We start from the raw sequence: 72089 nt of genomic DNA on the forward strand, positions 1-72089 counted from the left end.
TTGCATCTTCCGCATCCCAATGGCTTGCTCAATGACCAGTTTTGTGCTCATGTGACTTCAATTATACCTTTTTCTGAGGATAAGTGGTAGGACACCTCACAGGTGTCATCAGCCATGTCCTTAAAGGGTGGCTCTTGTTTCCAAGGATACATCCACTGACTCTGCTTTGAGGTGTGAATACCTGTGGGAGTCTTGACTGGTGCAGAATGAAGGCATCATGGCAGCTTCCTGGGTATCTTGCACAGACATGCATGATAATCTTTTGGTGGTTGCTTATTAACTGAACATTAATAGAATGGAGTCCCTTTTGATTGATGAATGCTGCTGGTTGATCTAACAATGGCTTGATTGCCAGATGTGTGTAGTTCTTGACTGCCTGCACCTGTGGGAATCCAGGCAGAGTAGCAAATCCCAGGGCCCTCTTATTTTGACTGGATTTATTAGTAGTGAAGTGGACTTCAGTGGCGACACTGGCAAACATGGCATCCGTCACCTGGGAGATGCACTTGTGTGTAGCAGTTTGTGATATTCTTCAGATGTCACCAGCAGATCCCTGGAAGGAGCTGGAGGTGAAAAAATTCAGGGATGTGGTGACCTTAACTGCCACTGTTACTGCATGTCCACTTGGCAGGAGGTCTTCTTCCAGGAGGCTGCTGATGTATGTAACAATATGGCATGAGAGACTGAGCGTCCTGAGGCACTGGTGCTCAGTCATGTTCAAAAAGCTAATCCTCTGCCTACATACCCTGTGTTGGGGGTATCGCCTCGTGTGAGCTGGAGTTCTCTGTTCATCTGCTCTGTCCTGTGGAGTGACAGGTGGTTGTGAAGAAGGCAGCTGCTGCTCCTGCTGGTGTTGCTCCTGCTGATCCTGGTGTTCCTGGTGCTATTCCTCTTGTTCCTCATCAGAGGTCCAAGGTGGAGCCGCACAAGTAAAATAATAAAAAGTCCAACGCAGCAGAAATGGGTTTTGGAAATCACCTCCAAAGCAGTGGAATCATACATTCAGAACAAGTCCAGTGAGCAAAAACCTTGCACCTAGGCAAATAAGCAGTTGACATATCTCACTATTTAAAGCCTTTCCAGCCTGTCAATTGCTGAGCCCTGTCAATCCCCTCTGTCCTCTCGCCTTGCTGAATCTGAAGAGCTCTAGGAAGCCTGAGAAAACCATGCAGTGACAGTTAAAGACAGAATCCAGGGTTATCCTGCCTGTCTCACAGAAGTGACGTGCACATTACCAAATGCACACAAATTAAGTGCGGAAGTTGGTAGGTTCCTGCAGTCTTCACGACATGCTGACAAAATTTGCTGTTTTAACCTGCCACCTGCACCAATACCTGCCCACCCTGCCAGGTTAAAATTCCCCCATTATTATCATGGATATCGGAAAAATACAAAGAGGCGAATGTCCTTGGGAGCTCTCCTGCTCCACTGCCGTACATTCGCCAGTGGAATGAGAACAGGTTACTTGGAGGTAACAAAATCATTCAAGCAGAAACTTGAAAATTTCCTACATCAGACCTCATTAGTCTTTGTAGGCTTAGAGCTTCTGCTTGAACTGCCAGTCAAGCTCTGAACCACCAGTCCATTATCATGATTCATGAATGCAATTTCAGTTTAATCTGAATATGGTGGTTCACCACCTTTTTTTCTTACTCTGGATGTCGTTGTGCAATTTATCTGTAAATGGACTGTGAGATAATTGCTCTTCTAGTGATGGACTGAAACTTTGGCAACAATACAGAACTGCGCTGAGAAGAAAAAAGAGCAAAAAATCTGCATTTGTGTTGCATTTTATTATGTTGCACAGAAACATCTCAGAGACCGTTATGCAGGTAATATGGCAGCCATTTTGTGTACAGAAAGAAGAGACATGGATGTCCAGTTAATCTGCATTAGTAGTACTGATTAAAATTTGGATGTTAACCCAGACACTGGGACACATTTTTGCTTTTTAACCAATAGTGCCATGTGATCTTTAATGTCAACCTGAACACAAAGAGACTTCAGTTTTGTTACGACCGAGGTGGGAGAAGTGCAGTGTTAATTCAGTCCCACTTTTCCACGGGTCACAACATATACTTAAATTTTCCCACTTACCGAAGCAATCAATTAGATATTCTATTTATCCCCAGAATAAAGAGCACCAACCAGTTTTCTTTAATAAACAACTAAATTATCAATTTATTATAAACCAAGTCTTAACCAGTAATGAAGTAAAACATACGCACAAATGGAAATATTAAAGCCCCTTATTTTATCCTAGCTCTCTGCTTAACCAGGAACAAAAATAGGATTTTTGTTTACTTATGCACTTATTAAACACTTATGCTTAAAAGCAGGCATGGAAGTCCATTGTTTGGTGAGGTGTCCCAAAGGTGAATAGGTGGCTGCCACTAGGAAAATTTTCAGGCAAAGTTGATAAACAGTCTAGGTAGACTTTTAAGAAATGCAGCTACACAAGGCTTCACATCAAATGTGCAGCAACAAAGGTTTCAATTCTCACACATTCGATGCAAAATTCTTTCAAAGATGCAAGGTTTCTGCAAACATTCAGAATATCTTCAAATACAGGAAGCAACAGTACAACTTGATGCAGGATTTGCTTTTCAGGATAAAAAGATGAGCTGGATCTTCTGTTCTCTTGGCAGATCAATAATCAAACTCCAAATGCCTATATTTAGCCAAATCAACTGGCTTTTTAAACAGTTCAAAATGAAACCAACATTTTCCAGAGTCAATTCCTATGACAGCCATAAATTCTGACTTGTCAATAAGCAAATAGCTCTTCAGGTCAAACCCTCTGCTGGATTCTTTACAAATATGTGCCTTCCAGTAAAAACTTGTCTACTGGTCAACCTCCTGTTGACCTTCCTTTTAAGAAAAACACCCACAAAGTTCAGCAATCTCCAGATGATTCAATGTCCAAAATTTAACTATAATTTCTTAAAACATATTTTACAAAGAAAAATAGAAACACTCACGTAACAATTTAAAGTCTCTTTGGAAAGATAACACCACTAACAATGCAACACTTCCTTAGTATTGCATTGGAGAATTGCCCTAGACTATGTATTCAAGACTTGGAGTGAGGACTATTCATACATGTTATGTCTCAACAACAAGAGTGCTGACAAATGAGACACGCATACCTTTGCAAATCTCATAAGCAGTGGCACGATTCAGCCTCGAATTGTCACTTCATTTGGAGCTACCATATATTTTATAGATAGGGTGATTCACAGATAGGCTTCTAAACTATGAGGAAATGAAAAATCTTATTCAAACTCCTGATTGTCTGGAGTTGGAACTTTCCCTATAGCTTTTCTCCTTCACTGCAAATAAGCATAATATCTTGTAAGTTAGGAAAGAGAGGGTCAGGGTCATTCTGCTAGTATCTTTATGATCACACACACACTTTGAAACTGTGGTCTATTAATCTTACTAACTTACAAACTGGTTATTAATTAGAAAAGACCAACTAAGCAGACTTTGCTAAAGGAGATAATTGAGAACATTATGGGATCCAGAGAACCTACCACACAGATGGTGTACAATAGGCAAATTTTAAATGGTTTGCCAAAATGAAGAGGAAGCCCCACTGTTTATGGTATCCCATGGGTTTTTCATACTCACAGAAATTGATGGATGATAGCTTAAAGCTTTGTTCAACTGGTATTCATGCAGGAAATATATATGCTTTCCACTCCAGCAGAAAGTAGCTCAGTGGGGGAGCACCCTCTGGTGTCAAGACAAACCCATATCTGAAAACCATAACTCCAGTTTGGAGTTGAACATTGTTCTGTATAAGCTCATATATTCAACTTTTCTTTTCAAAACACCCCTGGTCTCCAATGATTCAGACAAAAATAACATGTTTCCCAGGAGAAATAATAAATAAATAGGAGTGGAGACCAGTCACCATATCAAGGATCTTTGTTGCCTTGGGTGCTCAGCTGTTGAGATGTATTTCACAAAGTTACAGGGCTACCAGAATAGGAGACTTTGAGCAAATAAATTTACATAATCTTTAAGGAAAGACAAATTCAGTTAATACTGTTGTCTAAGTTCTAAACTATTGTGCATCAACTTGATAGCTTATAAGTATATTGTAATCGTTTAATAATATGATAAGCCTAATCATTTTACATTTTTATTTTAGATTGTTCACTTTTGGATAGGAATCAATATGAAGTGAACATTAAAAAGTTGTTGGGTTAATATTAAATTAAAATATGTTTTATAAAATAAAAATCTTCTTTCAATCTAATTGTTTGCTTTGTTGATTACCACATCCTCTAGGTTTAAGTCATAATGTATATTTTGTGCTTCTCAGCTTTGCTCTATTTATTGATCATAGAATCATAGAAACATACAGCACAGAAGGAGGCCATTTCACCCATCATGCCTCTGCTGACTCTTTGAAAGAACAGTCATGTTTAGTCCCATTTTCTCACTTTTTGTCCGTTACCCTGTAAGCACCTGGCCAACTCCCTTTTAAAATTAGTTATAGAATCAGCTTCCACTACCTTTTAAGGCAGAGTGTTCCAGAAAAAATTCTCCTCATCTCACCTCTAGATCTTTTGCCAACATTTTTAAATATACGATCTCTGTTTATTGACTAAATCGCCAGAGGGAACAGTTTTTCCCTATTTACTCCATGAGAACCTTGCATTATCATGAAAACCTCTATTAGGTCACCTCTTAACCTTCTCTGTTCCAAGAAGAAAAGTCCTAACTTTTTCAACCTCTCCTCATAACTAAATCCTGGTAAACCTCCTCTGTACCCTCTCTAAGGTCTTTAGTGAAGTGTGTGTTGTGTTCATGCTGGGTTTAATTTCGATATCCAATTTAACTCTGAGCAATGCAGATAGCACACTGTGTTAAATAACCAACTGGTTTATTTACAACAGATTAACATTAAAGAGTCTTACAGGGAATGGACTGTCGCACATCAATCAGCATTTGAAATGTTAAAGGCGGGAATAGCATCTCACGCATTTCAGCCCTCAGGCGGAAATGTATGTCATGATAAATTCGTCGGGAACTGCAATTGGCGCTGTACTCTCACAGTCCATAGATGGATGTGAACAACCAATAGCTTAACAGTGCCTGTTGTCAGACACTGAACATAAATATTCTACTGGAGAGCGGGAAACACTAGCCTGTATCTATGTATGTGGCCCAATACAAATGAGGATTTCCTGGCATCAGAAGGAAAGCTTCTGGAACTGGTAACATTAGATTCTGTTCACTTATCTTCATTGCCAAGTTTTTGTTGTGTTTACGCTGGGTTTAATTTCGATATCCAATTTAACTCTGAGCAAATAAAAACAAGAATTGCTAGAAATACTCAGCAGGTCTGGCAGCATCTGTGGAGAGAGAAGCAGAGTTAATGTTTCAGGTCAGTGACCCTTCAGAACTGGCAAATATTAGAAATGTAAAAGGTTATAAGCAAGTAAAGCGGGGGTGGGGCAAGAGATAACAAAGAAGAAGGTGTAGATAGGACAAGGTCACAGAATAGCTGACCAGAAGGTCGTGGAGCAAAGGCAAACAATATGTTAATGGTGAGTTGAAAGACAAAGCATTAGTACAGATAGGGTATTAATGGACTGAAAAATGAACAGCCGCAAGTACAAACATGAAAAAAAAAAGTGGGTAAGCAAACTGAACAAACTAAGATGAAATAAAATAAGCACAAAAAAATATATAAAAAGTAAAATGGGGGGCCCGTCATGCACTGAAATTATTGAACTCAATGTTCAGTCCGGCAGGCTGTAGTGTGCCTAATCGGTAAATGAGATGCTGTTCCTCAAGCTTGCGTTGATGTTCACTGGAACACTGCAGCAATCCCAGATCAGAGATGTGAGCATGAGAGCAGAGGGGAGTGTTGAAATGGCAAGCAACCAGAAGCTCGGGGTCCTGCTTGCAGACTGAGTGGAGGTCTTCCGCAAAGCGGTCACCCAGTCTGCGTTTGGTCTCCCCAATGTACAGGAGACCACATTGTGAGCAGCGAATACAGTATACTACATTGAAAGAAGTATAGGTAAATCACTGCTTTACCTGAAAGGAGTGTTTGGGGCATGGGATAGTGAGGAGAGATGCAGCAATGCAGATATCACACTGTTAAATAACCAACTGGTTTATTTATAACACATTAACAGTAAAGGGTCTTACAGGATTCTGGTACATATCTCACATAACAGGCAGTGTGTAGCAGCAGCCTGTGTCTGTGAAATGGAGTGAAAATGTCTCCCAGAAGCTTCTAGAAATCTCCTACAGTTCCACCTCTGCTCTCTAACTCCACCCAGAGGTTTAAGCAATCAAACTGATCAGTCAAACACTACAGTGTGGTGCCCAGAAATGTCTACAGTATTCCAGCTGAGGCCTAACCTGTGATTTATAAAGTTCTAACATGATTTCTTTTCTTTTATATTCTATTCCTCTATTTATAAACCCAAGTAATCCCTATTCTTTTCTTACCACCTAATCAACTTGCCTTGCCACCTTTAAGGATTTGTGTTTATGGACACCAAGGCCTTTCTGCTCATCTGCCTCTGGTCTTGTACCATTATACTGCCAAATTTATTTACAATGTTTCGACGTTCTTTGACTTCAGGTGTTACCATTGTTCATGTTTCCTAATGTTGATACCTTGATACATGATCTACATAGTTTACTTCACGGTTGGCATATAAGGGTAACTTCATTCATCTCACTCTCAGCAAGGCACAAAGTTTAAAGGGAACGTGTGTTGGAAAATCAGTAAAACAGTGCTGTCATCCTATCTCTAACCGGGAAACCCTACAAGTTGTGGCTCACCTTGGACAGCATGGAGCCAGTGTATTTGCTTTTCTTGCCTTTTGGTTTTGCAACTTTGAGTTGCATGTATTTTTCCAATGAACTTTTACACTTCAAAGTACCTTTGTGGAAATGTCAATAGGAATGTACATCTCTATATTGACAGTTGCAGTACAACATAACATGACATCAAAATTGATATCATTGTTCTGTTCTATTAATAGATTTCAACACTGTTTGTAATATATTTTTGAAGGCATGGAAAGAATGCAAGGATCTTTATCAGAAATGGTATTAAGGTCTTTCACAATAGATCATGTCACTCCATACACATTCAAAGCTAAGCAGCAGAACAATCTTTTCCAGAAGCTGCTATCAATCTACTCTGGTTACTTTCCTAGCCTGATAGTTAAATAGAATCATCTTCTTGGTGACTTTCTGGACACTATTGAACCATTACTGAACATCCTGTCAAGTTTTTCTGTCCATGAAGATTACTTATACCATTCTGCAATCTTTTCCCAGATTTTTCATCCTAGTATGTGAGTCAAGGAAAGTTCTAACTCATGCTAATCTGGTAGCCTCAGCCTCATCAGGACGAGGATCAATCAGAATCAGGACTAAGAATGGGCTTCCTGTTTCTTTTTTCCAATTAGCCCTGCTGGTGAGGATCCAGTTCAAATGACATTATTGTCAAGTGCCTAATTTTCTGTTCTTTTTTGAGCTAACCCTTGATTGTAGTTATAAAGTGATTGTATATCTTAACTTGCCATTTTCCATGTGGCTCACATGGCCAAGCCATCTCAAGCGCCGTTGGCTCAGTAGGGTGTATATGCTGGGGATGTTGGCTGCCTCAAAGACTTCTGCATTGGAGATATGGTCCTGCCACCTGATGCCAAGGATTCTCCGGAGGCAGTGAAGATGGAATGAGTTGAGACGTTGCTCTTGGCTGACATACGTTGTCCACGCCTCACTACCATAGAGCAAGGTACTGAGGACACAAGCTTGAAACACTCGGACTTTTGTGTTCCGTGTCAGTGCGCCATTTTCACACAATCTCTTGGCAAGTCTGGACAAAGGAGTGGACGCCTTTCCCATGCGCTTGTTGATTTCTGCATCGAGAGACAGGTTACTGGTGATAGTTGAGCCTAGGTAGGTGAACTGTTGAACCACTTCCAGAGCGTGGTTGCCGATATTGATGGATGGAGCATTTCTGACATCCTGTCCCATGATCTTCATTTTCTTGAGGCTGATGGTTAGGCTAAATTCATTGCAGGCAGCAGCAATCCTATCGATGAGTCTCTGCAGACACTCTTCTGTGTGGGATGTTAATGCAGCATCCTCAGCAAAGAGGAGTTCCCTGATGAGACTTTCCGTACTTTGGTCTTCACTCTAAGACGGGCAAGGTTGAACAACCTGCCATCTGATCTTGTGTGGAGGAAAATTCCTTCTTCTGAAGGCTTGAATGCATGTGAGAGCAGCAGGGAGAAGAAGATTCCAAACAGTGTCGGTGCGAGAACACAGCCCTGTTTCATGCCACTCAGGATAGGAAAGGGGTCTGATGAGGCACCGCTGTGCTGAATTGTGCCTTTCATATTGTCATGAAATGAGGTGATGATACTTAGTAGCTTTGGTGGACATCCAATCTTTGCTAGTAGGCTGAAGAGACCACGTCTGCTGACGAGGTCAAAGGCTTTGGTGAGATCTATGAAAGCAACGTAGAGGGGCATCTGTTGTTCGTGGCATTTCTCCTGTAGCTGGCGAAGGGAGAACAGCATGTTAATGGTGGATCTCTCTGCTCAAAAGCCGCACTGTGCCTCAGGGTAGACACGCTCAGCCAACTTCATCAAGAACGCATTGTACAGTGAGCTCATCACTGGTATCAGACCCACCGGCCTTCCATGAAGTCCTGTGACATTGACCACAAGTCATGGGAGTCAGTTGCCAGTGATCGCCAGAGCTGGCGGACAGCCATAAAGGTGGGCCTAAAGAGTGGCGAGTCGAAGAGACTTAGCAGTTGGCAGGAAAAAAGACAAGTGCAAGGAGAGAGCCAACTGTGTAACAGCCCTGGCAACCAATTTTATCTGCAGCGCCTGTGGAAGAGTCTGTCACTCTAGAATTGGCCTTTATAGCCACTCCAGGTGCTGCTCCACAAACCACTGACCATCTCTAGGCGCTTACCCATTGTCTCTCGAGACAAGGAGGCCAAAGAAGAAGAATACCTTAACTTATTAACAGCATTAACTTAAGATATGTGTGATATTTTCCAGTGTTCTCACTAGGTAGTTAGCTCCTTCATTTATCCCTGCCCTGCTCGGTACCTAAATTTCTCAAATAAAGCCTCCCATGTCCCCCTTCAGAATATGACCTGTTTGGAAATTTTCCATCAAGGTGTGAGTCAGATAATAGGATTTGTTTTATGTTTTATTATTTAAAAAAAAATTGTGAGAAAAATAGTTTTGGATGAAAAACTGCAAAGGACCAATTTAAAGGATTTTCCAGAGCATAAATGCAATGTCTGGATTAAATTAATAATTAATATAATCATGGTTCACTGACCAGTATATTGCACTTTGTATATGCAGTTATAACTAATCCAGAGAAGTCTTCCTTTGATTAAAAGCTGTTACACATTTACTGATAGCATCTCGATAAATGGCTCGATCTTTGGGGTTGCTTTTCCCAGTTAAGTCAGATCATTAATCTTGTCCTATGACAGCAGTAGTAAAAAGACACAGGAGAGAGTATTTCCTTCATAAAATGACAAAAGAACTCATTCAGAAACACCTGTGAAAGGAGGACAATTGCTGGCATTAGCAACAGAACCAAACAATTGAGGTCAATTGATCAAAAGATCAGCTAATACACTCTTAATCTGAGAGTGCTTATTAAAGATTTGGAAGATTCCAGTGAATCTAAATGAAAGTGGTAGTCAAAGTAATCGAAAGTCTTGCATAATTCACAGAGCACAGTTAGTATCCTTGCTGAAAGTGAAATGTGAAAACCATGAACAATATTGCTCACTGAGTACTTACATCACCCTCACTATGGTGTTTAAGATTCTTTAAATTTCTGATTTAAATAAGATCTTGAAATAAGATTTTGCTTTTGTTTTGTAATGTTCATATAATTGACAATCACCTTTTCCCTGTTTTAGGTAGTTCCAGATAGGGTTGAATAGAATGTTCTTTACTTTTAATGGCTCCAGGGTGGATATAAAAATCATTTTCTTTGAACCGTTATTAAGCAATAAGGTTTTTCAGAGACTGGCAGAGTACCTGCAAAATCCTTATCACAATAAATCCAAAATAAAAAAATGTACCAGCTTTACTCTATAAGCTTTAACTAGACCAAACACACTCATAATTCTCTTGGCTTCATTCACTGCTAAAGCATTATCATTGATATAATAAATAAACCATAAATCACCCCAGTAAAATAAACCCACTGCAACTGTTAAAGTTCACATGGTTAGTGAAGAAGATAACAATGGTTATCCAAGGGAAAACAAAGCTATTCAAATCTATATAACCCCCCCCAGCTCAGACATATATTATACATTCTTTTACAAAACAAAATTTCAGGAGAAAACCCATAAATAATAGGTTGATTATAACCCAGAGTAGATTTTGACCAGGTGGGCATTCATGGCAAGTGCAGAATGCACTCGCTGGCCTAAGTTTCAGACCAGGGATACTCCAACATCCCAGCCACATCTAAATGTTGCCAGTTCACTTCCTACTTGAGTGGGTGGGAACAGAGTGCAAAATGGCTGCCGCTAAGTGGAGATTGGGCATCTTCCAGGGCGGGGGTGGTGGGTGTTGTGGATGGCGTTGGTCAGGGGTTTTGATTTCATTAGGGTTTAGCATGAGGGAAGGAGCTGGAATCCAATGGAGGGATGGTTGCGATTTTACAAGTGAGGCCCAGAGGAGTACGCCTGCTCCACTTGGCCACACAAAGAAATATTTTTTCACTTATCTGGAAAACAGCTTCATTTTCCCCACTGACTGCTGACTGAGATTGTGAAGGTGCTCCAAGTCTTTCTTTCTTGCACCTGGTAGAAAGGTTGGCACCTCCCCTGCTAAGGCTCCAGTTAAAATGCCTGCGAGCCCTTTTTTTATTCATTCATGGGATGTGTGCATTGCTGGCAAGGCCAGAATTTATTGCCCATTGTTGATTACCCTTGAGAAGTTGGTGGTGAGCCGCCTTCTTGAACTGCAGCAGTTCATGTGGGTACACTGTCAGTGCTGTTAGGGAGAGAGTTCCAGGATTTTGACCCAGCGACAGTGAAGGAATGATGATATATTTCCAAGTCAGGATCATGTGTGACTTGGAGGGGAACTTCCAGATGATGGTGTTCCCATGCATCTGCTGCCCTTGGTCTTCTAGGTGATAGAGGTCTTGGGTTTTGAAGACGCTGTTGAAGGCGCCTTGGTGAGTTGCTGCAGTGCATCATGCAAATGGCACACACAGCTGCCACTTTGCGTCAGTGATGGAGGGAAAGACTGTATAAGGTGGTAGATAGAGTGCTAATCAAGCAAACAGTTTTGTCCTGGATGGTGTCGAGCTTCTTGAGTGTTGTTGGAGCTGCATTCATCCAGGCAAGTAGGCAGCATTCCATCACACTGCTGACTTGCATCTTACAAATGATGGATAGGCTTTGAGGAGTCAGGAGGTGAGTTACTCGCTGCAGAATTCCCAGCCTCTGACCTGCTCTTGTAGTTACAGTATTTATGTGGCTGGTCTAATTGAGTTTTTGGTCAATGGTGACCCCTGGATGTTGATGTGGGGGAATTCAGTGGTGGTAATGACGTTCAATCTCAAGAGGAGTTGGTTAGATACTCTCTCTTTGGAGATGGTCATTTCCTGGCAGTTGTGTGGTGCGATTGTTAGTTGCCTGTTATCAGCCCAAGCCTGAATTTTGCCCAGATCTTGCTATCATAGGACCACAATTAGCATTTATGCGTGATGCTACTGCCTGACTGTCATCTGCTCCCAAAACTGGTAGAACTGAAATTGAAAATCACTGAAAACAAAGCGAGAAAACCGCTCATGTGCTTCATTCCTGCCTAGCAGAGCAAGTTAAAATTTACCCCATCTCCCCAGTCTTTCTTTCATTGCACTGAACCAATCTGAAAATCTTATAGCATCCTCACCTATTGTTAGTTAGAAGTTCATAATCAAAAATTACAATGATCATTGAGAGAATTGTTACAACATTAATTTTGCTTATTTAAATCTTTTTACACAATGTAAGTATGTGTACATCTTTGTATATACATTTACAATTAACCCTTTCAATAGCAAGATCATGTTTACATGAATCATAAATACATGGAGTTTTATGAGTTGGTGGAAGTTCAGCATTGAAAATAAAGGCTCAATAGCTGACTGAGTTAATGCACTTCCCAGTGTGGTACTGGGAGAGTCTTAGGTTCAATCGCTGTTCTGTGCCGAGTTACCTGATCATAGCCGAATAGCATCAAAGATTCTACAATTGGCCTCAGCACCTCTGGGAAAGAAAGGAAAAAAATATTAGCTTGTCTTCCTTTTCCTGATTACTATCCAGTGATCGATGCATGTGCAATTTTGCCAGAATCAGTGGACATAAAAATTGGGCAGGTTCTATAGCAGGTGCTTGATCTGCTCTACCAGTTAACTGCCCATGTGGTGAAAGTAAAAATTACCTCCTCATTATCTAGGTTCACACAGAAAGAATGTCAAGTTGGAAAATATATCTGAGGTTGACCAGCACATGTGAAGCTGCACCTCAGAAAGGTCAGTACAAGGAGAAAAGAGAAGGGAAGAAATTGAAAAGAAATATTACAAAAATAAAAAATTATACCAATAAAATTAAAAAATACTTTTTGCGGGCATCGCAACCTTAGTTTGAAGCCACGGGAATAGTTATGCCAGTAGGAGTATGGTGTTTGACAGCCCACTTTTTCTTGTTTAATCATTTCATACCTAAGTATGAGATGGTTAAAATATTAGAAAAGGGGCATTTATACATTTCTCAGTGTTTTGATAGTTTAAATTACTGACAGTGAAATTAATAAAGGATGTCGGGTAAAAACAGAGATAATAAATGTTGTAATTTGATTAGACTCGTAAAGCATTTCTTCTGTTTCATATGCAATTTACATGAAACTAACAAGATTACACAATATAAAAATTTTAGGCTAATTACAGGAAATTCTCAGCCTTGATTCAGCCCAGTCTTCCCACAGCCACAATATCTCGGACATAAGAGAAAAAGGTAAATATTAGGTAAGTAGACTTTCCACTAATACTACGATAAGAATTTTCAATTTTATCTCATGCATTTGGACATTGTGTAAAAGTAGCCTGTTCATTTTCTATCAGCTGGTTTAATATTTACTTAGTGTTTTATCTACAAGCTTTGTCAAAGCTCAATTTGTCAATACATGGGAGGGATAGTCAGAAACAAAGACAGTCATTTACTTAAGGAAGCAGAAGTTTTTGATTGGCAAGGACTGTGCTCTACATAAATTATTCCAATGTTGCAGGTAGCAGTTTGCTTCTTCATTAATTGAGAGTGGCTGTACCTGTTCCAGATAAGTGAACCCTGGAAGCCAGATTGTATTGAATCTGCTAATGATAGAACACATGGATGAAAGCTTCTGTGATGACCAATTCACACGGTAGTGAAAGAAAGGATACTGAATAAACAAATCAGAGCAACTGAAAATATGTCATAAAGAACCATAAAGAAGAAATGCTGGTTTGAAAACTCAAGAGAATCAATTTTATACATAATCGAAAATAACAGAGCTGTTGGCCTAATACTATTTTCATTTTTTTTTTTTGGGATGTGAGTGTCCCTGGCAAGCCCAGCATTTGTTGCATGTTTCATGAAGCTAAATTGCATTAGAGCTCGTTCAACCTTCCGTTGCATTTGAGTATATATCAAAAATAAAAATTGTGTTAATTTAAATTTGATTTTTTTAGCTACATTCACCCAGGAGTTTGTTTGTAGAAGCTACTTGCTGGTATTAAATGGTCAGCAAAGTTCACTACACCAAAGCATCAGTTGTGGTGGAGGGGTGGGGCAGGGAGGTGGGGTGGAGGTGGTGGTGGAGAATGAACATAACAGAGTTTGAATCATGACCAGTGACACTTCAAAGGCTGAAAATTCCATCCTATGTCATCCAACTGCCAAACTTTTCCAAATATTGCATGCAGTAATATATTTCATATCACGCTAGATGGCTTAGATCCTAAAATGGATCTATTGTTACAAAATTGTGAATTATATTGAAAACTAATCAATGAAAATTATCAAAATTGATTGCATAACCAAGAATTTGCTACTATGTGAAATCATTCCACAACAAAAATTGCACATTGGCGTACTCGTGAATTTTTGGGAATTTCTATTTAGCAGATAAATTATATATAAAATGTGTAAGTGATTTTGTTTCTGTGATTGTTAAAATAGTTTATTATGTTTAATTCTGTAGATGGTAAACCTATTTCCTTTTTAAAAAAATTCCCTAACAAAAAGAACATTATTCCAGATTCTAACATATCTGCTTGCCTATTATCATTAGTCATAAGCTAAGCCCTGCACTAAATGTCTAGCTAGCACAGATAATGTTCATTTTGTCTGGAAGACAGGTTGCCGCCTGTCAAGAAGAGATGGAATAAATGACAGGTTTGGACTTTGTGCCTTGCAGGCATATTAAGCTAAGAAATCGGCAACATGATGAAAAATTATTTTGTCAAAAATTTGTAGGTCACCCATCACTGTCTAATGTATTCTGTGATTAATTGCTAGCATAGATCAGCATTATGTCTTTCCACTGAATCGCTTAATTGTTGCCTGCTCAATGCTCTTAACGTAATGACAGGGCATCTGGTCCTTTCAAATATGCATTTAAATGGTGAATTCTCTGCATCCAGGTTACGAGAACTCTAACATTAACAAATAGTCCTTGTGAAAAATGAAAATTTACAGAACGTACTCTCTTTATGTTTTTTAACCATTATGCACATGGAAGGCTGAGTGTTAGTGTTAATATATGTAGATTTCATTTCTGATGAGTGATTATTTGACTGCTCATTTTACGAAGATTTATGGTGTGCTTTCTATCTCCTGACTGCAGTGCTACTCTTATCTTTAATAAAAGAGATGAGGACATTAATCAGCTGTTGTCAGGAGACCTGACTAAGACATTAAATGTACTGTATGGGATAGGTAAACACGCTCCAGATCTCTCTCTACTTCACTAGATCAGGCAAAAACCTTCATTATATTTATCATAATTTCACATCTGCTGTTTTTGAAGCAATGTACCATGAGGCCATAAACTGTGTTACAACCGTGCATAAATTCAACTGATTTGTGGTTGGAGTAACTAATTCCTAAAGTACATTTTAGAAAAACAAGCAGTGAGCCCTGAAATTGCGATTGCGTATAGGTACTAAATTACTCACTGCAGATTCAGGAATTTGCTTGATGTAGTTTTGTAGTGGCCATATTACAAAAAGAGGCAGCAAATGTGTGATGAAGTCACTGAAACACGAATGAAAGAATAAGAGACAGCCATGGACAAAGAAAATATGACAGAGTGAAAAGGGGACAGGAATAAGTATTTCCTTAAGAAGTAATGGATACAATAATTAATTGGTTCCTTAATATTAAAAGATCATCCTTGTATGCTAAATTCTCATAACCTTTTATGCTTTATAGAGCCTTATAACTACTGTTCTTTGTACCTCTGCTCAACACATAGGACTTAATTGCTATGTTAAATTCTGAGCACAAAGCAAAGATTAGCATTTACTCCTAATAGCAACTGAATGTCTACTAATCTATTTCATTAATAATCATTGGAAAATGTAAAACAAAATGTCTTTAATGTACTTTGATAAAGTTTCATTAATAGAAAAAAAGTTACATTGGAAATGCAAATCCTTTTATTTTGCCCACTAATTACATTTTGAAAATTACTTTAAGGCATTGCAAAATCTACTCAATGTGTCGCCATTACTGTCCAGTACATAGCAGACAGTGTAATATTATAATAACTTCTCTGCAGTGTATAAAACAAAGTGCTCAATTCTCTTTATTAAAATATCTAATAATAATTGATTTAAAGACTGTAAAATGTGTTCATTAGAGGGTTTATACTCAAGAAATATTGAAAGTATACCTAAAACTGTCATTTTTATTGTGAATGAACAGGATAATATAATTTGAAAAGTGTGTGATCATACTGAAGATTTGTCCTGCAGCATTATCTGATAGCTCGTAAAGCGCTGAAATTTAATATGATGCATTCAGTCAGTTTAATTGAAATTTAATTGCCACTTTGGGCAGAAGGTTTAGATCTGATCAATAAAATATTAAAGAATCTGTGCTTTCGGTTGGAACAGCTTCAGACCGAATGCAGCAAGGGAGGTCTACATCTGAAAATTATCTGTTTATTATGCATCAGACAAGCTCTTGAACTGACTTCCTTATCTTAATGTAGGCAGAGAATTGGCTCTTTTAATATGCAGCATGGATAAATAATAAAAATGAATGATTGCAGATTTTATTAATTGCAGTATGGTTAAAAACCACCAATCACCTTAAGATCTATAAGGAATGCAGTAATGCAGAAGAGCAATAAATATTTTAAAATGTCAGACCTCAGAAAGACAGAGTCCAGCATTATGAACCTCATGATTTTGTGCTGTCTGGCCTTAAATCAAATGCTTAGAAGAACTCTGGAAAAAGGTGGCTCTCTAGTATTTTAGAAATAATTACTAATATAAAAAGGATAATGAACTAAACTATAAATCAAATTAAACAAGGGATTAATAGAAGTTGTGTTTGTGGGGTTAAGCCTAAATCTTTTCGAGTGACCACAATGAACATTTGTCCACTTTTTTTTATTAGTGCAGCATAGAAATAAGTTTGAAAGGAGCTTCAAGATCTGTGATAGATTAAATTAAACAAGCCTTTTCATCAGCCATAGATTAAAAAATATATACTGGAGTATCTGAATTATGCAGAAGCATGGATTGAATTACATGCAACTGCTATGTACACATTGACCTTCACTGACACTGGATGTTCATTGTTAGGTGATGTGCTAGTAACAGAAAGCACTAGTGTTACTGTTCTATTGCAGTACTGTTGCACAGCTTGGTATCAGTTTTTCCAACAAGCTCATGTCATGGTTGCAACATATAGCTGCTACTACTGTACAAAAGACGACACTACCATCATGGCAGTTGTAAACCTTGGACAACATTCTGATCAGCATGTAGCTGGGCAGTGTAACTAATTTATATGCATTAACGAACTGCATGTGTAATTTACCTGTAATTTAGTACATTGACACAAGGCTAAATTTCTGCATGTAAAACCTATGTATTATGCTCCAAAACTGTGTAAACAGTACATCTGAATAATTATGTTTGCCACAAATTAATCTGCTACAAAACAATATACCATTCAGAAATACACATTTCTAAACCCATTTGAAATTTCCTCCCTACATATGTCTGACCTCCAGTCAATTTCTTTGCTGGCAATTCCCTGTGTGTCAGGATAACAACTATGCTTACATATGTGCCAGACAAGCTGCAGAATATTGAAGAGAATGTATTAAAATAATGCTGAAATGTCCCTGACTGACTCTGCTCAGGCGGGAAAATAACAATACAGTTCTATTTATAATGGACAATTGTGTTTGACATAGTATCCATATGCCTAGCTTAATATGCAACCTATGAATGTCATTGCAACCTTGGCTGCTACTTTTTGTATTGAATGATAATGTGAATTCTTTGTGTCAGCATGATAGTGAATCTGAAAGACACACACTCTTCTGTAAATACATGTAATTCATGTACAGTAAAAGTGACTTACAATGAAAATTATGCAAAGATAGACGTTTATTTAAGTCCTATATATAGTACTGCATATATACTTCCACTGAGGTTGGACAGTGACTATTTAATAATTTGTCTATAGTTCATTAGTCACCAAATTACAACTGAGCACTTACATGTATGTAATTATATATAATATATGAATAAATGACTTGTACTTTTTGTGTGCCCGTAACATATCAAGCGTTTCATGTTTCAACTTTTCAAAATTTAAAAATATTAGAAAATGCCATTATTTCATGCTGGTCTCTTCTGACACAAAACAGAAATTTGAAAACATCTGCTAGTCAACTTTGACTGTTCCTGCCAAGTGGGAAATGGGCAGGAGCATGTTGGCTACCTGCTTCACACCCCACCCGGTATTTCTTTCCATTGACTTCAGTGCTGTGTAATGACCAGGTAAGGCAGGGGTCTAGGGCTCCCCTCTCAGCCTTTTCTTGGTTTGGCTGTAACAGGGTTTAATTTTTTAAAACACTGTGTTTTTAGCTTCCCCTCTGTGAATCCTTGCTCACTGCTCTCTAATTGTAATGGCAAAGAAATCAATGAGACAGGTTTTCTCAGATTTAAACAAGAAAGGTGTAAGTTTATTCACCTTAAAACTCTAATTCAATTAAAACTACTAAAAATACACGACGCGGCCATGCTAGCATGCATACACAATGAACACACGCAAATAGAGGAAGAGGAGGAGAAAGAATTTAAGTGGTGGAAGGTTTAAAACAAGAAATGCTGGAAATACTCAGCAGGTCTGGCAGCATCTGTGGAGAGAGAAGCAGAGTTAACATTTCAGGTCAGTGACCCTTCTTCAGAACTGGCAAATATTAGAAATGTAAAAGGTTATAAGCAAGTAAAGTGGGGGTGGGGCAAGAGATAACAAAGGAGAAGGTGTAGATAGGACAAGGTCACAGAATAGCTGACCAGAAGGTCATGGAGCAAAGATATGTTAATGTTAACCCCCTTGATTTTATGCTGCTGCCAATATAAAGCAGCATTTAACTGATTCACCATGAGCAATGCAACGGGATATCTGATTGTAAAATAAACTTGTGATTGTCTAGAAGAGATCACATGACCTAGATAATCAGATCTAACAAATCATTTCATAAATAATTTGCAGGGTCCTTGGCAAGTAGTGGCGTGCAAATTCTCCCAGTCGGTGAAGTCCACCAGGTGTCACATTTGCAGGAGCAGAGAAAGCCGACAAGCATTGAATAGGATAAATTATCTTGGAAAATTTTGAGAAACAGACGGTCACTTTAAATTTTGGTTGATTTCCACAGTCAATATTCAACTTCAAATATGCAAGTTGTTGCTGATAAGATCCATAGCTTTCATATTCCTCTGAAGAGACTGGACATTCTTTTCATGCAAATTCATTTTATTTGAAAAAGTTGTCAACATTTTTCATTTGAGAACTATTTGGGATACCAGCTTACTTTGATTGATGTACTTGAAAGTCTGTTTGTGCTAGGAAGTTTTCTTGTATTCGTCCTTGAGATGTGAGTGTGTTGGCAAGGCCATCATTTATTGCCCATCCTTAATTGTCCTTGAGAAGGTGATGGTGGTGAGCCATTTTCTTGAATTGCTGCAGTACGTGTGGTGTAGGTACACCCACAGTGCTGTTAGGGAGGGAGTTCCAGGATTTTGACCCAGCGACAGTGAAGGAATGACGATATAGTTCAAGTCATGATGGTTGTGACTTGGTGGGGAATTTGCAGGTGCTGGTGTTCCCATCCATCTGCTGTCATGGTTCTGGGTGGTAGAGGTCACTGTGCTCTTGAAGGAGCCTTGGCAAGTTGCTGCAGTGCATCTTGTAAATGGTACACACTGCTGCGACTATGTGCCAGTCGTGAAAGGAATGAATGTTTAAGGTCGTGAATGGGGTGCTGATCAAGTGGGCTGCTTTGTCCTGGATGGTGTTGAGCTTCTTGAGTGTTGTTGGAATTGTACATCCAGGCAATTAGAGAGTATTCCATCACACTTCTGACTTGTGCCTTGTAGATGGTGGACAGGCTTTGGGCATTCAGGAGGTGAGTTACTCACCGCATAATGGTCATTACTTGGCACTTGTACGGTGTGAATGTTACTTGCCAACTTATCAGCCCAAGCCTGAATGTTGTCCAGGTTGCATGTGGTCACGGACTGCTTCGATATTTGAGGAGTTGTGAATGTTACTGAATACTAAGCAATCATTAGTGAACACTTCCATGTCTGAGCTTATGATGGAGGGAAGATCATTGATGAAGCTGCTGAAGATGGTTGAGCCTAGGACACCATCCTGAAGAACTTCTGCAGCCATGTCCTGGGGCTGAGATGATTGGCCTCTAACAACCTCATCCACCTTCCTTTGTGCTAGATATGACTCCACCAACAGAGGTCTCCCACTGATTCCCATTGACTTCAGTTTTGCTGGGGCTCCTTGATGCCACACTCAGTCAAATGCTGCCTTGACGTCAAGGGCAATCACTCTCACCTCACCTCTGGAATTCATCTATTTTGTTCATGTTTGGACAAAGGCTGTAGTGATATCTGGGGCTGAGTGGCCCTGGCAGAAACCAAACTAAGCATCAGGGAGCAGGTTATTGCTGAGTAAGTGCTGCTTGATAGCAGATGTTAATATTGAGATCCAATTGGAAAATTTACTCAGTTCTCTTTAATTATATGTTTGGTATCATCACTGAATTTCGAGAGAGTATTATTTCCTTTTTTCCTAGTTGAACTTCAAAGGCTGTCAGAGATATATAGAGCAAGTGTAACTCCAGTTCACCACGGCTTCTGAGGTTACCCAGGTAAGGATTTGAGCCTCCATGGGTCCAATAAATCCTATGTACAAGTTATGTTACGGATACAGATCCAGGTTTAATGTCAGTAAAGTTAATTTAGTCTTGTGTAATTTGTTATTTTGTATCCAAAGAGGAAGCAATATATTAAATATTCTGCTAAAATAACACCAACTTCTCTATTACCTTTGCTATTATCTATCTCTTAATGTTTAATGGATGTGTTCCATTGTATATAATTTAAGCCATAATCTGATTTATTCTTCCGCTTTTTGGTATCAGATCATAAGAAGGCTTGTGTCCCATCCAGTTACATAATACAATAACATGGATTTCTATTCAACATTAGTAGGTACTGGCTGTGTAAAAGTACACCTTGGATCATAGGGAGCAAGGGCTTGTTGATGGGAGTGCCCTTTGGCACTGAGTACAAGAAAAATATCCAAGGAGGATCCCCAAAAAGCAGCAGTGATAATGGGAAATTGGAATTAGAATGCCACTTACAGAACAAAAACAGGCTATCCAAATTTTTAAAGTTTAAATTAAATTGAGCAGTAGCAAACAGTGTTATCTAGAATGAGAATAAGAAATGCAGGCCATGAGCTAGAGTTAACCTGACGCGCAGTGGAAGAAACAATGGAGAGCGAACATAATTAATTAGAAGTCCTTAAACTGGAAGCTCCGAAGACTTAAGGCAAAGGAACACTGCAAACTCAAGGAGGAGTGAGAATGGCATAAGAAGAGGAGAAACAGTATCAGCATGTAGAAAATGGGGAAAAAACGAAGCACAGTCAACATGAACTCATAATGCTGGAGTTTTTACGATAAATACAGCCCAGGTGAGTGAAGGTATGTATGGTTTATCAAGCTCATGATCTGGTAAATGATGGACTCAATGGATCTAATCTAATGCCAGAATTTAAGCTTGAGGATGACATAGCTGGATTTTAATGGGCATTTGAATTGTTGGGCTGGATCTTGTTCTCCTCCCAGCGGCGGGTTTCATGGTGGGCGTTATGGCTGCTGGAGCTGGACTCACTGGTGAAGGGGCTGTGGTGCTGGTGTCCACGCTTGAATCACCCTGAGGGTAGACCCCAGATGTGGAGTGCAGCCTCTCGTCCTCCCTCCCGAGGCTGGTTGGAACCTCCCTGCTCTCCGGTGAGGGACCGGGACGGGAACAATCTCCATGCTCCTGGTCCTTCTCTTGCCCAGCCACTGCTGAATAGAAGTCCTGCCCGAGGTGAGGGTTTGCAGTTCATGGCACATCTGATAGGCTCTCCGTGAGGGTTGGCAACCTCTCGATGGATGAAGCCATGTGCTCATATGCCTGGAACATGGCAGCAGTCATGGCATGGATGGACTCACGTCTGTTCAAGACTGTGCATGGCCTCTGGCATCTCTGCCAAATGTTGCCTTACCTCTCCCTGCAACTCCAGCATGCCCTGTGCTGCCGACACCAGAGGCTCGACATCAGCCTGGGGCTCAGTATGGGCCTGGCCACCTATAGCTCTCCAACTGTCAGAGGCTTCGGCTGTCTCAGCCTCAGCCATCTGCTCAGGCGTGTGTGTGCTGCTTTCACCAGTTAGTGACCCCGAATCTAATGACAATTGGATCCTCACCGAGGTGAGAATATCTGCGATGGTGGAAGGTACAGCATTGTCATGGGACAGTGCATCCTCTGAGTGTCTCTCTTTCTCAGAGGTGTTTGTCCTTTCCTCGGTCTCTGGTGGCATTGCCGAGCGTCGCCATGCATGATACAATGTGAAGATCAGACATTTTAGGTGGTATGGACACATGTCACAATGATGATAGCATAGTGTCTGCAAATGAGATGTAATTTCGAATAATTCTGTGTTTCGCAATAATCACTCTCTTCAATTGGGACCCTGAGCTCCACGTCCGATATGACACGTGCTCCTTGGCTCCAGGCTAACTCCAGCACGTCCTCTTCAGCTTGTGACAGAAGCCTCAGTCGGGCACCCCACCTCCAGACCTGGATGCCTTCCTACTGTTGTGGGCCCTCTTCTCCTGAAAGAGCAAGGATGCAGATATTGAGCATTGACAAACGTCAGCATCAAGGTTGTACCAACATGGGCTCTACATCAACACCTGGGGGATGCGTTGTCTGGCATACAGACTCACCCTGTCATGCATCTGATGTGCTCTGAGGTACTAATGAGGGAGATTTGATTCAAATATGCAGCCAGCCATGTGCCATCAATCCTCCCTGACCCCCCTGTCTATGAAATGGCAGTGGCACCCATGTGGCATACTGTGTAGAGACAACCAGATCACACTGAGCAATTTTGAAACGTGCCACTTGCCTTTGCTGAATGCAGGAGGTCATTGACCCTCTTCCGACACTGGAACCAGTATCATTGGGTGACCCCAATGATAACTTCCTCTGCAATCTCCATCCAGGCTTGCTTGTTCAGGTGGGAGGACCTCTTCTTGCCATCTCTGGGGAAAAGGACCTCCCACCTTCCCCTTGCAGCCTGGAGAAGAATAAGCAAGGAGGCATCAGTGAACTATGAGGCCACCCTTGCTCGGACCTCTGTCATGACCAGAGGGATACCCAATGGTGCCACTTGCTGACTGTTAGATTTCTGGAACACTCCTGAAATTTTTTTTTTATTTCCAAAATATACTTTTAACACTCCTGAAATGTTGCTCCAAAAAGCTATACTGCAATGCAGGGAAAGAGTGAATGCAGGGCTAGCAGCCATTTAGAGATGACACCAGCACCTGTTCCTGCATCAGGTGACGCCGTCAATGTGTTAACTGGCCGCCTGCTGCGAAATCGGGGCGGCACAGTGGCATGGGTCACGTGCGGGACGGGCACCATGTTCCGCACCCACACCGCCCCTGGCAGTGGGACTACAAAATCCAGCCCTAGCAATGGGATTGTGTACATATGCAAAGAGATTGGCGCCATCAGAAAGTTTTAGTTACATTTTCACCTGAGCCAGAACACTGTACCAACGATGAAACTGTCAAACATACAAATGTTGAATTTAAATGCAGACAGAGGGGGAGGGGGTATTCTCCCAATAGCTTATGTAAACTTTGGTGGAAGATCTCTGGAAATGCTGAAGAAATAGGGTCTCTGCAGATCTTCTCCCAAAGTTATGACGAAAAATTGGGAGAATTGCGTGGAAACTCAGGTTTACAGTTTTACCACCTGTGACTAAATGCCTGAAGTATCAATGAAAACTTTCTGCAACTTTTTGAATCTCTGCCATAGTTTTGTTCTGTAAGTGGCATTCTAATTCCAATTTCCCATCATCACGGAAGAAATTCAAACAGTTGCAGAAAGTTTTCAATGATAATTATAGGGGCTGATAATGTTATTGAATATGAAAATTAGCAAGCGTGGAGGCCTGAGATTTACTCTGTGTCCCTTGTGCAGTGCACATGTCAACCTAATTTGGAAATGCTTGGGTCCTGTATACAGGCAATGCCTAAGGCTCATTAAAGGCCTTATTATTATGTTAAAGAGGGGAGTTCTCCATAATTCGGTACTTAGGTCTGAGCAGCACCATTAGACTAAGTGCCCATATAAAAAGAGCACTGCATTGGAAACCTCAATTGGATCCTTGTTATTAAAGGTACTTTGCTGTTATTGCTGTATGTCTTAGCAGCTCTGTTTCTGAACTATATTGGTATTGCTGGACAAAGGACATTAGGGCAACTTCTTGCTGTCTTTAATGAACCATGTGCACAGTCTGTGCAGGTCCCTAGTGTATTCAAATCATGTTGCCATGTGCACTACACATGGGGAATAGGATAAACCTTTTGAAACTGTACTGCAACTCTTCTCTGTGCCTGTTTGTATAGCTGTAAGCTGTTAGTGGGCTCATATTCATGAAGCTATCGGTATCTCGAAGGGCATATCTCATTATTTGTAGTTCTAGAGCAGTAGGATCAGGGAAGACACACCAGGCAGGTGTATTTGCACCTTAGACATTACATTCAGACCTGCCCTTATACCAACACTTGTCTGTAGAGGGCTAGGTTATCATATTTGGAGCTGTTCAAAGACAACTGCCTCCACAGATGATGGTTCTTGAAGGATGCTATAAGAGAACAATGAATACTCCTGCAGCCAGACTTGACAACCAGTTCCAGCACGGGAGCTGCTCTTTCTGTAACCTTGAAGGTTACAGCTGCATTGAGCATTTGTGTGACAAGCTCCTTCCAGACTTGAATGGGAGATTTATGTCACATCTCCCAATCTTCAGTGAATACAAGCAGGTCACTGATGCTCTCTTTGTGTGGGACTAGTGAGTTCAACAATTTCTCTTTGGGAAGCAGTAAGAAACAGCAACAAACTCTTCACTTCCACTGCGTGGTTGGATTCTTATAAGTTCAGGGCATAAATCAATAGAAAGTGCTACCACTCCATGTATATAGATGGACAATAGGAACAGGATTATGCACTCAATGCCTGTTTCCTTGGCTCTTCTACGGCAGTCAATGGTGCCAGCATTGCTTGAGAAGCCAAGAAAATCCAGAAATAACTGCTGAGCGACCAAGAATATGCACTACCTCCATGGCTTATTGTACCACTGCATCATCCAAGGACAAGACTTGACAAGAGGTACACTGTGACTTATGCATCCACTAGGAACACAACTATAGGAGTTAGCAGTGAAGGAGTTGGTCTTGGCCAACTGAAGGGATCAAACTCTGACTTGGCAGAAAGGGGACCAAGCTTAAAAATGGGGAATGCCAACATACAAACAAGAAATGTTGGAAATACTCAGCAGGTCTGGCAGCATCTGTGGAGAGAGAGGCAGAGTTAACGTTTCATGTCAGTGACCTTTCATCAGAACTCTGACTGAATGCCAACACAAGTAGTCTGAAGGCCTACCAGCGAACAGCACAAACTTGCAGACTGAACCTGGAGGCCATGACGGAGGTTCATGAGAGCATAATGGAGGTGGTCCTTCAAAGCCATATATGGGCAACCTGAAAATGGTTAGGGGGTTGTGGTGGTGGGGGGGGGGGTGGGGGGTGCAGTGGTGTCATAACCCCCTCCTCACCAGTGGCTCAGCCAATAAGTGTTAGGTCTTCAGTTGAAGATGCATATTGGGCTTAGCCACCTCATCATCTTGTGTACTGTAAGGTGAATGCTAAAATATTTCTACTATTTACGAAGCAAATTACCATAAATTCCAATACTCAATCTGTAATCATAAAAGGATATCAAACCAATTGTTGGTCTTCTGTGTAACACAGAAATTAGGCAATATCAATTGTTTCTACAATACATAACAAGAACTTAAAATGATATATTGCCTGTAACATTCCAAAGTGCTTTGCAGAGATGTAAGGAGTAAGGCAAGATATTAAGAAGGATGACTAAACTAGGTGGGTTTTAAGAACAATTTTTAATGAGGAAGGGGAGGAGGAGTTGTTAGGGAAGGAATTCCAGACCACTTACCCAAGGTGGCTGAAGGCACGGCCACCAGTGGTGCAATGAAGGGTTGAAGAATGCGCATGATGCTGGAGAGAATGTGGGAAGAAAGGAGTTGTAGCACAGGAGAAGATTACATAGACAGGAAGTATCAAGGCCATGGAGGGATGAGGCAATGGAAGGATACAAATAGTAGAATGAAAAGTTTAAATTTGAGATGTTGGGCACAATATAGGGCAATGAGGACAGGGACAATGGATAAGTGGGATGTACTGCAGGAAAGGATATTGGCAGTAGAGTATATTGGCATGAACTGAAGTTCATGGAGGTGAAGGATGGGAGGCCACCAGGAGAACATTAGAACAAGTCTGGAAGTGCTGGCCATGGTTAAGATTTTCAGATGCAGTTGATTTGAAATGTGGTTATAGAAATACTTGATCTTTGCAATAGAGAGGATATAAGGTCAGAAGCTCAGCCTTGGGTCAAATAGGATGCTGAGGTGTGAATTAGTCTGGATCAAACTGAGGCAGTGGGAGAGAGTGGGATGGAGATAGTAACAAAAGTATGGAGTAATTAGCAGCAGCCAAAAACAATGGCTTTTCTATGGAGGAAATTACGAATCATTCAAGACTGGATGTTGGAAAAGTACAGAGGCAGTGGAGGGGTTTGGAGAAGTAGTGGACAAGTGGAGCTGTGTACATGTAAAAGCAGATCCCGTGTCTGTGATGATGTCGCTAAGGAGCTGTGTGCATATGAGTAAATGGAAGGGTTAAGGATGTATTCTTGGGGATGCCTAAGGTGACAGTGCAAGGTTGGAAGAGAAGCTATTGTTATAAATGCTTTGGCTACAATTAGAATGGTATGAGTGGAATGAAGCAAAAGCAATCCACTATAATGGACAACAGAGGGTAAGCTTTAGAGAAAAATGATGTAATCAACTGTGCCAAATGCTGCAGAGAACAATTTACTAAGAATGGGGTTGAAGAAGTGGGAGGTGGATGTCATAGATGATGTTTAAAGAGATGATGAGGCAAGGGTGGTGGGGGCGCGTGGAGGGTGGGGGGAAGAAACTAGTTAGATAGGATTCAGGAGAAAAGTAGACGAGAGGCCTGGGCATTGTTCTGTTTGGTGGGCAAATGAAAAGAGGTAAACCTTCAGCAGCAGCTGAAGTCCTATCTTGGTGACACAAATATCCATGTGCTCCTTATTAGAGATGAGGGTAAAGGGGGCATGGGAGAAGGGTTTAAGGAGGCAGTTAGTAGTGAACTAAAGAAGCTGGCAGTTATCTTTGTTCTTCAAGATGATCCTAGAGTAGTAGGCAGTTTTGTCAGAGGAGAGTGAAGCCTTTTAGAGTTTGAAGTGGTCCAGTTAGATTTGGTGGTGGATGGCCAAGGCAGTTTTGTGCAAGATGCAGACATGTTTTTGTCCCTTGGACTTGAGGGAAAGAAAACAGGGGCTGTAGTGGGGAGAATGACAGGATGAGAGGCAGTGAGTGTTTTGCTAATTATAATGGCATCCAATGTTTTTAAGACCCCATCTGAGCTCACCTCTAAATTGTCATGCATACCCAACCCATAATAGTTACACCTGAGCCAATCATCAGGCAATTACTAAACAATCATGATTGGAATGAGTTAACTTCTTTTTACCTGATTCATCAAAGATAATGTTAGACACAGGGATGCATTCTAATACTACTTTATTCACATTATGTAAGTTTGCACAATGAAACTAATCATAAGACTAGCATTGAGAATTACAATAGGCACGTAGGTAGAAGTTACTAATTGACAGAGTATAAATTATTTTCGGCACAAATCAAATTAAGTCTATTGCAGTATCTCAGCATAAATGTAATTACAACCTGGCCCTTTGGATAGGATTGACATGTGACCCAGGTATTTCACTTCCTTGATGCTCTGCTTCTGAAAATGCCTGTGATGAATCACTGTGTCATCTTTCCTCAATCATCACTTCTCATTCTGGCTTAACTAGCCTTGAACATATGTGTTTGTTACAAAATTCAGTGTGCCTTAGATATTCTCTTAAGTTCATTGGTGCTAGGCTTTCAGAAGTGGTCTGAATGTCTTACATTCAGGAGCGAGCCATTACTGCTCAATATTTAATCATACAATTGCATAAGCCAGGGCCATAACAATCATAACCCCCTGTTATCTGAACTGGATTTTGGGTCTGTCACATGTACCATCATGTACACTTCTCCAGTCTTTCAATGGGTGGACTGAAGCACTGTAGTGAGACAGGTCAAATCTGGAGTGTTAAGCTACTTTATTTTACAGATAGCTAGAGAATGTACGGAGTAACAGATGTAATTGAATCTCTGTTACTTCATTTAACTTTGCTTCCATCCACATACATAAATCACACCACACGATCCCCTAATAGTGGAATAACAACATTTTGTTCTGGTCAGCTTTCTGGTTCTGACTGGCTCTGAACTTAAGATGAGTGAGCTTTCCCTCGCTGAATCAGTCCCCATCTACAGACTGAACTAGACTGACTGACTGACTTACATGTCCCTTTGTCCTTTTTCTCCCTGTGTTTCCAGGAAGTGGGAGTTCTGTCCCTTGACTGGATTTATTAGTAGGCCTGTCAACCAAACAGCTACCCCCTTCCCAACAGTATAGTCTCAGGAGACAACTCGTAACTGAATAGATCACCCTCAAGAAAATTCCTGTGGACTCTCACAAAGATATCCAAATTAGGTTCAATTAACTAAGGCATTCTGATTCATACAGTTCAGCTCGATCCTCATCTACATTTCCCAGCTCTGCTCTTCTGTGAATTTAACCCATTCAGAGCAACATTTAACTTAATAGCAGCATTTATAACATAATTGACACCCACATCCTCCCATGGAGGCATAATCAGGAATCTTGAAATGTGATTGTGCTTCTTTATATTACTATATGCCATCTGTATAATCAGTGCTCAGAGAAATGAATTTTTAAATACAGTTGTGATACACTTTAAAACTTAACTTCTGTTAGACTAAACTTTAATCTTCCTTAATCTTACAGTTTCACCCTTAGCCCTTCATCTGTTGTTGCAGGACTGTTCGGAGGTTTCTTTACAACTTGTCTAATGTCTGTATGTTCCAGATGTTTCCTAGGACTCTTTCAAAACTGTCTGGATAGCTCCCTCTCTCTTGCTGCTCACCTCGTCATTCCTTTTGAATTCCTCTGCCTTCTACTTGCCTGCTGCATGTGCCTTTCTGCCAGTTTATTTGAGTACGCAAATGTATGGCTTTATGTTCTCTAGAGTCTGCTAGGATGAACCCACTCCAGGACTAAATCTTCAGGATTGAGTGAAATAGAATTAACTCTGTGACTTGGGGGTCCTCTCTAAGGTGCCCATCAATTGAACAGGCATGTCTCAGGAATTATGTCAAATTGTCAAATTTCAAAAAGATTAATAAGAACCAGACCCCGTTGGTCAATTCACAACTCTTAACATCCCTTCGCAATTAGCTACAGCTAGAAGCCATCATTATGATTTTAATGTTTTCTTTTAAGTCCTCTTGTTTATTTCATTGTTTTGTTCACAAGCAAATGGATTATCAACTAGCCTCTCAAATTTGCCATTTTGGCAGATTTATGTCACTTAGTCATTTTCTGGTCTGGCTTAGGAACACTTTGTCCATTTTAGGTGCAAGTTGAATTTCTCTCCCAAAATTTCAATGGAATGGTGTTTAGAAAATGCAGGTTTTTTTTCAATTGTCACCTTGCCACATATAGCTGGTTTAAAATAACCAATACCTGCAAAGTTCCTACAGCAACTGTTTAACAGAATATCCATCATCCATCTATGGTATTGTATTTCCCAGAATTCCCTATGACCATCCCTTTCAATAGCATCTGTATTCTCCTTATAATCCTTGGTTATGTGATTAATCATTTGCAAGTGATCAAAAAGGTAATGATTTGTCTCTATATTATGTAAAAGTATAAGCTTCATAAAATTGTTTTATTAAAATAAATGTTCACAGTTTATTACCAGTTAAACATATTTGTAATTCTTGAGTTAATGATAGATCAAGTGTCTGTAATCTCCAGCTTTGAATTTCAGCAGATGCCAGGTTGATAATAAGCTTGTGCAAAATTCCAAGATACCTCCTAGGTTGAGAATTGCACAGTGTTAATTTAATGATATCAGTTTTGTGTTGTGGTGTTGAGGTATCATACTTATGACCATCTGTCACATTGTGAAATGTAATGGATTCTATCTCTTAATATAGTAGAAAATAATTATGAGGTTTAGTTTCAATTAGAAAATAGATATCAAATAACAGATAGTAACACTCCCTTGTTTTCTATTATGTGCATAAGATTGGAATCCAAGTGTTCTTACTTTTCTGGATATTTTTGCTTCATTTATGTTTTCTTTTGAATATTAGTAAGTAGTTTGTTTGAACAGTAGCCAAAGGTTTAGCTTGAATTTTCACTCAACTGCAAGCTATTATTTTCCCTTTCAACGTATTAATGTTTTGGAGGGAATGATGAAATCATGTTCATCTTTTTCTCCCAATTTCTTTGGTTCTTCTATCAATTTGAGTTCAGTTCCTAAGTAATTTACTTTATAAAGAGACAAGTAGCTTATCCATGATTTTGTTCACAGGTAGTCACTGGAATATGGTTTCTGATTTTTATTGCTGTTTTGCTGCAGCCAAAATACTGAAATAAATTAACACATGATTGGCATCAGGCAAATATATTACAATCCTTACTGATACCAAAAAATATAGGTCCCCACAAGTATTATATTTGTTATATTATTCAATTAGCACTTCACAAATCTTGCTGAAGACAAACCAACTTTGCTTTTCTCTTCTCCAAACCTCTTATTCTAAAGTGATTTAAATTATAAAATGTATTTTCTTTGACTTTCCATGGTGAATTAGCCAGTATTTTTTGCATTACAAAGCCTTCCTTTTTGTCAGATTTTTGCATAATTATAAAACATATTTTTCTCTCTCCACCACCTCCACCCCCACTTTCTTCCTAAGGTGGATCTGCAGTTCTTACTGGAGTTATCATTACTGAGAGTTGCCCCAGATGCTTTTCGTACCACAGAACCTACAATGATCAGCACCTTGATAGGTGACCATGCACCATACTTTAGTTTTGATTAACGGTATGTGAACCCTGGCGTCATCCTACCTCAAAAACATCTGCACGTGATCCTGTTGCAGACATCTTTCCTTCTTAGTGACATGAAAACTGTACCAAATTCTTTTTAAAAAGGGCTAGATTTTTCCAGTCAGTGGGTGGTATGTCTAGCACTATTATTTTATTCTTGATGTTGCTTTCTGCCACTCCAGCCTCAATGTTCCAAACAAATAGTCCATTATGGCCTGCTAAGTCATTGGAATGCAAACTTTTAGTGAAATATTAACAAGACTTCAGTTGACCAGTCCTAAGTGAAAAAGTGGACACAGAGAGACATAGAGTCATAGAGTGAGACAGCACAGAAACAGGCCCTTTGGCCCCATCGTTTCCATGCTGGCCATCAAGCACCTATCTATTCTAATCCCGTTTACAGCACTTGGCCCGTAGCCTTGTATGCTATGGTGTTTCAAGTGCTCATCTAAATACTTCTTAAATGTTGTGAGGGTTCCTGCCTCTACCACCCCTTCAGGCAGCGTGTTCCAGATTCCAACCACCCTTTGGGTGAAAAATGTTTTCCTCAAATCCCCTCTAAACCTCCTGCCCCCTACCTTAAATCTATGTCCCTGGTTATTGACACCTTCACTAAGGGAGAAAGTTTCTTCCTATCTATCCTATCTATGCCCCTCATAATTTTGTATACCTCAATCATGTTCCCCCTCAGCCTTCTCTGCTCTAAGGAAAACAATCCTAGCCTATCCAGTGTCTCTCTTCATAGCTGAAATGCTCCAGCCCAGGCAACATCCTGGTGAATCTCCTCTGCACCCTCTCCAGAGCAATCACATCCTTCCTATAGTGTGGCGACCAGAACTGTACACAGAACTCCAGCTGTGGCCTAACTAGCGTTTTATACAGCTCCATCATAACTTCCCTGCTTTTATATTCTATGCCTCGGCTAATAAAGGCACGTATCCCATATGCCTTCCTAACCACCTTATCTACCTATGCTGCTGCCTTCAGTGATCTATGGACAACTACATCAAGGTGCCTCTGACCCCCTGTACTTCCTCGGGTTCTACCATCCATTGTATATTCCCTTGCCTTGTTAGTCCTCCCAAAATGCATAACCTCACACTTCTCAGGATTAAATTCCATTTGTCACTGCTCTGCCCATCTTACCAGCTCATCTATATCGTCCTGTAATCTAAGGCTTTCCTTCTCACTATTTACGACACCACCAATTTTCGTGTCATCTGTGAACTTACTGATCATACCTCCTGTATTCACACCCAAATTATTAATGTGCATCAGAAACAGCTAGGGCCCAGCACCGATCCCTGCGATACACCACTGGTCACAGGCTTCCAATCGCAAAAACAACCCTCGACCATCACCCTCTGCCTCCTGCCACTAAGCCAATTTTGGATCCAATTTGCCAAATTGCCCTGGATCCCATGGGCTCTTACCTTCTTGACCAATATCCCATGCGGGACCTTATCAAAAGCCTTACTGAAGTCCAAATAGACTACATCAACTGCTTTACCCTCATCTACACACCTAGTCACCTCCTCGAAAAATTCAATCAAATTTGTTAGATATGATCTCCCCCTGACAAAGCCATGCTGACTATCTTTGATTAATCCCTGCCTCTCCAAGTGGCGATTAATCCTGTTCCTCAGAATTTTTTTCAATTGTTTCCCTACCACTGATGTTAGACTCACTGGCCTGTAATTGCCTGGTTTATCCCTACTACCCTTCTTGACTAATGGTACCACATTCACTGTCCTCCAATCCTCTGGCACCTCTCCAGTGGTCAGAGAGGATTTGAAAATTTGAGTCAGAGCCCCTGCAATCTCCACTCTTGACTCACTTGGCAGCCTGTGATACATCTCATCTGGGCCTGGGGATTTATCCACTTTATGCCTGCTAAAACCGCTAATACCTCCTCCCTTTCAATGCTCATTTGTTCTACACCAACATCGTCCTTCTCTATAGTGAACACAGATGAAAAGTAAATCATTTAAAACCTCACCTATGTCCTCCGGCTCCACGCACAGATTGCCACTTTAGTCCCTAATGGGTCTTACTCTTTCCCTGGTTATCCTCTTGTCCTTAATATACTTATAAAACATGAAAAGGAATTCTTCCAATGCCAACTTAGATAGCTGCTGAATGAATTACAAAGCATCTAAGTGCAATCTGTAAAGTCCCATGGTGGCAATAAGAAAAGGCCAGTTACAGTGCTATACCATATACTGCAAGGAAACTTACAGTCAATCTGTAATATAAGAAAGAACAAGTTTATATTCACACAGCTCCCTTCACAACCTCAGGATGTCCCAAACGGCTTCATAATCAACAGATGTCCTTTTGAATTGTAGTAGTTATGCAGGCTAATAAGTCAACAAATTTTCACACAGCAGGTCTCTCAAATTGAAAACGAGTAAACGGCCAGGTGGTGCTGATGCTGGTTGAAGAAGTAAACTCCCTGGTTGTCTTCAAATCGTCCATTGGGATCTTCAACGACCACCTAAAGTAGACAAAACCTTGGTTTAATATGTCATCTGATATGCAGCACTTTCTCAGTCTGCACTGTAGTATGAGTTTACAGTTTTATTAGTGTTCCTTGGTGCCACATTCACTCAAATGCTGCCTTGATGTCAAAGGTACTCACTCTCGCCTCCCCTCTAGAATTCAGCTCTTGTAATCATGTTTGGACCAGGGCTGTAATGAGGTCTGGAGCTGAGTGGCCCTGGAAGAACCCAAACTGAGCATCGGTAAGCAGGTTATTGGTGATAAATGTCACTTGAAAGCACAGACGACAACTTCTTCCTTCGCTTTGTTGATGATTGGAAATAAGCTGATAGGATGGTAATTGACTTGTTTGGATTTGTCCTACTTTTCGTGGGCAGGACATACCTGGGCAATTTTCTACAGTGTCAGAAAAATGCCAGTGTTGTGGCTGCACTCTAACACTTTAGCTAAAGGCACGGCTAGTTCTCAAGCACAGGTCTTCATCTGGGATGTTGTTGGGGCCCAGTGTCCAGTGCAATACAGCTGTTTCTTGATATCACGTATTGATATATGTGATATATTGTTTGAAGACTGACATTTGTGTCAGTGGGGACCTCAGGAGAAGGCCAACAAGGATCATCTACTTTGGCACTTCTGAAGCTGGCTGCAATGCTTCAGCCTTGCATTCTGGCTCAACCATCACTGAGGATGGGGATGTTCATTGAACCACTTCCTCCTGTCCGTTGCTTATTTGTCCACCGCCACAACTGAATGTGGCAGGATTGCAGAGCTTTAACCTGATTAGTTGGTTGTGGAATTGCTTGACTCTGTTTATAGTCTGCTGTTTTAGCCTGTGTAGTAGCTTTGTCAGGCTGGCACTTCATTTTCAGGTAACATGGTGCTGCTCCTGGCATGCTCATCTACACCCCTCATTGAGCTAAGGTTGGTCATCTGGCTTTATGGTGATAGGGGAGTAGGTGATATATCAGGATATGAGGTTACAGATTGTGATGCTATACAATTCTGCTGCTGATGATGACCCAGAATACCACATGGCCAGTTTTGAGCTGCTGGATCTGTTATATGAACCCACTTAGCTCAGTGGTAGTGCTACATGATAGAATGAAGGGTGTCCACAGTGTGAAGATGGGTTTGGTCTGCATGAAGACTGTATGGTGGTCATTTCTACCAATACTGAAATGGCTTGATGCATCTGCAACAGGCATACTGGTGAGGACAAGGTCAAATAGAAGTTTCCTCATTCTCACACCACTAGCAACTATGTCAAGACTTGCCCAGCTTGGTTGGTAGTGTTACTACTGAGCCATTTTTAGTGAAGGACATTGAAATACCCCACCCAGAGTACATTCTGTTCTCTTGCTACCCTTAATACTTCCTCCAAGTAGTGTTCAATCTGGAAGACAACTGATTCATTCACTGAAGGTGAGAGATAACAGGAGATTTCCGAGCTGATGTTTGACCTGATCATGGAATAGTGCCAATGCCAGAATTTTCTCAAATATTAAGTAGCATCGCTGCCGGGGCCAAAAGTGGGACCTGATCCCATGCAGGCGGTGACAGAGGGACACTGGGTGGCATTTTACTAGTGGCAGCCAATTAAGTGGCTGCCACCAGCTCTGCCATCCACTTGAGGACAGCGGCCCACCTGCCAGTGCTGCAGGCCCAATCAGAGGGCTGGCAGCTTGGTAGCGCCACCGATAATGGTGGCCACTGCTGAGACTGCAGGATGAATGAGAGGGCGCCTCCCTTCTGAGGCCCCCTTTATGGCAAGGGGTGGCAGTAGTGGAGGGAAGAAAGTAGTACTGAGATCATCCCTGTAAAAAGAGGAAGAGGTGGTATAGAATTAGAAAGTGCAGTTTATGCAGTGGCGGCCATTGATGCTGGGGTGCCCCGCATGCTGTGGAGCAGCCATAAAGGACAAGGCCCTTCATCCCCCCACTGCCTCAGAGAACCTGCTGGGAGGCCACCAGGGTTTACCTGGCAGTCTCCCATGCAGCAGTAGCCCCTCCTGAAGCCGGTAAAATGCCAGCGGGGGTGGAAGTGGCCAACAGTCATGGTTGCCCAAGGGAATTACCCCAGCCCCATAAGAGGGTCAGTAGGGCAAAGGGGGATTCTGCATTTAGAAAGAAGATGCCCTTGGCATTGTGCAGGTGGCGGGGACAGTGGGCAACAGGGAGAGATGGGCATTGAGTGTTCAGGCATTGAACTGGGTTGTCACCCCCTGGCATTGCAGGGGCAGATGAGCAGGGAGCAAGGCTGCCAATCACAATAGGGCGACCACTTGTCCAAAGGGAAGGCTGCAGCTGGAAATGGGGACACAACTGTCACATTTTGGACCCAGTGGTGTTGTGGGGTAGCACCCTCCACAGGAAGGCTAGAACCCCAAGCAGCAGGAGGGTATGGGAGAGGAAAGAGGGGCAGGAAGACAGCGGAGACCATCCCCTCACCACAAGATCTTCCGCCAAAGATGGAGCTATCTGGAGATGACCGAGTGCCACAGTAGACTGTGACTGTCCATGCAGCTGGCCACCAACATCTGTGACCTAGTCGCCGAGGACTTCGCACCTTGTGGCACTGGTCGCCATGCTTGCCAGTAGTCATCAAAGTCACTGTGGCCTTGAACTACTTCACTTCTGGCTCCTTCCAAGGATTAGCTGCAGTGGCATCACACCACTGCATCTTGCAGGTCACTGATGCCCTCTTTGCCAAAGCAGGACAGTACATTCAATTCACGACAGACACGGCCTCACAGAGACAGAGGGCAATGGGTTTCAGCGCCATACCTGGCTTCCCCAGGTGCAGGGCATCATTGATTGCAGCCATGTGGCCATCAAGGCACTCAGCAACCAGCCATTCAGATTCATCACCAGGAAAGGCTTCCAGTCCCTCAACATACAGCTGATCTATGACCACAAGAGTTTCCTCCCTGTTTGCGCTTGCTTTATTGGTAGCTGCTGTGACTCCTTCATCCTCTAGCAGTCCGCGCTGCCTCAGATCTTCACTGCAACCCCCAAAGTGCGTGGATGGATCCTCGGGGACAAAGGAAGTCCCTTGAAGACATGGCTACTCACCCCTCTACGGCAACCCCGGACAAAGGAGCAAAGGCGATATAATCTAAGCTACCTGCTCATTGGACAACTATTGAGCAGGCCATTGGACCTATGAAAGTGAGCTTCCAGTGCCTGGATCAGTTGGATGGCGTGCTCCAGTACCCTCCTTCAATGGTCTTTGTCATTGTGGTGGTCCACTACGTTCTCCATAACATGACCCTCCAGAGAGGTGTGGCACTTGAAGATGGTGAGGCCCTGGAAGGAGACAGCTCATTGGGGGCGGAGCAGGAGCAAGAGTGAGAGAGAAGGAGGAGGAAGTGATGCGGAAAGAGATGATGCTGAATGGAGAGATGCCCATGTTGCACAACGAGGTGGCCGGGCACGGCTCGGGTGCGAAGGGCTTATGAGGATGTCATTAATGTCAGGGATCTCCTGATTCAGGAACATTTCAGCTGAGCTCGGCTCACCCAGGTTGAGGGCCATGGCATGGAAGGGAGTCTGAGATACCTGTGCTTACACATGCATGGAAGACACAGCCTGGAACATCTAATCACTTACAGTCAATGAAGAAAGCACATCTGCTCAGAGGCTTTGCCCTCATCCCTGATCTCTTTCACCACCCCATACCAGATGTGTGCCTGAAAGAGTCATTATTTATACAGTGCAAAGAGAGGAAAACAGTTGACAGAGACAGTAAGAAGACACCCCAGTGACCCACAGCACTCTGTGCGACACCGTGACCTCTGCACTCGGCCACTCCTATGTCGTGCTCCCCTCGTGACCTTGGAGGAGGTGGAGGTACCCTGCTCACTTGCCTCTCCTTGTGGCTGAGATGCATGTGGCGGTTGTCCTTGTCATGGAGGTGCCCATGTGGGGATTTTCAGAGTTTGCTGCACCTTCATCATTGCAGGGGCAGTCTCCATCACTTGGTCCAGCTGCACAGAGGGGCCAAGGAGGCCGAGGATGATTTCACCCTTGGGTGAAATGCTTAGCCCTTGCTGGGCGCTCCGGATGCCTGGAGGAAGACACCAGCTGGGCCGCACCTGGCTTTTCCTCCAAAGACCTCTGCACCACCATCTGCTACCCAGCATCTCATTCATCCTGTGGACATCAGTGTGCAGTTCCTGCATGCACTCCAAGTGATGCCGCATATGGCTCTCCAAAAGATTGACCACTCTCTTAATAGAGGAGCTCATACATTTATAGCCTTGAGCCATTGTGGTGCACAGGAACTGGATGGACTTCTCCATCCTCAGCCCAAGATCACGCACTACCACAGGGAACTCTGACATATGGGAGCACTTCTGCTGCTGCTGTTCAAGGTAGGGTCTCCTTCCAGTCACTCCTGAGGACATGCACCTACGACCAGCTGAGCAGGGCTGTGTCTGTCCTCCCTCTCCGAGGGGAACTGACCACAGCTCCCTTTGCCTCTGGTGCCTCCTCCTACACACCAGTGCTGTGATGATCACCCTGTACCACCCTATCGCAACATGCGCGGGGACCCATCGAGGTGAGAGTATCTGCGCTGGTAAACGGTGTGCTCATAAGGTGCAACGGTGCTGCTTCATCTCCTTCGTGCTGCTCTGGACCCATAGTGGGAAAGGGAGAGACAGGCATGGGCTGGTCATCTGCACCTTTGGGAGACAGAAGAAGAGATGATGAGAGCTAGCCTCGGAGATTAGAGGTTGCTGCAGTGCTGACGCTACCCAATGTTACAGGATACGCTATCGGATGAGGTGGAGTGCACTGCACCCCCTTAATGACCATTTTGCCATCTGTAATCACCTTGTCGATCATGAGCTCCTATTTTACCAGGCCTGACTGCCTCCTCTTCCACTATCCTGGCTATCTCTGTTGCTGTCTGCTCCTTTGGGGTGATACAGTCATCCCTCCTCCCATCTGGGCCATCTCCCTCATATTGTGTGACCACTTCTCTTGCAAAGACAAAAGAGACTGAGATAAGGCACTACTGTTCTCTGTGTCCAGTGTCATCTGCCCCTATCCATTCGGAGCTGCATGTCTAAGTGGTGACAAGTCCTTCGCAGTACTATGACTGTGATCCATTCTGAGGGATGAGTAAGTGGCCTGGGCACGCACCCCTCCCATGCACAAGAGCAGCATGCGTCTTCAGGCTTCTCAGATGGCCAGTCTGCTGGAGGGTGCATGCCCTGAGACTTTTCTGGAGTGTTGGGGGTTGCACTCACCTTGCCAGAATGTATGAGGTCGTTGAACCTTTTACAGAACTGGATCCAGGTTTTTCTTGTCTTGCTTATGCCACTTATGACTGCAGCATTCTGGACCCAAGCCTCTTTGGTTTTGACTGGTGGCCTTCTCCTGCCACACTTTGGGAAGAGGGTCTTCCTCCTCTCCCTCACGGACACCAATATTAGATCCAGGTCAAAATCAATGAAGCGAGGGGCTGCCCTGCCCCGGGTGCCAAATCTCCAGCTGTCCTTACTCATCTCGCTTCCCTCTGGTGCTCTGGAAGGCTTTGGTACAAGCCATAGATTTCACCCTCAGGACAACCAGCAGCCTCAGTAATGGCTGCCATGGGGAGTCTAAATCAGTCCCCCACTTCATCTGACCTGCCTCCTTCCCTGCCTCCATGGGGTCTAATTTGGAACCCATCTCCATATCAATTAAGGTCTCATCCCCATGAAAATTGGGACTTTAATCAGTTTCCCACCGGAGGCAGATTCCTCACCTGAAAATAATCCCAACTCCTGTCTCCGGCCTCCATGGCGAAAATTCAGCCTTATTAGTTTAACAGTCAGGGAGAGGTCCTAAGTGTGTGTGGAGCCATCTTTTCAACAGAGAAAGCACAGTGGTGAGTAAGCAACCCTGGGACACTCCACCACTCCTCTCATCAGTTGGTTCAAGAACAACACAGACAGAGGTCTAATGTAGGTTGCCAGTCCTCTCAGACATAGAGGAATGCATGGTGTCAACAGGAGGCATCTGAGCTGAGAGGAGAGAATTAATTAAAAATTAAATCTTCCCCATTTTACCCAAAATATACAGCTCCATAGAAGAAAAATAATTTCCATTTTCATGTAACAGTTGCTACTTGACCAAGTGTTTACCTTTCCTGCAACAGGATAAACTTGTTCTGTGCTCAATGACATTTTAGTAAACTGTTAACGAGGAGGAATTTTGTCTTTTAAGTTCTGGTCGTTCAATTATATTGAATTCCTTTTTTGTTTTCATGTTATCTTTTTCGTATTTATTTTGGCATGTAAGAAAAGACAATTGCATTGATTTGTTTTATGTGCATAGAAGTAAAATATTTGATTTCCTAGAAATATGGAAATAGCTGTACAAGTTTAGGTAAAATTATCCAAGACACATTTTATTCAAATCTAAATGAAGGATTATGAACATCAAGTAGTCTATACAGGTATCACAGTGTTAGGTTTACCAAGCCAATAAGCCTATTAAGGAAAAATGTTACTGATAGTAGCAAATTTAGGTTTTTTTCCTATTTGGTGGTTGTGGAAATCTGGCCAGCAAGTCCAAAAGGGATGTGCACATTTAAAGGTAAGTGGATGCATTTGGGGACAAATGTTGATTTAAAACTTCAGAATACATTTTAGATATTTGGCAGTGACTGCCAAGACTGGGGATGGGAAGCGAGGGAAGAAATGTCAAGTGTAAATGAAGTGAAAGGAAACCCAATGTGGGGGTGCAATGTTTGGGCATGTGACTGTAATACAGCATCCAGTTACTGGCTGGCAAAATTAAGCTGGGCGTAATGAGGGCTGCCTGTTTGACACTTCAGTGCACCTCTATAGAGAACAACTACGTACCACTCCTTTTGGATGATGGTGAACATGTTGAACACTTTATACACTACCTTCATGGTCTAGGAACATTTCATCACAGCTCTTCAGACACTGCGCTCCCATATTCTGCAGGGCACAGCTTCAAGATGGAATGTACAAGACAAGTGTTGCCGCATTCAGATCTTCCAAGGCCATCCCATCTCAAGTTATTGTAAAATAGCTTATTTATGTGATGAATAGTCACTTACTGACATCCAGGTTGGTGTGTATGTGATTGTCATTGTGCTTGTGCTCCTTTAACTTTTAGCATTTCAAGACTACTTTTCTGCTGACACATCAAGATGGCACATTGAGAGCCCGTTCTCTAATGTCAGAGATACAACCCCGGTGAAGTTTAGGTGGGGAAAGCACACTCCCCTGACATGGCCAAGTAGCTCTGGTGGGACATTTGAACCTGCATAATTGGATAACAGCAGTTCTGTGCAACCTGCCTCTGGCAGTCTTCCCTTTGATCGCTGCTTTGCATTTTATCCTTAAGATCTCAAAAGGCAAGAAGATTTACCAAGGAATGCCCATCCTATCCTGCAGGGACTATTTCCATTTTGGAGGGCAACAGTTCTTTTTAAAAGAGAGGAAATGTGAGCAGTAACCTGCAAAATGGCAACAAAAAAAGCACCCTTGAAAAAAACAGCAAGACCAAACAAAAGGGCAAACAACAAGAGTCACCACTGCCTGCAAAATCAGGTTGTGAAGACCAGCAAATTAGTTTGGAAGTGTGTCCCCTGCCACCGCAACCCCCCGCTGCACCACAAACAAGTGTGGATGACATTGTGTTTCAGGTAGAATTGCTGAAAATGCAGCTGAGGGAAGCTGCACCTTGAGCAAACTTTTCAGATCTTCAACAATCCTTTGGTAGTCCAGAAGGGTGAGCCTCTTGAGCATTGTTCAATTGGAAAATGTAGAGTGCTCCTGGTACATTGTCAGCATTTAGTCCCAAATCTTCTAGCTCCCCTTGAGTCTGCTGTATGCATGTGCCATTGGTGCATTGGAGCAGAAGGTCTCTCCTATAATCTTTGAAATTACTCTCAGCGGTATAGTAGCAAAGCATCTAATGATGCATTGGTGTGAAATTCCTCTGTGCACTGGTTAGGGATTGCAGGTTGTTGATTTGGAATTAGGCTCATTTTATGAGCACAGTGGTGATGGTGTGTTTTGGGTGCAAGTGCCAGAAAATGCGTGAGAGGGAAGTCATGCCTTAATTTGCATACTTTTACTGCATTCATTAACCAGCTTTTTAAAAAGGATTTAACAAATACATTAAAATTGTGCATAGAGGAATTTTATACAAAAGTGTTAATGTGCCTGTCACTAATACTAGAGAGAGCAGTTTCAACCCTATAGTCTATTTGGTTATGAAACTGAAATTGCCTGAATGATATCACAGGAGCAGGGTTGAATATCATCAAGAGTTATTGAGGACTGGGATGTGAGATAACTTTTAATAGAAGGTGTACTGTTAAAGTGGGTCTCAGACCTATTAATTCAGCCTGCTTTAGGCCACACTGAATAAATTTGTTGTTAATCATGTCACTGCTGGTGTTGAAAATTCTCCAACCACATTGATTTTTATGGCTTTTTTTTGTTTTTGCATCATCCATTCTGCCTTGTTTTTAACATACACCTGACATTCTCTTGCATCAGTAAGGATCCAGATATTGCAAACAACAAACTGTCATAAGTAAAGAATTTGTCTCTAATATTCATGCTTAAGTGACAGGAATAAGTTGGCTATTTATTTTATGTGCCTTATATAGTGTGTCATTGATTTTGGACACAGTGATGATGTATAGGCTGATTCTAAGAAGTGTGTTACATTTGTAATTTCAGAGAAACCATCAACAATTCAGAGGTATGTATAACATTCTAGAGATTTTTGCATCTAATATTTGCCCCACATTGAAAGTGTACTATTTTAATTGCCTGTCATCCAATACAAGCTTCCTGTCTTCAGACTGGAGCTTCTGTAACAAAATAAGGCAACAATTTAACTATTTGAATTTATGAAAGCAGACTGAATACTAATTACCATCTTCAATTTGGGGCATTGGATAACATAGCCCAATTCCTATTTTGATCACAGCGTAAGTGATAGGTTTGTTTTCTAAAGCATGTTGTGAATTTTGTGACCTACAAAGCATGGCTGGGCATTTGACTTAAACTGGCATATAAGCCCCAGAGTAGGAGACTTCCTACAGTTTAAAAAAAAACAGGCAGCTGGTAGAAAGAAAAATTCTGTGTAAAGTGAACATACTGGGGCTTCCTGCCGTTTCAGCAGTGCCGTGTCCCTGGGTGAGACATCTGTTGTATAAATATCAGAACACGGTACTTTTTGTCATGCAATACTCTTCTTTAACACTCCTTTCCTTGGTTCTAATCAAGTATCTGTAATACCTTCTTGTTTAATTTGTTTTATAACTGGGCAGATTGTCCAGAGGGGCACTGAAGAAAAGCCCTAACTGAGGATTTTTAAAATAAAACAGTCATAGCAACCTTGGTTAAATTTCTTCACTTCCTTTGAGGCTTAGTATGGATCCAGATGTTATCCTTTTCACACATGCTGGGTGACATTGTACCATTACGACCCTTTCTTTTGTAAAAAAACCCAAGGCACCATCTCTGTGGTAATGACTACACTAGCCCCCGGCCTGGCCACAGCTGTCTGAATGCGTTTTTTTCTGTATCCTTCTCATTATTTGCCATCCTCTCTCGCTGATGCAGATCTTCATCAAGAGGGCATTAAAGAACCTTCTTTATTGTCCCTCATGTCAATATAAAAGTTATTTTTAAAATGGCATCAATAATGCAACATGCAGTGCGACCTAAAATCAAACGTTAAGAAGTTTTATCTGTGTTTTACGTAAATAGAGAATTCTTTAAAGCAGACAAATTGCCAAAATAACTGATTCATTTGCATGTTTAGAGGTCCTTACACATGCGCATCTGATAATACAAACTTAATCAAAAATCCACAAATTATATAACAAGAGAAACAGTGGTCTGATAATTGGACAGAAAACAAACTATGACTAATTTTTGCGAATAAATAAACATTAATCTTGCCAAGAGATCACATTTCCAGTGATTGCATCTTTTTCTGACAGAACTCCCCATCCTTACTGCCCCCTGTACTTGATCACAGTGAAGTTTCATGAAAGCCGGTCATCCTTCAATATTGTGCTCAAGTGGCTGCAATTCATGTGTGAGACTTGACAATGAGTAACAGCTGACTATTCGGCTGTTGGGGCATCGCACCCTTACTTTGACCACATGTGACCTCCACATAGATTGCTGGATAGTGATCAAGTGCAGGGGACATGGATCATTTTTTGTCACTCTAACTGGGTATACTGAGGCCAATTGAAGGGTTCCTCCATTGAGAGCTAACTCAGCACATACATCTTTGGACTTCTGAAGAGAAATGTCTGTAGTTGCCTCTCATCTTGAGCTGGTTTTTCTGGGAAAGCAACTGTGTTGATTGAATTGTATTCAATGTGCAGTTATGCTTCAACACTAACGAAAACTAAGGTAATTTAACCTGCAGTTGGATTCTGTTCTGTCACTGACGTTTTTTATGTCACTGCAGTTGATACACTTGGGTCTTGTTCTCGTGCATAACACATGAAATATTTGCAATTACAAAGCCTCTAGATAAAATTAACCTAGAAAGTTTCATAAGTAGTGTAATACATCCTGTGCCATTTTCTGTTTGCTGCAATTCTCAAGATGGTGGTTGGCAGCTTGTTGTCACTCACATTTTTCATTGTTTTGTCAGTCACACTAAAAAGCTTTCGAATAGAGTAAAACATGTATATTTTGATGCTTAGTAATAAAATGATGCAAATCATGCATTGTACGGATATAAAAATGCATTAAAACAGAAATGCAGTCATATATATATATCTTAGGTGCTGAAAATATAACGCAGATGTATAGGTAGATATAAGAATTTAAGTAAAATACTATGCAAGAACCATTATATGTCATTCTCCACCCGAGGACAGCCAAACAAATATGCTATCAAATAAACAGAGGGGTCGTTGAACAAGTGGGAGTTGATTATATTAATTTAATATCATAACCATGAAAAATATTTTTCAAAATTAAAAAAAAAATCCAACATGAAGTGTATTTTTAATGTTGGAGTTATGAATGTCTTTTTATTCTTTCAGTGCTCCCAAGGATGAAAAATTGGACATTTTTTTATTTGTTTGTAGGATATAGGCATCGCTGGCAAGGCCAGCATTTATTGCCCATCTCTCATTACCCTTGAGAAAGTGGTGGTGAGTCACCTTCTTGAACCACTGCAGTCTATATGGTATAGGTCAGAGCAGGTCAGAGGCTAGGTATTCTGCAGTGAGTATAACTCACCTCCTGACTCCCCAAAGCCTGTCCTCAAGGCACAAGCCAGAAGTATGATGGAATACTCTCCACTTGCCTGGATTATTGCATCTCCAACAACACTCAAGAAACTCGACACCATCCAGGACAAAGCAGCCCGCTTGATCGGCTCCCCCTTCACCACCTTAAATATTCACTTCCTCTACAACTGGAGAACAGTGGCAACAGTGTGTACCATCTACAAGATGCACTGCAGCAACTTGCCAGTGGTGTTGGGGAGGGATTTTGACCCATTGACGGTGAAGGAACAGTGATATAGTTCCATGTCAGGATGGTAGAAAGTGAATAGGGTTGTGATTTTAACCTTTCACTCTTGTTACGACCTGGTGAGAAAGGGGTCCAGGGTTCCCTCTCAGCCTTCACCTGGTCTTACCGTAATAGGGTTTCATTTTAAACACACCGGTTTTTTTTTTAGCTCCCCCTTAATGAATCCTTGTTCACTAACTTCCAATTATAAGGCAAAGAAACTAGCCAAACAGGTTTTCTTAGGTTTAAAAAAAAAGTTGAAATTTCTTAAACTAAAACTCTAATTCGGTTAATGCCTATGGATAGGCGATGCACCCATGCTAGCATGCATACCCAATACACACATGCAGATAGAAACAGAAACGAGCAGAAGAAATAAAGTGGAAAAGTTTAAGGCAATATCTGAAGATGGTTTTAGTTACCGTTCTTCGAGCTCGCTGTAAAGTCCTTGATTGTAAGTAGGGTTTGCTTTTTGTTGGGGCCCAGTATTCTTCTTAAACCTTGTTCGATGTAGGAGACATTTCTCTCTTGTAGTTCATGTGTCCTCAATGGGTCCAGAGGCTTGTGAGAAAGAAATGGGAGCAGACAGGAGAAGTCTTCTCACTCCAGGAGCAAACAGTCTTTTTTTTAGTTCAAACTCTTTGTACAATTTAGAAAAACCCAGGATTCCAAGCATGTGACTAGTTGGTGTGGCCACGTTTGTGGATTCTCTTCTCTTAGCCAACCCTGGAATGTCTCTTCTTACACACAATACCTGGTGCTCAAAGTCCATTAAATTGGAGCAGGGAATAGCCTCTTTGTCCCTCCAAGCACTGTCTGTTAGTATGCAAATGTTTTTCCAGCCAAAGCTGATCTATTTAACAAGTCATTTCCTCACTCCAGCAACAGCTTAAAATCAATGTTCATATGACAAAACTAATATGCCTCATTCTTGGCAGCTGTGGGGTCTGCATGACGCTCTGTAACCACATGATTGTAGATTGGAATCCTAGCATTGACGGCGATTGAAGATTTCCAGCTCTTACTCATTCTCAGGTGTCACACTGGGTGCTGCATGGCAAGACATTGTGTTCCATTTCAGACAAGGATGCAGGATAAGATTTGTCAAGATGAGCCTTGCCCTGCAGCAAGTGCACTTCCTGCAGTGTAGTCAGGTTTATAGTTTTTCTCCAGAATGCTCTTGAGTATGGAAGATTAAGGAATGATCTATTTGAGAAATGTAAGATGATTAAAGGATTTGTTAGGGTATTGTTTTCCACCCCACCAGCCTCCATATCCAAAGGATCATTCTCCGCCATTTCAGCCAACTCCAGCATGATGCCACTACCAAACGCATCTTCCCCTCCCTTCCCCTGTCAGCATTCTGAAGGGATCGTTCCCTTCGTGACACCCTGGTCCACTCCTCCATTATCCCCACCACCTCATCCCCTTCCCACGGCACCTTCCCCTGCAATCACAGGAGGTGTAATACCTGCCCATTTACCTCCTCTTCTCACTATCCCAGGCCCCAAACACTCCTTTCAGGTGAAGCAGCAATTTACTTGTACTTCTTTCAATGTAGTATACTGTATTCGCTGTTCACAATGTGGTCCCCTCTACATTGGGGAGACTAAACGCAGACTGGGTGACCGCTTTGTGGAACACCTCCGCTCAGTTCGCAAGCATGACCCCGAGCTTCCGATTGCTGGCCATTTCAACACTCCCCCCTGCTCTCATGCTCACATCTCTGTCCTGGGATTGCTGCAGTGTTCCAGTGAACATCAACACAAGCTCAAGGAACAGCACCTCATTTACCGATTAGGCACACTACAGTCTGCCGGACTGGACATTGAGTTCAATAATTTCAGAGCATGACGGGCCCCCTATTTTACTTTTATTTTTAGTTTTTTTTTCTTTTTCCTTTTTAAAATATTTTTTTTGCGTTTAATTTTATTTTATCTTAGTTTGTCCAATTTACTTACCCACTGTTTTTTTCATGTTTGTACTTGTGGCTGTTCAATTTTCAGTCCGTTAACACCCTTTCTGTACTAATGCTTTGTCTTTCAACACCCCATTAACATATCTTTGCTCCATGACCTTCTGGTCAGCTATTATGTGACCTTCTCCTTTGTTATCTCTTGCCCCACCCCCACTTTACTTGCTTATAACTTTTTACGTTTCTAATATTTGCCAGTTCTGAAGAAGGGTCACTGACCTGAAACGTTAACTCTGCTTCTCCCTCCACAGATGCTGCCAGACCTGCTGAGTGTTTCCAGCATTTCTTGTTTTTATTTCAGATTTCCAGCATCTGCAGTATTTTGCTTTTAATTTGTTAGGGTAGACAGAGTGAAACCATTTCCTCTGATAGGGGTGTCCAGCACAAGGGGGCATAGCCTCAAAATTAGGGTTTGGCCATTCAGGCATGATGTCAACAGCCTGTTCAAAAAAGCCTAGGTGAATTGAAAAGCATTGGTGAATTGAAAAGCCTTGGTGAATTGAAAAGCTCTAACCTGAGATTGATGGATTTTTGTTAGGTAATGGTATTAAGGGATGTAGAACAAAGACAAATAAATGGAGTTGAGAATCAGAACAGCCATAATCTATTTGATTGGCAGAACTGGCTGGAGAGGCTGAATGGCCTCCTCATGGTCCTATGTTCCTAAATCTAGAATGGAGGAACATGAACAGAAAGCAGTGAGCAACATGAGTTCATAGGTGGATGGCAAGAGCTGTTCAAGAACCTTTGATAGAAAAGGTAGCATATTAGTAAAATGATGGTTTTGAAAGGGATGAATATAGGAAGAAGTTGACAATGTCAGAAACTATAGGCCTGAGAAAGAAGTGTTGAATGCTCTGGATTTGGGTTGGAATGGGGTCAAGAGTTCATGTGGTGAACTTCATAGAGCATATGAATTCAATGCAAGCTGGGAGGAGAATTTGTCTGGTGTAGGGATGTGTGGCTGGGTAGGCAAGAATAATGTTAGGAGAAGTGAGGCACAAAGATACAGAGAGCACGGAGGACACTGATGTGTATAGTGTGTGGCATTAATTTTGCAAATGAAGATGTAGCATTTTTTTGGGTTGTCCTCTCTGGAATGACCCTAGAGGAATTGACACTGCATCTCCCCCTCCCCTGCCCCTCCCTGGCCCACCTCTCATCAAACTCATGTCTTCTGTGAATCTTGATGCAACTAAGTCAAATCTAGCTGCAAAAATTCAGGCCTGGTTTTGCAAAAATATAAATAAGTATCACTCATTAGGATGGTTTAAGTGTAAAATACACTCTATGGTGGTACTATATAAAAATGGAAAGAAAATACTTTGACTTTAAGCCACTGTGCCCTAAAAATACATATTAACATTTTTAAAGTGCAGTCATCCCTTTCTGGCACCTTTTTTCATGTGTACTTTCTGATCCTTTGAGGCGTATCAGTAACATAAACTTCAGTCTCCTAGCTAATGAGGAAATTGGTGATGTCATTAGTCAGTTTATACAAACGATGCCATAGTGAGAGAAAGGAAAGCTGGGTGAGATTGTGACACTTCCATATGTCTGTAAATAATAATCAGATACCTTACCAAAATTGTTACACCATTAATTCATTTTTAGGCTGAAGCACAGCGAGGTAACTAATGTAAGAAAAAGAATGGCCTGATGTCTGTTGGAATACTTATGCATATTTGTGCCTATAATTACCACAGTGGTGAATTACTGCTGACCTCAGCTATGCCAGTGCCACGACAAGCCAAATGGAGGGTGGATGCTATCCCACAGTAAGGAAGTTAAATCAAAGGGACTGCCACCGTGCAACACTTTTACCTTTGTCTAAAGGCTATTAGAAAGTTGAATTGACAGAATCCTGGCAGTAAGCCACTTCTCTGACTTCTCGACCTCTGAAACTGCATGGCATAAGGAAACAGAGGGGGAAGGGGAAAATGTCATAATTCCTTTGAAAATTAAGTTAATACACCATAATATATGGCAGCAACTTGTATGCCATGTGGCAAAGCATTGCTTGCACTCGTGCATACCTTGAACTCCTCATGTGTGCATTTAATAAAAACTTGGATGAATGGTGCAAGTTAAATATTGGATTTTATGGTAACTAAAATGACTAGTTACCAACCTAATTTTACATTGCAGGGGTGATTAATATTCTCCTTAGTACAAAAATGGAATTTAATGAATTGAATGTTTTTCCTAAACAACTTTAATTCACAACCCATGGCATTGCACATGATGGGCTGAATTTAGTGCAGCCATTTGGAGCGGGAATGGTGACGCGGGGGGGGGGCGGGGGTGGGGGCGGGGAAATTGCGTTGGAAGCATCTGTCTGGAAATCAGATGTTGTGACGTTAGTTCCAGATTTAGTCAGTGGCGGGAAAGCATTAAGGCTGCATCGCCACCCTGATGCAATTGGAATGTTTTTTTAATTCCTGAACACTTACTTTTAATACATTCGCATCTAAGTCATAGAGTCATAGAGAGAGAGTCATTGTGATTCAATGGGGGGCTTGGGATTAAATGGACAGTGGGTGGTAAAGGTCTGCTGCCAAATCTGAACCTGACAGGACCCGATGACATGTGTCAGGTTCGGGTCGGGTCGGGTCGCTCTTCTGGGTCCGGCTTTTGGGCTTGGGTCGGGTTGGGCTGGGTCCAGGATGGGCCGGGTCCGGGATGGGCCGGGTCTGCATCAGACACACATAGCAAGAATTGCAATTTGCTCTGTTGGGAAGTGTTAAAAGTAAAAAACCTACCTGATCTGGGAGTTCGGGGTGTCAAGGAGGGAAACTCTGAGTCTGCACAGTGAGCGAGTGAGTGTCTCTATGACGTCATCACGCTCATGCTGCAGCTTCCTGCAGATTGGGAGTCGCAAGGTAGATAAAGAGAACATTTTGGTGGTCGAGTTGGGCTCGGGTCGGGTTGGGCTCGGGTCGGGCGTGGGAAAAAAATGGAGGGACTTGGGCGAGGTTCGGGTCAGGTTTTTTCTCGTGACCTGAGCAGGCCTTTAGCGGGTAGGGGGCGGGTGGGCTTGGCATGAAAAGGCAGAGGCGAGGATCCCCCCATAATTTCGGCCCGGTGCTCCCAGCATAAAATCCAGCCCCCTGTCTTTTTGGACACCTGCGACATGCTGTGGCACTTCCAACGGAGGGAGGGCCAAGAGGCAGCTGTGCCTGCCCGTGAAGATCTACAACGAGACCAGCAGCAGCTGGCTAGGCCAAGAAGCGCCCACCTGCACCGGAGAGTGTAAAGGACTCGAATCAGCTATCTCCAGATGTCTGAGCAACATTGTCAGTGAAGAATACGGCTCTCTAGGGAGGCTGTCACCAACGTATACGCCCTGTTGCAGGATGAGTTGTGACCTATGGGATTCAGGAGTCACCCTATGCCTGTGGCACTAAGCCTTTACGTGTCTTGATCATTCCAAGGATCCACTGGGGACATGAGTGGGGTGTCTAGCAGCCTGCTCCTGCATCAAGGAGGTGACCAATGCCCTATTCAAGAGGGCCAGTGACGATGTGCGCTTCCAGACCGACCCTGATGGTCAGGCTGAGAGGCCCATTGGAGTCAGGGCCATCGCTGGATTTCCCCGGGTACAAGGTGTGATAGATTGCACGCATGTGGCCATCAAGGCTCCAACGGACCAGACAGTCTCCTTAATCAATTTTCATTCAATCAACTTTCAACTGGTCTGCGACCACCAAAGTGCTTCCTGAGTTGTGTGCCCGCGTCTTGGGAAGCAGCCACGACGCCTGCATACTGCGATAGTTCCAGTTGCCGCAGTTTTTCAGGCTCCTTGTTTGCCTTCAGGGATGGATTCTCGGGGTCAAGGGCAGATCATTGAAGACATGGCTACTCATGCCTATGAGGAAACCTCGCAATGCAGTGGACGAGTGTTACCACACAAGTGGCCATCAAGCATGCCATTGGGCTGCTGAGGATGAGATTCTGTTGCCTAGAAATATCTGGTGGAGCCCTGCAGTGTTCCCCAGTGGGTGTTTCGCATATCATTGTGGTCTGCTGTGCTCTGCACAATCTAGAGGAGGGAGGCCTTGCATGTTGATGACATGACTGAGCGACACTCCTCCACCAATGAGGAGGATGTGGAGGAGGAGATGAGCAAGCAGCACTGGATGTTGAAGCCCTTGCTGAGGCCAGGCAGATTGAGTGACGGGCCAAGGAGGCAAGAGATAATCTTATACTTACCTGCTTCCAGCCACCATGATGGCCACTCAGAGTAAAAACAATAAAGAATCACCTCCATGCATGCTGTCTGTCACCTCCTTTCTATTTGTGTTCCATGCCCAGCGCCCAGCTGAACCACACGCTAGTGCCCATGAAAGATTATATTCAAATGAGGGCTGTGCCTACATCGGCATTCCACAAAGAGGGAAGGGTGAAGTCAGCAGCTCACAACTAATGCATTTTTACATAATGAAGGTTAATGGCTTGAGCAAAAGAACTTTATATGATGCAGTTCATGTTAAATTTCAAACTCCCATGAGCTCCCAAGTGTGTCTAGGTGCTTTTCTTTATACATTTACAAGTACTTGTATGAGGTGTGAACCCATCCCTAGCACTGGGCTAGAGGCAAGTTGCTGATTAGGCTGCCCCTTGGCCTGTGATGACTTTGGTGCCTGTCCTCTGGCTCTCTGAGGCCTGGAAGACTCGGCTGCTTGAGGGTTTCCTGCACTTGTGCAGGACTCTCCTCAGGCGTTGCAGCTACTGGAGCTGGGCTCACTGGCGGAGGGGTTGAGGAGCCGGTGTTCACACTCGGAGTGCCCTGGGGGGCCCCCAGCCTTGGAGGTAAGCCTCTCCTCCTCCCTTTCTCGGCTCACGTGAATCTCCCGGCTCACTAGAGAAGGACAAGGAGCTGGAGAAGGCTCCAGGTGCCTCATCCTTCTCTCGCGTTGCCACTGCTGTGTTGAGCTCATGGCCGAAGCAATGGTGTGCAGGTCTGCATGCATTTGTGGGATCTGGCTCTCCATGAGAGTTACCAACCTCTCGATGGAGGAAGCCATGCGCTCACATGCCTGAGACATGGCAGCACTCATGCCATGAATGGACTCTTCCATCATCCGCTTATGGCTGCACATTGCCTCTGGCATCTCCGCCATATGTTGTCTTTCCTCTCTCTGCAACACCAGCATGTCCTGCGCTTTTAATACCAGAGGCTCGTCATCAGCCTAGTGCTCAGCATGGGCCACCCACAGTCCTCTGACTCTTAGAAGCCTCGGCCGTCTCAGCCTCAGCCAGCTGCTCGGGTGCATGTGCAGTGCCTTCACCAGCTTGTGACCCTGACTCGACAGCCAAGTAGAAACCCACAAGGTGAAAGTATCTGTGCTGGTGGAAGGTGCAGGAGAATCATGGGACAGTGCATCCTCTGAGTGCTCCTCCTGCTCTGAGGTGGACGGCTGTCCCACTTTTTTTTTAGAGATACAGCACTGAAACAGGCCCTTCGGCCCACCGAGTCTGTGCCAACCGACAACCACCCATTTATACTAACCCTACAGTAATCCCATATTCCCTATCACCTACCTATACTAGGGGCAATTTACAATGGCCAATTTACCTATCACCTGCAAGTCTTTGGCTGTGGGAGGAAACCGGAGCACCCGGCGAAAACCCACGCAGACACAGGGAGAACTTGCAAACTCCGCACAGGCAGTACCCAGAATCGAACCCGGGTCCCTGGAGCTGTGAGGCTGCAGTGCTAACCACTGCGCCACTGTGCCGCCCTGGTTGAGTTTCCTGTGGATGCTGACCTGCATGAGAGAACACAAACATGTGTGGGTTGGCTTTGCAGATCTCGTCATGCCAACCATATGTGATGTGGGTCTCCAGAAGTGAACTGTATGTCAATGGAAACAAATCCTCACTCTCTTGCACAGAGACTCCAGTCTCTCCATCTGAAATGGAGTCTTGGGTCCCTGCCAATTCTAATGCCTCTTCCTCTGCTGTGGAAAACGAAGATCTGGGATGCCTCTGCCAGTCTGGGCTGTCTCCCTCCTGTTATGGGCCCTCTTGTTCTGCAAGAGGAAAGAGGTAGATAGTCATACTTTGCAGAGAGATCAACGTGACGGTTCTGGTAGTGCCAGACAATCGTCCCCTACTGTGGTATCCAACGTAGCTCATGCTCCCTCTGCTCTCTGGGGAGTTAATGGGAGTGAGTTGTGCAAGAAGGTGGCCTGTGGATGAGATGCAGCCATGCATCTGTCAGGATGAGGTGATGCCTAACTCCATCTGCCATCACTATTCTAGTGCCTCCCTCCCTATGTCCTACTTTGTCACGCATGGCCCCTTGCAATCATGAAAAAGGACAGAGGTGTGGAGCACTTACCTTGGCAGAACACAGAAGGTCGTTGACCCTCTTGCGACACTGTACCCATGTCCTGGAGGTGGGGTGACCCCACGGTTGCTGACCTCCTCAGCTATCTCCATCCAGGCTTGCTTGATCAGGCAGGAGGACCTCTTCTTGCCATCACTGGGGAAGAGGACCTCCCACCTTTCCCTTGCAGCCTGGAGTAGTATCTGGAGGGAGACATCACCAAACCATGGGGCCACCCTGTGTCTTGCCTCTGCCAGCTTCTGGGGATTGCCTTGAGGAGGAAGGGTGGGGTGTCCAGAATCACCACAACAAGGGTCTCAGTTTTGACGAACTAGCAGCAAATGAGTGCAAGGAAGCAAATGCAAGCAGTGCTGGTAGGCCTTTAAATATGGTGCCAGCACCTGCTCCAGAGTCATCTGACACCATATTTGATATCTCACATCCCGCCCCCATCACATGATTGGATGGGCCCCGTCCCTCCATTGTGCAAAGTGACCGCCTGCTGCATGATTGCAGTGGGCCGGCCACCCATGTGACTAGCGGGAATGGTGCCCACTTCCGGGTCCGCCACCATGACCCGGGGCGTGTTTACTAAATTCAGCCCAGGAGTCAAAACCAAATGTAGTCTTCAGGTAAAGTGGTGTTAGAGGGTTTGGCATAATTGGACCAGAGCACCCAGACATAAATCAGTTCCCCATTTTAAAGTCATATCCCAGGAATTTCCTCAGGATTTCTCCGAACCAACCATAGTAAATTCAGCAGAAATTCCAGGTAGATGCATAATTGGAGTCTCGAATGATCTCATAATGAGGAAATAGCAGCTGATTGGCATAATCCCCAGGGAATCAGCTGCTGATATATTCTGTCCTTATTTTTATATTTCCATCATAAATTCATAATGGAAATTGCCCATGCAAACGTGTCACAGTGTAATTATGTCCTCCTACCATTGGCGATGCTGCAGTTCTTTTACTGGGCAAAAAATATACTTATACTGTGATAGGTTTACAAAGAGAAGTTTTGTTATAAATGTAAGCCATAAGAATTTATAGTAGAAAATCTTAACAGAATGTGCACACACTCATAAGATTTTCAATATATAATAGATAATACTCATTTGGGAAGAATATGTTCTACACAGTGATGAAAAGATCATGTAGTCATTCCTCAAAGTCTTAAGAAAAATATATCAAAACAGTCGTAGCATATCAGTGCGCTAATGCATTGTTCCGCACAATAGCAGGACTTGGCTGAGTTCCTAGTAGTAACTGGGCTGTCAGGGACAAATAGTAAATGGATGGCAGGGAGAAAATAATAATGCAACAAAACGTAACTATTAATATTAATTATATTTTAATGTACAAATGCCAAGGGTACATTACCTACTACATTCTTATATGAAATAGCTTTCATCTCTCTTCAAAAGCTCTTGCCCACCTTTTTGGAAATATCAATGGGGAATAAAACTTAATGTTATAGAGAGATACAAAGTCCCCAGATATGTGTTTTTGCAGCTTGTCAAGAGAGGAAAGTTAAAATTTCTCAGTGTGGCTTGTTGGCATTCTAAATATTGCAACAAATGTTATCAGCACCAATGCTAAAGGCTGGTAACAGGAACATCCTTCCCACTTCAATCGCTTTTTAAAACTGCTGATTTTAAAATATATTTACAATTACAGTGCCAGTAAGCCAAGGTGATAGAAATTCAAGCTAGTGGTGAGACAAATTATTAAAATATACTATTTTTGGAGCATTAACTGAGGCAATTCTGGGATATGAGTGAAGTCGGAAATTAGTCCTAGTTCCTGTGCCTGAATAAATTATGCAAATAATAGGGCAATCGAATAACAAAAACGTATTCAACAGTCTGTACCCCTACATGAGTAATATAGATTTTACATCATAATGAACAGAAATGACTGTTGCATTACAAATCTCTATTTTTAATATATAATTTACCAAATTAAAATATAACAGCAAATAAATTCAGTATGAGAAAGGTAAATGTATTCACAGTTTTAAATTGCTACAGTGTATTTGGAGTATAATGCTGTGTGAATGGCTTTCATAATATATGATGCTGGGACAATCACTTTAGCAACAGTTAAGGAATTAGACAGTGGTGTTCTACTTGAACTGATCAATAAATACATTAATTAAAATCACTGGAGAGAATAGGTGCTCTTAAAACAGTTCTTGTTTATAACATACCCTTCCTATTTCCTTCACCTTTAACCCATCTCTCTCCAGAGCTCCCACCCTAATTCACTTGACACATGTAACAGAAACAGACTAACAGGAATCAAAAGGCTGTACGACATGGGTGCAGTCCGGCATTCAGAAGCGGGTCAGTTTTTAACTTCATTAAATTGCTGTCGTATGGTGTCTGCTGACAAGCATCTGACTTTGGAGAGCCTTGCTCATCAGGTATTCTCTCAGATTATTATCAAGAAAAGCCACTCTCATTAGGGGTCTCGAGAAGGCAGCTAATTAAGGGACAAGGTCTGTTCAAAACAGAGACAATTACACCTGTAGACTCCCCAGTACCACCAAGAATCTCAGCAAACCTCTATGTTTAGGTGCCTTGTTCAGGAAGCAAAGAACAAGTCCATTAAAAAAATGAGAGACAGAAACTGTCAACCATTTGAAAGGCTTTACAAAAATGATCATCCAATTAGTGGTTATGATCAAATCAGGCATGAACTCTCCCTGGATGGCTCCATAATTTTCCTTCTTGCATGGTGTAATTTCATATAGCTCAAATGAACTCGTGAGAGGTAATTCAGTTCCAAACAGTTTTCTCATCACTGCTAATTATACTAATACATTGAAATGCCTCTTACAAAATGTATGAGCCCTTTAAGCCACCTCATTAATGTGATATAATTTTTGCTAGAATATGTATCAAACTTATTATCACTATAGCTTTTCTTCAATGCCGCATTGTGCCTATCAAAAACTGAAACAGCTCAAATCTTTGGTTTTGACCTCATTGCAATTAAGCGTTTCTTTCTTTAGCTCGTTAATTTTCCATCAATAGCATTTTATTCAATAGCTTCAACTGTAATATCCATGCCTTATAAGGCTGTGATGCCCTGATCTATTTGTGTATTGCTTTAAGCGGACACTTGTCCACTTATAGCAGCTTTCACTTGAGCCAAATGGTGCATGCAGTGATTTGCAAAAAATTATACCTGCAATGCAAATCTGAAGCTAAAACAAGAAAAAACAGTTGAGTAAATTGAAGACTATATAACATGTATGAAGAAGGTATTTATGTCAGTTATTTTAACTACTGGTAAGGGCCTTTGTTGAAACATGAGTTAGTTCCAGTATTTAACCCTGAAGCATTAATTTATGTTTTATGGCATGGGTGCTTTATCATTTCCTTTATCGAAAGACAGTCATCTCATTAACTAGGTTTTGATGAGATGCAAGGATACGCTTCTTAATTTTTAAAATGATCACAATACAAATCAGGATGAAACCTCAACAATGCCGTGCAGCTTTTGCAGCCCCTAAAGTGAAATGGTTTCACAAAGTCATATAAATGGCTGAGCACACAAAATTAAAAGCCACACTGACATGAAATCTCTAATGCAGGAAAAGGTACTGAAAGTTGGAATGGATACATTATAGTTTTAGAATGACCTTTACTGGCTGTGTTGCCTTTTCAGAAATATAAAATCAAGATATGAATTAAAACATCATTTAAAATACAGATTTCTGTTGTACGTGGGCTACAATTAGATATGAATCACTGAAGAGAAATATCTCCTGAGCAGATATAGGAGACTCAATTATCTTGCATGTATGTTCTGCATGTTCCTCATATCAACATAGAACAACAGTTGATAGGGTGGCATATCTGTGGGATTGAGGGTGACTTTTTTCATTTAGATTTGCATTTATTGCTGATTTGTGACCTTGAAAATTTTGCACTGATTTTTTTCATTACTGAATTGTACAAAAATTAATGTGTAGTCCATGGCAAAAAATTCTGCCTTACTGTTTGTCATGCAGTTAACATATCCTAAAACCCAGTTGAATGCAATCCTTGCCTCCGATCCTGCAACTTGATATATCCATTCTTGTCTGTCACTTAAAAAATTGAAGAATCCATTTTCTAAAATACAAATGACACACAGTTATAAGAAATAATTTGTAATCAAGTGCAAAGATTATATAGGGAGGGGAATGAAGCATTGTTGCAGCAAAACACACCAGCTTACTGCCAGCAGTGTGTTGCAGAACATTAACACCATAATTTACATGAAATTACTTACATACTGCTACAGTAATTTAATTTGTTTGACCAACACAGTGCAACTGCAGAAGAATAGATACAGACAACCACTGGAGGGACTGCTGCTTATTCTTCCAGTTGGCTAATTTTGTTTTAGCATAATATTACACTGATTACAATGAGAGCATTAACATCAGGGCATTCTTAATAACTTGGGATATAGCCATGAATTGAGCCCAAATGCATTTTCTCTTCTGAATCTTTAGTATTTAAGTCACATAAAACAATTGCTATTTCATTATATGTTTGACTGGTATCTTGCAGTTTGGAAGATTTTCCCTTGTGTTCCAATGAGTATTTGTAAATCTTAAAAAAATTCATGTTAGATATCTTGTAGAAAAATGTTTTAAACAAATTGCAAATACATTTTTGTATAAACATATTCCTAAATGTTATACTGCAGCACTTTTGAGATGCATGTCATTCACATTCATTTAATAAAAATGTCTTATGTCATCCACCGTTTAGCATTTCAACTGTCTGTAATATGCAATGACATTTTCTTAATAAAAACAGATTTTGTCCTGATTTGAGTAAAATGTGTACTTTATATAAAGTCTTCTTATTTGTGATTTCACATAACTGACAGGTTTGAAATTAAGTGTTTTTGAACTTATTTTCTTTCTGTTTAAAAGTAATTATTGACCTTTGTTAAAGTGTGAGCATTATGTGTACTGTTGATAGCATTTAATGCTAGCAATTCAGTTTGGCCTCAATCATGTCACATCATAGAAGCAATGCAATCTGGATAAAGAGTGCCCAGATATTCTGTCTAAGTTTTTGAGATTGAACATGATAAAGTTAAATCGACAGTTAGTTGATGTTCTTGTGAGGCATATAAGGATTTATTCCTGTAATATTCTGTATGCAAGCAACAATGAGAGCGTTCTATCAGTGCATTTGGCACCATTACAAGTATGACATTAGCTCATGTGTGACTGCAAAAGTGCAGTGCCATGCTTAACAGAAATATGTAAATTAGTATTTACATCAACGTCTGATGATTGGTACACATCACCACCACCACCACTGCCACCAGGGAAACATGGTGGCTCAAGGACAAAATTAACTCAATATGTTTTTCTCACAGATTAAAGAGTTTTCCTCTGATATTCTTAATAAACTCAATTAACAAATTGCTGCTTAACACAGTTTCTTCATTGTTCCATTAAAAGAGTGTGAACAGAGGCTCTGATTGAAACAATAATTAAAGTAACAATGCCTTGTGTCACTCCTGAGTTAAATTGAAGATCAGCATTTTATTTGAAACCATTAAGAAAACCAAGATGCCATGCCTTCTAATGGACAATTTTAAACACGCTTAAATAACACAACCTTGGTAGTGATAATATATTTCACAATTAGAATAATTAAAAAAAAATGTTTATTTCTAAATTCAGAAGTCTGTTAATCAACGAAAAATGTTACATTTTTGTTATAGTCTTGTCCTGATATCCTGCCCATTAAAACACCAGAGGTGCAATATCTATAACAAATTTAAACAGGGAGATTATATTACCTAATCAACTTAGCAATAGGTTTCAGATTACACTGGTCTGAGAACAGCTTGTTAAATTGCAAAACAACATTAGAACTCTTTATAGTTTGAAATGCTAGTAAAGTTATTTGGTTCAAAACGTTAAAGAATAAATAAATTCATTATTCTAATTCTACTGGTGTCTTAATGTAAAATTAGATAACATTATTCAATATTATTTAATGTGAAAGTGCCTTGTAATAGTTTATAACAAGTATATGTTTAATTTTAAAGTTTGGCGTTTTGCTTTTCTTATAGTAGATTATTATGTTCGGACACTAAGTCGAAAAGCGCTATTACAATTCCTAATGTCGGTCATCCCACACAGACTTCTAACACATGTTTCAGAAATTTTAATTGTTCACATATAAAATTCAGCTCATATACTGTAAATGCCCAATGTTGGGGTGGGGAAATCACACATCCTATCAAATAATTAATATTTCCAAATGCAATTGATGACTAATTAATCTGCAATTTTATCCACAATCTTAATAGTATTTTTACATAAATGTTTGCCTTTTGATAAATTAAACTTGTTTATCCAGTTTTCATTGGCAACAGACATGGCTAGGCCATTGATTCATGATTGCATAATGCATTAAAGCATGTCCATTGATGTGGGAAAATTGTAAGCCGCACAGTGTAGACACAGAGAGTAGCAAAGTGTAAATATTCGCAGCATTTTGATCTCACATGACAGACTTTATTACAGTCAAGACAATGGATTCTTATGTGCCTTACAGCTGTCTGCACATGCATGTTTCTGTTGTACATCATATGCGTACGTATGTTTTCAATTTCCTCCTGAATCCACGCACAAATATTAAAAAATCATTATTCTGTTAGTCTACTTTCAAGAAATAACATTGCTAAATACCATATATCATTTGCAGCTTGCAGTACGAATGTGTTTTCTAATGAGACAATGATTTCCAAATGGCATAGTGGATTAATTTATTCGGAAGATGAATGAAAAAATATTTTCTTAAAGAAAAACTTTCGAGAAACCCAGAGTTTTCTAATGTTATAATGTTTCCTACATTATAACAGTGACAACATTTAAAAAAAAACACTTCATTGGCTGTGAAGCACTTTCAGATGCCAGTGGTCATTAAAGGTGCTATATAAATGGAAATCTTTCTTTTTTCTTTAATTGTTTCAGAAAAAGTATTTAATTCACAAAGTAGAGATAATACCATATTTCCATTCAGTAACATATAATGAAACAGCCTGTGCAATTGTACAGATCTTTGTTCCAGCAATTTACAAATATAATTCTCATAACCTAGAAGATTCTGTAATGGAATCTGCAATGATCATGCACTGAAGAATAATCATAATTTGTAGTTGTGTGGTGTTAGGTTTAACATAATGTATTACATGTAGTTCTTTACAAGTATGAAGACTATAGAGTTTCTAATGTGGCCATCAACAAAAGTTGCAGAACTTGCTGAACATGCAAATGATGAGGCCTTTGGGAGGTTACAAACTTTTAGTAGATGACAGGATATTATGCCGGTTACTTCCTTCTGTCTTTTTATCCATGTATCCACATATTAGTGTATTGAACAAGTTGACTGAGAAAGATGATGCAGATTTATTTTTGCTGCTAAGGAGCATACTATGATGTGTCCAAGTGCAGACTTTGGCCAGGATTTTATGAATCCCGCGGTGTTTCCGATGGCAAGACTGGAAGTTGGCTTACCTTCTGCTTCTGCCATTTTTCCTGCAACCACACAATTCAATATTCAAATGAACTGTGCAATGACGGACATGGGAGTCACATGCGCTCATGCGGCGGGGACGGCCTTTCATTGGTGGAACCTGCTGTCACTGGGCCACGCACCATGATCATCATGGAAATAAAGCATTCTGTGCTTGCAGCCTCAAGGATCAGCAGCCTTCCTTTCATGTCTCTTCAAAGTAACTTAAATTAAAGCTTGTACTTAATTCAAAATTCTTTTGCCTCCCTTAATTTGTGAAACCCAGCACCAACTTCACATCATTTATTTTCCCTGCAGCAAAAGTGAAGCAAATGCCAGCCAGCAGGCAGCGTCCCTCCCCATGGTTCAGTGATGCCTCCCTGCAGGTTCTCCTCTAGGCCACCAGGGGAAGGCAGGAGGTCCTCTTCCCTGCAGATGGAGTCCAAAGACCCTCCTGCCTGACCAAGGGGGCCTGTATGGAGGTAACAGAAGAGGTCTCGAACCGTGGGGTGATACGCAGAACCTGGGACACAAACGGATCAAGGACTTGCTCAGATCAGAGAGGGTAAGTGGTCTTGGTAAAGCACCTCCATTGTTTTCCTCCCTGGCTCCATGTCTTTAAGACAGAGGGTAGACAAGGCATGCAGTGGAATGCATGAGCAGTCTTCGTGCCATTCACTAACTGATTGTACACCAAGATGACGGTTGGCATTGCTTATGTGCTTGGATGTGTCTTGTGAGAGCCACTGTGGAATGGGTGATGTTGATGCATTTGCGATGATTGTGATGCATCTTTTGACATGTCATTAAATCTGTACTGAATCCTGCAGGATAAACGCACACACAACCCATGCGAGCATGCTAAAATGGGAGGAAGTATTCCTGAAATCAGGTTGCCGACCCCGGCTAAGGAGGAGGTGTCAGAAATTGCAAGAGAGAAGGGAGGCAGGGCGATCGTAGATGGCGAGGCAGAATCCACAAGGCATTGTTACGACCAAGGTGGGAGGAGTGCACTGTCTTTTGCAGTTGCACATCTCTGCAGGTCACAACATATTTATTTATTTAGAGATACAGCACTGAAACAGGCCCTTCGGCCCACCGAGTCTGTGCCGACCAACAACCACCCATTTATACTAACCCTACAGTAATCCCATATTCCCTATCACCTCCCTACACTAGGGGCAATTTACAATGGCCAATTTACCTATCACCTGCAAGTCTTTTGGATGTGGGAGGAAACCGGAGCACCCAGCGAAAACCCACGCAGACACAGGGAGAACTTGCAAATACGGTCAATCATATACTCTGCTCTTTATTCCAGAATACAATACACCAAATTGGTTTCTTTAATAAACAACAAAATTGTCAGTTTATTAGAAAACAAGATATAACCAGTAACCTTTTTACCTTATCCCCTCATACACATGCACACACACACATACCGATTAACCGAAAAATAAAGAGATTTTCTCTTTAGAGCTCTATTACAAAAAAAACAGAAAAAGAATACTTTGGCCAAATACTTGCTAATTCTTGAAGAAAAAAAGAGAAGATATGGAAAGATGTCAAGTGTCCTTTTTTTGGTTTGGTGTCCCAAATATGTGTAGACAGCTTTTGCTGGGATCCTTTTCTAGAGCAATTCGTTCAGGCGGTGTCGAGGATTTATCCAGCAGGTTTTCCCAGCGTCTCAGGAGAAATGCGGCAACCAGCATTTCAGGCAGCCCTTTCAGGAGGAATGCATTATCTTTTTCTCTATTTCTTACACTTGCTTCTACGAGCTTCTCAAAGAGATGGAAAAACTAGCAGGCTTTTCAAAGAGATGGAACAGGCTGAGCTGGAGTTTTGTCCTTCAGGTTGATTTTTAAAACTCCAACTGACTGTGCAAAGTGAAACCAAAACAATATCTCAAGAGTCAAGCCTCTATAAATCTTGACCTGTCACATCTCTGTAAATACCTCCCCTAAGTCAAACAACCCCTGCTGCGTAATTATCTGAAGACAGGTGACTTCCAGGTGACAACCACATGTTCCGAAGAAGGGTCACTGACCCGAAACGTTAACTCTGCTTCTCTTTCCACAGATGCTGCCAGACCTGCTGAGTGATTCCAGCATTTCTTGTTTTTGTTTCAGACTTCCAGTAAGGACTGTTTACAAACCAAGTCCAAAAAACCTTACGATGGCCTCTTTTAAAAAAAAACGAAGTCCAGCATCTATAGAATCCTTTTCTTCAGTTTTAAAACACAAGTCCTCAAAATTTAACAAAAAATGGAAGTACTGTCATAACAGCATAAAGATGAAGTGTCATCTCCACTCTTGCAGCCATTTGTGGACACCAAAGGAAAGTCTGAACTCATGTGCATCAGATACTTAAAGAGCCTCTGTTTGTGTCTCCAATGCAGGTTGCCCGCACTCGAGTCATGGAACGCCGCATGACCCAAGGCTGCTCCTCTGGGAAGAAAGAAGAAGCCAGTGCCCCAGAGGGTGCACCGTCACATGCCTCTTCTTCCATCTCCGATGCGTGGATACAACCACATGATTCGCAGGGGTGGGTTCAAGATTAGAAGCAGGGTCACAAGCTAGTGGGAACGACACAGACATAGCCCAGCAGCTGAGGGAGCATGTGCCAGTTGGATCCTCTGACAATCAGAGGACTGCTGGGGACCAGGCCCCTGCTCAGCCCCACGCTTATATTGATCCTCTATTTGTTGCAATGAGAAGTCTGCTGGATGCGTAGCAAAGCCATGTGGAAAATATATTGGAGATGCCTGAGATCGTGCGTGGCAGTACGCGTGCCATGGAGGGGTCCATGCAGGTCATGACATCTGCCATGTCCCAGGCTTCTTCGATTGAGAGTTTGGCAAGTTCTGTGGCGAGTCTGGTTGAGCAATTGGGTCATTTGCAATCTGACCTGCACTCCATTGCTGTTGTCGTGACCTCCATGCAGCAGAGTTTAAGGGAGAGGGGGACGAGGAACCTGGACTTCCCTACAGGTGCTCCTTCCTCTCAGGGAGGCAGGTGTCATAGTGCACACAGATGGAGGAGCAGCATGTGCCAGCTGCCCCGTGGCCCTCCTCTCAGGACACCCCCAGGGTAAATGGCCTCTCGTCCTCCCTCCTGATATCAATCCCCTGACCTCCAGCAGATAAGCACATGGGGGATATTCAAGCAGCCTTGCTGCAGACCCTCAGTAGGATGAAGCCACCAAGGCCCTGTGCCTGCACAGAACGCCCACTACGGCCATACACAGAAATGGGGCAGCACATTGAGCAGACTGCCTCCCCCTCAGCTGCTAATGTCGGGGCAGCACCTGGACTTGGTGGCAGGAAACGTAAGATGAAAAAGTTATGAGCACAAAGTTGTAAATAATGTTCACACTTTGATCCATTTTCAATACATCTTTATTTACATTAATTTTTAATCCACTCTTCTAAGTCATGTGCTTGATTTCATTTGGAAAGGAAAACGTTTACTGGAGGCATATGGCAGGAACCCTTGCAATGTCTTTCAGAAAGTGTCCAGTGTTCATTTATCAGTTTGATGTTGCCTTCAGTCCTCAATCATGGCTGTATCACTGCTGTATCTTTGTCAATGTTCAAAATGCAAACATACATTCCATTCACGGATCTGTTGTCACAACCTTACTTTCCTAGCATTGTTATATTCCCTGTTGCATTGTAGCCCATAGAACATTAGATCTGCTCATGACATTATAGAGCTACAACGTTGTAGCTTCCTGTGTGTGCAGGTTAATGCCTTGATGCATTACAGTATTTTCAATGTAGACGCATGTTCCTTTCAATGAAGTGGATAGCATAATGGCTGTTTGCAACATCTCCACTGTAGGTTTATGTGATGTTGTCAGAAGAGTCCTTCTTTTTGATTGCAGCAATGATTAAGACCTCAGGCATTTGTGGACATATTGGGAAAATGCATGTTTTCTCCTCTCAACATAACTTTTTAAATTGGGTTACTCTTCTCTGAAAAGTGCAAATATGAGGTGTTCCCTGATGTCACTTGCATGTCTCTCCATGGTCCTTATCTCTTTAATGGCATCACTTGCTTGTTGTACTCCTCCTCCTCACCCTCCTCATGGTGATCCTCATCTGCATTGGACTGGTGCTCCTCCTGTTCCTCCACTTGCAAAAAATAGCCATGTCTTGGTGTCAGGTTGTGTAATACACAACAGACAACAATGACTCATGAGACCCTCTCTGGCGTGTCATGATGAGCCCCTCCAGACCTGTCAAGGCAGCGTAAGCGCATTTAAAAATGCTAATTCAGTTCCGAAGAAGGGTCACTGACCCGAAACGTTAACTCTGCTTCTCTTTCCACAGATGCTGCCAGACCTGCTGAGTGATTCCAGCATTTCTTGTTTTTATTTCAGATTTCCAGCATCCGCAGTATTTTGCTTTTATTTAAAAATGCTAATGCTGTTATCGATTATAGCTCTGGTGGATGCGTGAGCAACTTTGCATCTATCTTCAGTTCCGCTTTGGGGATGACGCACTGGTGTCATCAACCATGTACAAAGGGGGTAACCCTTGTCACACAGGATCCAGCCGTCCACTTCAGCTTGTTCTTCAAAACCTTCTGGCAGCTGTGATTTCCTCAAAATGTACGAGTCGTGGCTGCGCCCTTGGAAATTTTCACAAACCTGCATTATTTTTCTCCTGTGTTCGCAAACCAGTTGTATGTTCAAATATTGGAAGCCTTTGCGAATCACAAATGCACAAGTCTGCTCCCAGGGAGCTCTAATGGCCACATGAGTGCAGTGGATCACCCTTTGCACTCTAGGGAACCCAGCAATGGTGGAAAAGTCTACAGACCTTGCTGTTTGGTTATCCTCGTCTACAGATAAGTAGATGAACTTATTGGCATGAAGAAATAGGGCATTGGTCACCTCTTTGATACACTTATGGGTCACAGGCTGTGATATGCCACATATGTCACCCATTGATCCCTGGAAGACACAGATAGGCAATCATTTGAGTGCAGCAGTCACCTTGAGGGAAAGTGGCATGGGCTTCCCACCAAACCCAAGCGGCTGCAGGTCATGCTGCAGGATCGTAAAATTTTCTGTGACCATTTCACAAAACATCCTTAGGCATCTCTGGCATTGCCTCTCTGACATTTGAAGGTGATTTGTCTTTGTCCTGAGGATGCGATGACCGCCGGTGCCCGTCTTCTGAAATGCCATTCCTGCATGTTGTCAGTTGCAGCATCCTCACCTTCCTATACCTGTTGCTGGCATTCAGCCATCATACATTGAGGGAAAAGATCCATCCCTAGTTGTTCCCTGTGCTCCTCCTCCTGTGGTATTGTAAAAATGGGGCGAATGACACCCATGTTTCCTCAGCTTTGCGAATAGTGAAATGAGCAGAATGTTCCAATTCAGCTTTCGAATGCCAGTCAGTGGAAATATACAAGCAATGTGAAGTCTTCTTTTCTGTGCCTTAGAAATGCAGCCAGGTTGACTACCCACTCACAATCCTTTGTCTCCTCCCACTCACCTTGCAATCCTTGAGTGACCACGTGGTTTTCATTATCATTTGAGAAAATGGTGCAGGTGCAATTTAAGACAAGTCTCCCCATCTTCCAACCTCCTCCTGCCACCTTCCAACCTGAACCCATTACCATTGACCCATCCAATGTAACATTAACCCTTCCCTCTGTCACCATTGAACCTCCCCCCATTACCGTACACAGTGTCACAATCAGTTTATTCATGCCATCCCTCCCCCCGTTCCAAGTCCCATTACCATCAAAATGCCCACTCTGACCCTTGATCCTCCTGAAATCAAATTGAATAATACTGCCGAATCCCCTTCCCCTCCCTATGATGCCGTAGAGCACCCAACTCTAAGTCTTGACCTTCCCTCTCCCCCTCCCCCCCCCACCGAATCTATTTGCCCCCATTGACTGTGACCATTCCCTCTGCTAGACAGTACCCTGAATTTGCCCCACTGGTCCCCGACGTTGACAGCACTCATTCCTCCCTTCAGACCCTTCATGATCTTCTGTTGACTGTATTACTCAAATCCACCCAACAACCCCGTGGCCATCTACAGTCAGCTTCAACAGCAAAACCAGTACACACCCTGGACACTCCCCGCCTGCCTCCCTGCTTCCATACACCTAGTAACCCCACCCTTGGTTCTGCCCGAATAGCCTTCCCTGTTCCTCCATGTAGACCCAGTATACCTGCCCTTGGCTCTCCCTGAGTAACCTCCCCTGCTCCTCCATGTAGACCTGGTAACCCAACCCAGTTCTCCCTGAGTAACCTCTCCTGCTCCTCCATGTAGATCTGGTAACCCCACCCAGTTCTCCCTGAGTAACCTCTCCTGCTCCTCCATGTAGACCTGGTAACCCCACCCGGTTCTCCCTGACTAACCTCCCCTGCTGCTCTGTTATGGGTTCACAGGGCATCATTCTTGCTTCTGCTGTGTCTTCTGATGGATGCCTGCAGCGAGTGCCTCATGTTAGACATCACATGACTACGGCAAACCCGGAGGCACATTTCTATCCCAAACATTCTCCATGCAGACCCGGTAACCCCACCTTGTCCTCCCTGAGTAGCCTCCCCTGCTCCTCCATGTAGACCCACCCATGCCTTCATTGCCATCCCCTGAGAAGAATCACCCTTGCTAGTGCTGAGCCTGGAGTCAAACATCCATTCCAATGCTGCTGTCCCTGTTGCCAATGAGTTCAAGAAAGAAAAACGCTGACCTCAGACTTAACTGCACGCCCCTGAATGTGAACTGGGTGGCATGGGAATTGTGCTCACTGTTCACTTAATCTGGCAGGTAGGATTTAATTGGAACTAAGTGTAAGGTAATGAATATTCATGCCATGTAAATGAATACAAAGCTGCAATCTGCCACTGTGCAAGGGGTACCTAGGAATGCCGCAAACAGGCCGTTGACTTAATTTTAGTAGAAAATTTCGCTAGGGAAATCTGAAAAAACATGTCACGCCAAAATCAAATCCGCTCTTGCAGGACCCATAAAATTCCACCCTTTGTTTCTGTGTTGATTTTGTGCCTTTTCAAGTAATCTGTGTAAAAAAACAAAGACTGAGTGCCCCATTTTTTGCTAGGTACACAGGTACAAGTTTATCTAGCCACTGCAAAATGTGGTTTCAGCTAGAGCTGTGGTCAAATATACCTGCATATTTTGAATTGCCTATCATTTCTGTAGAACTGCAGAGGAATGGATTGGCCCAAATTAAGGCTACTTGTTACTTCAAGTGCCCTGTCATGTCAATGTACATTGTCTAAAATTGCTTTAAAACTGGTCTTAACAGTGCATCCTTTATGGTGAAATGTGTAGCATACAACAAGCCTGGGATAACTACAGATTATCACCTAACAAAATTTACATCACAATCATTCAGCCTGTAATGAGGCCAATATCGTGGGCTGAATTTTACACACCTTCTGATGTCGTGGTGGGGAGGGGTACCAGAAAATGCCTCTGGGAGAGGCCCGCCACAGACCTTGACATCGGAAGGCCCGGCCACATATTGCGGGCGGGCGGCGACGAGGCCTTGTGGCGGCTCCCCCACTCGGCGACGGGAGCCCAACTTAAATATGTTAATTAATGTAAATAAATGAACTGATTACCATCGTAGTCCTGCCGTCTGTCCCAGAGCGATATTGGTGCTTGTGGCCGGCACTCCCTTGCATTCCGAGGTGTTACATTGGTGAGGTGGGGGTAGCAGGTAAGTTTTTCAGTACGAGGATGGGGTGGGGGAGCGCAGTGAGAGTCATTTAATTGGTGTAGGGGATGATGGGAAGGAATACAATTTAAAGTTTATGAACTTTGGTGGGGGAGGTCAGGTACACAAGGTAAGTATTTTGGCAGGGAGAGGGCAAAAAATTAAATCTATTGTTGTGGGGGGGGGGGGGGTGGGTGGGTGGGAGAGGGGCAAGATCAATTAATTTAATATTATAAAATCCATTTTCCTTTAAATATTTAAATGCAACAATACAGCTCAAAGACCTTTAAAAATGGCGCCAGCACTTGTGCAAAGGCAGCTGACGCCATTACGAGGGATGGACCACTTGCCCCCTCCATGTCATTGGGGGTGGCTGGGGTGGGTTGGTCCGCCCCGGCGATTTAAATGAGCCGCCGTGTTTAATATCGCGGCGGCTGCACAACGCGCGGTCCGCCTATTTACGTGTAATGTAAATGTAAATATAAAATGCAGCCCCATGTCTCAATTGAATAAAACACCCATTTTTTGATGCCTTCCACTTCAACCACTAGTGACAAAAAAATGGAGTGAAACTACCTATACAAAAGTAATAGAAACATGGGAGCGGTATTCAGACAGTGTTTGTATGATGATTATAAATAATGCTAGCTTTGCACCAGCAGTTTAGTTATCCACCTTTATGCCTTGAGTAGTTCACTGTTTAAGACAAACAAAATCTTTAAAATATGCATTCGAGTGCACTTTTTTCCAGAAAATTTGAAACTCTATTTTAAAAGCAAAATACTGCGGATGCTGGAAATCTGAAATAAAAACAAGAAATGCTGGAAACACTCAGCAGGTCTGGCAGCATCTGTGGAGAGAGAAGCAGAGTTAACATTTCAGGTCAGTGGCCCTTCTTCAGAACTGGCAAATATTAGAAATGTAAAAGGTTATAGGCAAGTAAAGTGGGGGTGGGGCAAGAGATAACAAAGGAGAAGGTGTAAATAGGACAAGGTCACAGAATAGCTGACCAGAAGGTCATGGAGCAAAGATATGTTGAAAGACAAAGCATTAGTACAGAAAGGGTGTTAATGGACTGAAACTTGAACAGCTGCAAGTACAAACATGAAAAAAAAGTGGGTAACCAAACTGAACAAACTAAGATGAAATAAAATAAAATAAACACAAAAAAAGTTTTAAAAAGGAAAAAGAAAAAGTAACTAAAAATAAAAGTAAAATGGGGGGCCCGCCATGCTCTGAAATTATTGAACTCAATGGCCAGTCCGGCAGGCTGTAGTGTGCCTAATCAATAAATGAGGTGCTGTTCCTTGAGCTTGCGTTGATGTTCACTGGAACACTGCAGCAATCCCAGGACAGAGATGTGAGCATGAGAACAGGGGGGAGTGTTGAAATGGCAAGCAACCAGAAGCTCGGGGTACTGCTTGTGGACTGAGCGGAGGTGTCCCACAAAGCAGTCACCCAGTCTGCGTTTGGTCTCCCCAGTGTAGAGGAGGCCACATTGTGAATAGCGAATACAGTAAACTACATTGAAAGAAGTACAAGTAAATCGCTGCTTCACCTGAAAGGAGTGTTTGGGGCCTGGGATAGTGAGGAGAGAGGAGGTAAATGGGCAGGTATTACACCTCCTACGATTGCAGGGGAAGGTGCCGTGGGAAGGGGATGAGGTGGTGGGGGTAATGGAGGAATGGACCAGGGTGTCACAGAGGGAACGAACCCTTCAGAATGCTGACACAGGTTGCAAGGAGAAGTAGTCACACTGGAGGTGGTGGAAATGGGAGTGGATGATCCTTTGGATGTGGAGGCTGATGGGGTGGAAAGTGAGGACAAGGGGAACCCTGTCACGGTTCTGGGAGGGAGGGGAAGGGGTGAGAGTAGAGGTGCGGGAAATGGGCTGGACACGGTTGAGGGCCCTGTCAACCACAGTGGGGGGGAATCCTTAGTTGAGGAAAAAGGAAGACATATCAGAAGCGCTATCATGGAAGGTAGCATCATCAGAGCAGATGCGTCGGAGACGGAGAAACTGGGAGAATGGAATGGGGTCCTTACAGGAGGCAGGGTGTCAAGAAGTGTAGTCGAGGTAGCTGTGGGAGTCGGTGGGTTTATAATGGATATTAGTAGACTCTATTTGGTCAGTCAATGAGGCCATTTATGTTGTGAAAACAATATTTTAATTCATAGATTTAGTGCATCTTCATGTGTATGAGAAAAAATATAGTTTTGCATCCATTTGTAAATGGAGCTAAATAACCACTGCACTCTTTTTGGTGAAGGTGATCTTAGGTTGGGAGTTCCAGGATTTGATCCAGCAACGATGAAGGAATTTTTCCAAATCAGGATGGTTTGTCACTTGGAGGGAAACTTGTTCCCTGCTGTCCTTGTTTTTCTAGGCGGGGGAGGTGGTGGAAGCAGGTACGATAGCGACGTTTAAGGGGCATCTTGACAAGTACATGAATAGGATGAGAATAGAGGGATACGGTCCCCGGAAGTGCAGAAGGTTTTAGGTTAGACAGGCATCAAGATCGGCGCAGGCTTGGAGGGCCGAATGGCCTGTTCCTGTGCTGTACTGTTCTTTGTTCTTTGTTCTTTGAAGTGGCTGTAGAGATAGTGAAGGCATTGGTTGAAATATTCCAGAACTCACTGGATTCCGGGAGGGTCCCAGCGGATTGGAAAACCGCTAATGTGATGCCCCTGTTCAAGAAGGGAAGGAGACAAAAAGCAGGAAACTATAGGCCAGTCAGCCTAACATTGGTCATTGCGAATGTGCTAGAGTCCATTATTAAGGAAGAAATAGCAGGACATTTAGAAAAGCTTAATGCAACCAAACAGAGTCAACATGGTTTTGTGAAAGGGAAATCATGTTTGACAAGTTTGCTAGAGTTCTTTGAGGATATAACAAGCAAAGTTGATAAAGATGTAATGTTAGATGTAATGTATTTAGATTTCCAGAAGGCATTTGATAAAGTGCCACATAAAAGATTATTGCACAAGATAGGAGCTCACGGTATTGTGCGTAATGTATTAGCATGGTTTGAGGATTGGTTAACTCACAGAAGACAGAGAGTCGGGATTAATGGGTCTTCTTCAGGTTGGAAAGACGTAACTAGTGGAGTGCCACAAGGATCAGTCCTAGGGCCTCAATTATTTACTATCTATATTAATAACTTGGAGGAGGGGCAGAGTGTAATATATCCGAATTTGCTGATGATGCAAAAATAGGTGGGAGGGCATGTTGTGATGAGGACAGAAGGAATCCGCAAGGAGATGTAGATAGATTGAGTGAGTGGGCAAAAACTTGGCAGATGGAGTTTAATGTAGGAAAGTGTGAGGTCATGCACTTTGGTCTGAAGAATCAAAAGGCAGACTATTATTTAAATGGAGAGAGACTTCAAAAAATTGCAGCACAGAGGGATC

The sequence above is a fragment of the Heterodontus francisci genome, chromosome 9, assembly GCF_036365525.1.
Source record: "Heterodontus francisci isolate sHetFra1 chromosome 9, sHetFra1.hap1, whole genome shotgun sequence".
Lineage (NCBI taxonomy): Eukaryota > Metazoa > Chordata > Chondrichthyes > Heterodontiformes > Heterodontidae > Heterodontus > Heterodontus francisci.